Genomic DNA, 65,770 nt, shown 5'->3' with positions numbered 1-65,770 from the left:
CTGACTTTGGCACACCAGGCAACATTATTATTCACACCGGCACCAACAACCTGCGAGAGGAGCAGGAGAGAGTAGGCAGCCTGGTCAACAGAATAGCAGAGAGGGCCTCTGAGCGGTTCCCCAACTCCCACATCACCATCTCCACTCTGCTGCCCCGCAAAGACTTTCATCCCCATACCATTCAGAAAGTCAACGCTGACATCACCAGAGGGTGTGGCCTACTCCCAAACGTACACGTTGCTCACCACCCAACAATCACCCCAGAGCATCTGCACGACCACTCCCATCTGAGGAAACAGACATTAGGGATGTTTACCAAGTCTCTAAAGGACGTGGCACTTGGTAGACAAACACCCCATGCCGTATTGGACAGAGGACCACCCAGAGACCCCTACCAGACCACTGCACCAACAAGGAGCCCCAGGCCCCTTCAACGCCACACCAGACCCAGCGCACCCCACAGGCCCCACCCACCACCAGACCATCACCACTTCCATCGGCTTAGCCAGACCGGACCGGGCCCAGCCTACTACCCCGCATCAGACCACCACCCCTACCAGACCAGAGAGGAAGCCCCACGGCCCAGACCTGGTCCCCCTCCACTCCACAGGGCCCAACAGCAGGACCAGCGCAGCTACGCAGAGGTCGTCAGAGGACAGGAGAACCTTGTAGGATTAAGTGAGATTAAACAGCTCCTCCAATACATCTGCACTAAACTGCACTAAACACACACACACGGACGCATGCACACACACACGCACACACACACCTATTGTACTCAAATGTACTTGTTCAATGAATAGGAATGTTTATATATATAACAGAAAGAATGTTAGCTGTTATCCTGTTTATCTCGTTCTTAACAACTTAATAGTTAGTAGTCACAGTATTTCTGACTGCTATTCTTTCTTTTGTAACATGAAATCGCTATCAGTTAGCATGTGGAACATTCAGGGCCTAAACTCATCAACCTTTGGACTGAAGAGTTTAGCACTGGAGTTCAACAAAAACCTTAAAGATGTTGATGTCATCATTCTTCAGGAGACATGGTGTAAGGCTGACATTGTCACTCACTGTCCCACAGGTTACAGAGAGGTAATTGTACCGTCACAGAAACACAGCTCTGTCAATAGAGGCAGAGACTCTGGAGGACTGATCATTTGGTACAAATCCGAACTACAACATCTAATTGACCCCCTAAAAAATTGGCAAATATCACATTTGGTTAAAACTGAAAAAAGAACTTGTACTGACAGAAAAAGATGTGTTGCTTTGCGCAATTTATATCCCCCCCTCAGAATCCCCATATTACTCAGAGGAGATCTTCCCCACCCTTGAGGAAGAGACGTGCCATTTCCAGGCCCAGGGAAATGTGCTCATCTGTGGGGACACAAATGCGCGCACAGGAACACTACCTGATCTAACGAGCACACGAGGGGACAGCTTTATTACAGGCCATACTGTTTCTAACTGCCTTAATCTCCCCCATAGAAACAACAGTGACAGCACCGTCAACAAAAACGGAAGGGATCTGTTGCAGCTCTGTAGAAGCCTGGGTCTGTACTTTGTCAATGGTAGGTTACGGGGGGACTCTTTGGGGAGATTCACCTACTGCTCACCTCTTGGCCACAGTACAGTAGACTATATGATCACAGACATTGACCCTTTCTCTCTCAGCTCATTCACTGTCAAGCCACTAACACCTCTGTCTGATCACAGCCAAATTACATTGTTCCTCAAAAGAACAGACATGGAAACAACCACACATTCACAGCCCAGTAAGCTGTACAACATCAGAAATTCATACAGATGGGCCCAAAACAGCACAGAAGAATACCAGAAAGCAACCTGGAACCAAAATATCCAAACACTCTTAGATAACTTTCTGGATACCACATTCACTCAGTAAAGAAGGCATCAATCTAGCAGTACAAAACATCAACTATATATTCAGGCAAACGGCAAAAGAAGCACAATTGAAATTGATAAAAAACAAAACAAAAAAGATCACAGATGACAACTGGTTTGATGCAGATTGAATTGTAGTATAAAGCAAATTGAATTGAATTTAATTGAATTGAGAGAGAGAGACAGAGAGACAGAGACATACAGTGACAGAGACATAGAGAGACAGACGGTGACAGAGACATAGAGAGACAGAGAGAGACAGAGAGACAGAGACAGACAGACAGAGAGAGAGAGACAGAGACACAGAGAGAGAGAGAGAGAGAGAGAGAGAGAGAGAGAGAGAGAGAGAGAGAGAGAGAGAGAGAGAGAGAGAGAGAGACACACACACAGAGGGAGGGCGAGAGAGAGAGAAACAGAGAGAGACAGAGAGACACAGAGAGAGAGACAGAGACAGACAGACAGAGAGAGAGAGACAGAGACACAGAGAGAGAGAGAGAGAGAGAGAGAGAGAGAGAGAGAGAGAGAGAGAGAGAGAGAGAGAGAGAGAGAGAGAGAGAGAGAGAGAGAGAGAGAGAAGATAGATCTAAATATCTCCCTGACAGACTGGGTAAATTGTAGTAATTGAGTAAATTGAAGATCTACAGCTAAATGTCCTCTAACCTGGAGTCTTTGAAGGAGGTTTATTTTTCTTCTGGACACAGTAAACTGCCAACACCATCACTAAGACAAGGACCACTCCTGCCAGAGACCCTGCTGCCATTCCTATGTACTTTGAGGCTAAGAGAGGAAGCAGACACAACATATAAGAATGAAGATTGCTCCATTGTAAAAACATAATAATGGTAATAATGATAACGATACCAATAATACATCAGAATAAACATGATCACTTACTAAAAATCCAAAAGGTCTGAGTGGTGTTAGTACGAGTGTTGTTAGTCAAGCCCTGGGTGTGATTGCTGGGTCTGGAGGTCATTAGGGTGTCATGCCCCGGGCCCTTACCGGTGGAGGTTTTACTGGTGGGGGCCACAGTCACAGTCACCACTGTTGTAGACTCAACACACAGGGTATTACCAGTGGCATTCACCCACTCTGATACCTTTGTCCCGTTGGATGAGGTGCAGTTAACATATATCAGCCCTGTAGGCAATCCAAACAACAGTAATCACATGCGTATCTGAAATACATGTAAAAGGATAGTTCTGTTTCGAAACAGATCATTTTTCATTGTACATTTTTTAAGTTTAAGATTTTGTCATTTATCATTATAACCATCATTATTATTATCATTAATCATTCATATTGTTGGTCATAATGTATTTTTAACAAAGTAAATTAAACAGTAGATTACCTGGACAGTGTGAGATTCTCCTGCTGACAGTATCACTGCTGATGTTGTTTCTGACGGTACAGGTGAGATTTGCTGACAGGCCTTTCTTCAGAGTGATGGTGTTTGTCTCGTTATCAGGAGAGGTCTCAGTGTCTCTCAGCGTCTGTCCATCCAGAGTCCAACTGTACTGGGGACCATCCCCCTCAGAGGAGCAGGACACCCTCCTCTCTCCATGGGACAGACACTCAGAGGACAGCTGAGGACTGGACACTGGAGCTGTGGGGGAAGAAGGATATGTAACTGTAGTAAGAGGGCAAAACACATTAGAACACAACACCAGCCATTCTTCTCGAAAGCCACAGAAACTACTGTAGTCAACAGGAGCAGCAGATTCATGACACATAATGACTGCATTTCAAATAACCAACAGATGATTTAATGTTGATGGATGTGGTTATGACTCTATGTACCACATAGACATATGAAAATATAAATGACTCCATGGTTACAAATAAAATGCATTTCTCATAATTTGTATTATTAGGTAGTCACATATTTGTAGTTTAGCCAGAGCAATATGTAGAGCTTGTCATTTGTAGTAATTATTTGGTAAGTTAGTTATTTACCTTCGATGAACAGTTGTAATCCTCTGGTCCTTAGTGCTACCCCTGATAAATTAAATGTTTCTAGCAGGTATTCACCAGAATCATTCCTTCTTGTGTTATTTATCCTCAATGTCCCATTGTTTATAAAGAAGTGTACTCTGTCTCTAATGGGGGTGTCGCTTATTACCAGTTTATCCTTCTTCGTTTTGAGTATCTTTGTTTTAGCACCAGTTGAGCCTTTATAAAATGAGAGTTCATCATATATCGTGGTATCAGTCACCAGCTGGAGATAGACAGTTCCTCCTAGAGCTCCATAACACTGAGATCCATCTTCTCTAGCATCACAGGAAGTCTCCAAGCCTGAAGATCAAGAAGAAAAGACAATGTAGTGACTATCACTGTTCTAGCCCATGTCAAGTCATGTATCATTTTACAGACGAGGATACAAGCGGCTAACAGTATAACCAAACCAACAGCATCAACGTGATAGGGATCATTAAGTCAGTGATCATTATTATGGTACAATGAGTAAAGAGACAACTGTCTTCTACAGTGTTCTGAATATTGTCCCTCATCATCCATCATTTCTGCTTCATGATTTACAAGACTCCTGATATTATATTCTGCATAAAAGAAGAGGGAAACCAACACCTATAAAGATGTTTCTTACCATGAGACACTCCTGCTGAGATCACCAACAGTCCTAAAATTGCCTCCATGTCTCTTCACAACGCAGGGTCTCAGTTTATTAAAATTAACTTCAGTTCTTCAACAATATTTTCTAATCAGAGCTGAATTTCCAACACCTGGCAATGTTTTACAGCACAAACAAAACTAACGCAAGGAAAGTATGAGAGAGAGCTGTTCCTGCCACTCAGAAGACCTCTACCAGTTTGTGACAAGCAAAAGAAGAAGTGTCATTTTCACCCTGATCATAGGTTCCGACAGAGGACAGAGGGAGAGTCACGTCACAGTTTCACTTCTTCATTATATGAACAACCAGGCTGGCTTCATGTCTCCTGTGTGATGGATTTAGACAGGATGTCAAAAATGAGATAATTGATGCTACTTTTGAGTGTGAAGAAGAGATGTTGGCGCCTGAGAAAATAACAACTCATTGGTTGTGTCAGGGCATTGGTCAGCTCTCACACACTGCTGTCCAACACTGACATGAATACACTACCTTTTTCTTCACAATTAGTAGGCTCTTTCACTCCATACATGAAGAAGTGAGAGAGAGATGTATTAAGACAGGAAATTGAGAGGAAGAGAGGTGAGAGAAATAAGAAGGGAAACAGAGAGGACCAGCAGATCAAAGTCCAATGTTTCCCTAATAGTGGTTTGTGACCCTCTGGTGTCTTCGGCCGGCTACAACTGATTCCTTTTGGGTTGAGGCTGTTGGCTAGACACAATAACATGTTGTAGAGGGAAATGGTTAGTATGACTGTATGTTGAGACTTTAAAGGTTAAAACATGTTCATTCTATTACAGGACTCACCACGGCAAGTGTATACAGTTTAGTTGTTGGGTTGTTCATGTACATTTCATGTACTTCACCGTAGGGATGGTATTGGCCAGGTGATGAGCGGTGCCTGGTTTCCTCCAGATGTGGCGCTTGGCTTTCAGGCCAAAGAGTTCAATGTTGGTTTCACCAGACAAGAGAATCTTGTGTCTCATGGACTGAGAGTCGCAGAGATGGGATAATGTAGAAGATAGGCAACACCTGGAGGGGGTGGAGACAAGCACAAAGACAGGTGAAACAGATCAGGATGTGACACATAGACAAATATATATGCATCACAGAATGAAGAAAACTGTAGCCTCTTACTCAGGGCCGCTAGGGCCGTTATGGGCGGGCCTTAGGGGGCCTGGCCCTGACCACGGTACCTCCTTTCCCGTCCAAATAAAATATTTTAATATGATGAATTTATTGGACCGAGATGGCCGCCGACGGAAAGACGCATCAATCTCAGATAAAGACAGAGGGGCGATAGTAGTTTCAGCCACTTGCGAATTGAAGGATAGTTGGCGGGTGCAGAGTGCACTGTTCAGATGATGGAATTATTTTGGACAAACATGCAAAGGTAACCTACATTTTGAAGTGATTTATTTGGCAATCAGATGAATCCATCAAGACTGGTTGTATTCATGCCATGTAACGGCATTCCTCCTCCTCTTCATCTTCGGAAGAGGAGGAGTATTGAGGGAACCATGGTGCAGCGTAGAGAACAGACATATTTTATTAACGAAACACGAAATTGATTAAACTAACAAAAACAACAAACGGTGTAGACAGACCTAGACGACGTACTTACATAAAACAAGAAAACGCACGAATAGGAACATAGGCTACACAAACCGTAAACAGTCCCGCGTGGTGTACAGACACAGACACGGAAGACAATCACCCACAACGAACACTGTGACAACGCCTACCTAAATATGACTCTTAATTAGAGGAACGCCAAACACCTGCCTCTAATTAAGAGCCATACCAGGCAACCCAAAAACCAACACAGAAACAGAAAACATAGAATGCCCACCCAACCTCACGTCCTGACCAACTAACACACATAAACTAACAGAAATAGGTCAGGAACGTGACATAACCCCCCCCATAAGGTGCGAACACCGGGCGCACCAGCACAAAGTCTAGGGGAGGGTCTGGGTGGGCATCTGACCACGGTGGTGGCTCAGGCTCCGGGCGAGGTCCCCACCCCACCATAATCAATCCTAGCCTCCATCTACCCCTAAAAATGTCCACCCATATCTTACCCCCACAAAATCCTCTTAGTAACATCCATGACAGGGACAGCACCGGGACAGAGGGATAAATCAAGACAGAGGGATAGCACCAGACAGAAGGATAGATCAGAATATAGAGGTAGATCAAGATAGAGAGGGAGATCATGATAGAGGGGCAACTCCGGACTGAAAGGCAGCTCCGGACAGAGAGACAGCTCTGGACTGAGGGGCAGTTCTGGGTATATAGCCGTTTCTGGCTGAAGGGCAGCTCATGGCTGACTGACGAATCTGGACGCTCATGGCAGGCTGACGGCTCTCGACGCTCATGGCTGGCTGACGGCTCTCGACGCTCATGGCTGGCTGACGGCTCTCGACGCTCATGGCTGGCTGACGGCTCTCGACGCTCATGGCTGGCTGACGGCTCTCGACGCTCATGGCTGGCTGACGGCTCTTGACGCTCATGGCAGGCTGACGGCTCTCGACGCTCATGGCAGGCTGACGGCTCTGGACGCTCATGGCTCTCTGACGGCTCTGGCCGCTCATGGCTCGCTGGCGGCTCTGGCAGATCCTGTCTGGTTGGCGGCTCTGGCAGATCCTGTCTGGTTGGCGGCTCTGGCAGATCCTGTCTGGTTGGCGGCTCTGGCAGATCCTGTCTGGTTGGCGGCTCTGGCAGATCCTGTCTGACGGGCGGCTCTAGCGGCTCCTGTCTGGCGGACGGCTCTAGCGGCTCCTGTCTGGCGGACGGCTCTGTAGGCTCATGGCAGACGGGCGGCTCTGCAGGCTCATGGCAGACGGGCGGCTTTGCAGGCTCATTGCAGACGGATGGCTCAGACGGCGCTGGGGAGACGGATGGCTCAGATGGCGCTGGGGAGACGGATGGCTCAGATGGCGCTGGGGAGACGGATGGCTCAGATGGCGCTGGGGAGACGGATGGCTCAGATGGCGCTGGGGAGACGGATGGCTCTGGCCGGATAAGGCGCACTGTAGACCTGGTGCGTAGTGCCGGAACTGGAGGCACCGGGCTAAGGACACGCACCTTCATACTAGTGCGGGGAGCAGGGACAGGGCACACTGGACTCTCAAAGCCCACTCTATACCTGGTGCGTGGTACCGGCACTGGTGGCACCGGGCTGAGGACAAGCACATCAGGATTAGTAGGGGGAGAAGAAACAGTGTGTACAGGGCTCTGGAGACGCACAGGAGGCTTAGTGCGTGGTGCCGGAACTAGAGGCACCGAACTGGATACACGCACTACAGGGAGAGTGCGTGGAGGAGGAACAGGGCTCAGGAGACGCACTGGTAGCCTAGTGCGTAGTGTAGGCACTGTAGGTACTAGGCTGGGGCGGGGAGGTGGCGCAGGAAATACCGGACCGTACAGGCGTACTGGCTCTCTTGAGCATTGAGCCTGCCCAGCCTTACCTGGTTGAATGCTCCCGGTTGCCCGACCAGTGCGGGGAGGTGGAATAACCCGCACCGGGCTATGTAGGCGAACAGGGGAAACCATGCGTAAGGCAGGTGCCATGTATGCCGGCCCGAGGAGACGCACTGGAGACCAGACGCGTTGAGCCGGCCTCATGACACCTGGCTCAATACCCAATCTAGCCCTACCAGTGCGGGGAGGTGGAATAACCCGCACTGGGCTATGCACTCGTACAGGAGACACCGTGCGCTCTACTGCGTAACACGGCGCCTGCCCGTACTCCCGCTCTCCACAGTAAGCCTGGGAAGTGGGCGCAGGTCTCCTACCTGCCCTTGGCCTACTACCTCTTATCCCCCCCCCCAATAAATTTTTGGGTGTTACTCACGGGCTTTTTGGGCTTCCGTGCAAGACGTGTTCCCTCATAACTCCGGTTCCTCTCTCTCTTTTCCTCCACTCTCCGAGCTGCCTCCAGCTGTTCCCATGGACGGTGATTCACTTTAGCCCATGGTCCTTCTCCGTTAAATATTTGCTCCCAACTCCACAAGTCCTGTATACTTCCCCGTTGCTCCAAATTACGCTGCTTGGTTCTGGATTCTTGGTGGGTGATTCTGTAACGGCATTCCTCCTCCTCTTCATCTTCGGAAGAGGAGGAGTATTGAGGGAACCAAGGCGCAGCGTAGAGAACAGACATATTTTATTAACGAAACACGAACTTGATTAAACTAACAAAAACAACAAACGGTGTAGACAGACCTAGACGACGTACTTACATAAAACAAGAAAACGCACGAATAGGAACATAGGCTACACAAACCGTAAACAGTCCCGCGTGGTGTACAGACACAGACACGGAAGACAATCACCCACAACGAACACTGTGACAACGCCTACCTAAATATGACTCTTAATTAGAGGAACGCCAAACACCTGCCTCTAATTAAGAGCCATACCAGGCAACCCAAAAACCAACACAGAAACAGAAAACATAGAATGCCCACCCAACCTCACGTCCTGACCAACTAACACACATAAACTAACAGAAATAGGTCAGGAACGTGACATGCCACACTTAAAGGTAATACATGTTTACATTTAATTATACAGTGCATTCGGAAAGTATTCAGACCCCTAGACTTTTTTCATATTTTGTTACTTTACAGCCTTAATCTAATTGTATTTATAAAAAAAATACTCATCAATCTACACAATATCCCACAATGTGACGACCCTCCCACTCTGTCTGCCGTGTTCTTTCTCTTTGCTCTTGTTTTCCTTATTAGGATGTCGGCGGGCGGAGCTGGGAGGGTCGTCAGCGACATGGGATACACCTGGGCCCGGGTGTGTCCCAGGATAAATACACCACTTCCTCATTCATTGAAGAGACTCTCTCCATGCAGACACACTCTCTCCATGCAGACACACTGATAGATTTTGGTTGTGGCATTTTTGTTTGTTTGGGCACATTTCAACACCCCTCATTATCACATTTATGCACGCAAACACTCACTTACACTACTGATTACTGAGTATACACACCATTGTTAATTGTATTTAGTTTACTTCAGTTAATACATATATTTTGTTATTCCTTATCTCCACGTTGTCTCCCTATTTGTTACAAACTTCGAGCCGGTTCGTGACAACAATGACAAAGTAAAAACGTTTTTATTTTTTTTATTTGAGCAAATGTATTTAAAATAAGAAACTGACATATCACATTTACATAGGTATTCATACCCTTTACTCAGTATTTTGTTGAAAGACCTTTGGCAGCGATTACAGCTTCGAGTATTCTTGGGTATGATGCTACAAGCTTTGCACACCTGATTTGGGGAGTTTCTCCCATTCTTCTCTGCAGATCCTCTCAAGCTCTGTCAGGTTGGATAGGGAGCGTTGCTGCACAGCTATTTTCAGGTCTCTCCAGAGATGTTCGATTGGGTTGAAGTCCGGGCTCTGGCTGGGCCACACAAGGAAATTCAGAAACCTTGCTCCGTTCATCTTTCCCTCGATCCTGACTAGTCTCCCAGTCCCTACTGCTGAAGAACATCCCCACAGCATGATGCTGCCACCACCATGCTTCACCGTAGGGATGGTGCCAGGTTTCCTCCAGAAGTGACGAAGAGTTAAATCGTGTTTCTCATGGCCTGAGAGTCCTTTAGGTGCCTTTTGGCAAACTCCAAGCAGGCAAGCATGTGCCTTTTACTGAGGAGTGACTTCCTTCTGGAAACTCTACCATAAAGGCCTGATTGGTGGAGTGCTGCAGAGATGTTTGTCCTTATGGAAGGTTCTCCCATCTCTACAGAGGAACTCTGGAGCTCTGTCAGAGTGATCATCAGGTTCTTGGTCACCTCCCTGACCAAGGCCCTCCTCCCTAAATTGCTCAGTTTGGCCGGAAGGCCAGCTCTAGGAAGAGTCTTGGTAGTTCAAACTTTTTCCATTGAAGAATGATGGAGGCCACTGTGTTCTTGGGGACCTTCAATGCTGCAGACATTGTTTGGTACACTTCCCCAAATCTGTGTCTCTACATAATCCTATATCGGAGCTCTACGGACAATTATTTTGACCTCATGGCTTGGTTTTTTCTCTGACATGCACTGTCAACTATGTGGACCTTATATAGACAGGTGTGTGCCTTTCCAAATCATATTCAATCAAATGTATTTACCACAGGTGGACTATAATCAAGTTGTAGAAACATGTCAAGGATGATCAATGGAAACAGGATGGACCTGATCTCAATATCAAGTCTCAAAGCAAAGAGTCTGAATATTTATGTAAATAAGGTATTTATGTTTAAAAAAAAATAAAAAAAATAAAAACCTGTTTTCCTTTTGTCATTATGGGGTGTTGTGTGTAGATTGATGAGGATAAAAAATAATTTAATCCGTTTTAGAAGAAAATGTAGAGAAAAGAAAGGGTTCTGAATACTTCCGCATATGAAGTGTATTAATCAAAATGACTGCACATTAGCTTGAAGGGGTTCCCTCGAAGCCCAGCGTTTATTGTATTTAAAAAAAATGTGCTAGCAAGTGCACACATAGGAGATTACCAATAGACAGTTCTTCTGACATCATCAGAAGTCCAAACACCACAATCAGTGTCACACCCTGACCGTAGATATCTCTGTTTTTCTATATATTTTGGTTAGGTCAGGGTGTGACTAGGGTGGGTACGCTAGTTTTTGTATGTCTATGTTGGCCTGATATGGTTGCTAATCAGAGACAGCTGTTTATCGTTGTCTCTGATTGGAGATCATATTTAGGTAGCCATTTTCCTCGTTTGTGTTGTGGGATCTTGTTCTATGTTTAGTTGCCTGTCTGCACTATTCGTATAGCTTCACGTTTCGTTCGGTTGTTTGTTGTTTTGTTAGGTGAGTTTCAGTTGATTAAAATTATGTGGTACTCTACTCACGCTGCGCCTTGGTCTCATCTTTACAACGATCGTGACAATCAGTGGATTCACAATTGAAGTTCCAAATTCTGATTACAAACTAAATCAACCTGCCACCGTGTGACTAGAATGTTAGAGCAAAACATGCAATAGATTGTGTCACTTCAGGGAGGGAAAAGGAAGTGTTTGAACACATTTCTTGATCTCACTTCTTCATTTCACAGACCAAATCATGAAAATGTTGTATACGACAAGGCATTAAATAAGATACAACACAGGAGGAGTAAGATACACCACACACACAAGTGAACAAGAGATCTTGAGACTAGATTCACACATTCGCTGAAAGAGGAAATGCGATACAGAAGAAATTGTCACACAAAAATTTAGTCTGCGAGAACTTGATGCCTCAAAATGAGAGAGACAGAAAGAGAGAGATGCTAAGTTCCTAAAAAAGCTACTTTTAACATTTCATTGCTTTGAAGGAAAATGTTGCTGAGTAAGAGCATGACGTACCAAATCACCCCATTGCATGATCAAAAGTATGTGGACACCTGCTCGTCCAACATCTCATTCCAAATTCATGGGCATTAATATGGATTGGGTCACCCCTTTGCTGCCATAACAACCTCCACTCTTCTGGAAAGGCTTTCCACTAGATGTTGGAACATTTCTGCGGGGACTTGGTTCCATTCAGCCACAAGAGCATTAGTGAGGTCGGGCACTGATGTCGGGAGATTAGGCCTGACTCGCAGTCAGCGTTCCAATTCATCCCAAAGGTGTTCGATGGAGTTGAGGTTGAAACTTAAAGGAATTGACGGAAGGGCACCACCAGGAGTGGAGCCTGTGGCTTAATTTGACTCAACACGGGAAACCTCATCCGGCCTGGACACCGAAAAGATTGACAGATTGATAGTTCTTTCTCGATTCTGTGGGTGGTGGTGCATGGCCGTTCTTAGTTGGTGGAGTGATTTGTCTGGTTAATTCCGATAACGAACGAGACTCCGGCATGTTACCACAGTTACTACAGTTACCACCGTTACCACTGTTACCACTGTTATCACTGTTACCACTGCTACCACCGGTACCAACGTTACTACTGTTACCACTGTGACCACTGTTACCACCAATACTACTGTTACCATTTTTACCACTGTTACCACTGTTACTACTGTTACAACTATTACTACTGTTACTACTGTTACCACTGTTACCACTGTTACTACCGTTACCACCGTTACTACTGTTACCACTGTTACTACTGTTACCACTGTTACTACTGTTACCACTGGCCCGGCCCGCCACAGGAGTCGCTGGAGCGCGATGAGACAAGGATATCCCTACCGGCCAAACCCTCCCTACCCCGGACGACACTATGCCAATTGTGCGTCGCCCCACGGACCTCCCGGTCGCGGCCGGCTGCGACAGAGCCTGGGCGCGAACCCAGAGACTCTGGTGGCGCAGTTAGCGCTGCGATGCAGTGCCCTAGACCACTGCGCCACCCGGGAGGCCTAGGGGAGGCTACTTTTGAGTGTGAAGAAGATGTTGGCGTCTGAGAATATAACACCTCATTCGTCGTGTCAGGGCAGTGGTCAGCTCTCACACACGGCTGTCCAACACTGACATGAAGACATTACCTTCACAATTAGTAGGCTCTTTCACTCCATTTTAGATTGTGATAATTTGAAAAATGAACAAGAGACAGGAATTTAAGAGGAGGAGATGTGAGAGAAATAGGAAGTGAAAAAGAGAGGACCAGCAGTGCTTCCGTAAACGTGGTTTGTGACTCTCTGGTGTTTTTGACTGGCTGCAACTGATTCCTTTTGGGTTACAGCTGTTGGCTAGACACAATAACATGACTTTATAATGGACTGGATTCATATAGCACTTTGTGTGGGGCTCAAACCTTGTTGAATTGGGTTTCTAATTGGATGCAAAAATAAGATGTGCTTTAGAAACCAGTTTGAACCGTTCTGCCAATGAGGATAGAGTGAAAATTATAATGTTCTCAACTGAACCTCTTTCATAATTTCATTAACAAACTGTCACGGCCGTCAAAAGGAGGGGACCAAGGCGCAGCGTTGTATGCGTACATTCTTCTTTAATACAACAATGAACACTGAACAAAACTAACAAAATAACAAAACAAACCGTGAAGCTATACAAATGAGTGCTGAAAGGCAACTACACATAGACAAGAACCCACAAATACCCAAGGGAAAATGGCTACCCAAATATGGTCCCCAATTACATATATATAACTAGACCTACAAAACCCCTAGATATACAAAAACCCTAGACAAGACAAAACTAGCATACCCACCCTAGTCACACCCTGACCTAACCAAAATAATAAAGAAAACATAGATAACTAAGGTCAGGGCGTGACAGTACCCCCCCCCCCCCCCAAAGGTGCGGACTCCCGACCACAATCCTGAACTTATAGGGGAGGGTCCGGGTGGGCATCTACCCTCGTGGCGGCTCTGGTTCTGGACGCCGCCCCCATTCTTTACACTGAACCCTCCGCCTTTGTAGATCCGGACCGTAGATCATCACCGGAGGCTCTGGACTGCGGATCATCGCCGGAGGCCCCGAACCGGGGACCCTCGCTGGAGACCCCGGGCTGGGGACCGTCGCTGGAGACCCCGGGCTGGGGACCGTCACTGGAGACCCCGGGCTGGGGACCTTCGCTGTAGACCCCGGACTGGGGACCGTCGCTGGAGGCCCCGAAATGTGGCCCGTCGTTGGAGGTTACGGACTGTGGTCTATCGTTGGAGGTTAAAGACTATGGCCTGTCGCTGGAGGTTCCAGACTGTGGCCCGTCGTTGGAGGTTCCGGACTGTGAAACGTCGCCGGAAGCTCTGGACTGGGTATTGTCGCCGGAAGCTCTGGACTGGGTACTGTCGCCGGAAGCTCTGAACTGGGTACTGTCGCCGGAAGCTCTAGACTGGGTACTGTCGCCGGAAGCTCTGGACTGGGTACTGTCGCCGTAAGCTCTGGACTGGGTACTGTCGCCGGAAGCTCTGGACTGGGTACTGTAGCCGGAAGCTCTGGACTGTGGAAGTGCAGTGGAAGCCTGATGCGTGGTGCCGGAACTGGTGGTACCGGGCTGAGGTCACGCACCTCAGGGCGAGTGCGGGAAGAGGCACAGGCCGTACTGGACTGTGGAAACGCACTGGAGGCCTGATGCGTGGTGCCGGAATTGGTGGTACCTGGCTGAGGCCACGCACCTCAAGGCAAGTGTGAGGAGCAGGAACAGGACGTACTGGACTCTGGAGGCGCACTGGAGGCCTGGTGCATTGTTCCGGCACTGGTGGTACCGGGCTGTGCACACGCACCTCAGGGCGAGTACGGGGAGGAGGCACAGGATACACTGCGCCGTGGAGATGCATTGGAGATCTGGAACGTAGAGCTGGCTCAATGCGTCCTGGCTGGATGCCCATTCTAGCCCGGCAAATGCGAGGAGCTGGAATACAGGGCACCGGGCTATGAATGCGAACTGGAGACACCGTGCGCATTTCTGCATTACACGGTGCCTGACCAGTCACACGCTCCCCACGGTGAGCACAAGGAGTTGGCTCATGTCTCCAACCTTAGTCAGCCAATCTCCACTTGTGCCCTCCCCCCACAATATTTATTGGGGCTGCCTCTCGTGCTTGCCTTGTTTGTATTTCTCCTCGTAATATCGCCGTTCCACTTTCGCTGCCTCTATTTCTTCCTTCGGACGGCGATACTCCCCAGCCTGCGTCCAGGGTCCTGCTCCGTCCAAAATCTCCTCCCAGGTCCGTTTCTCCATAAAACGTTACTCCTCCTTTTCAAGCTGCTTGGTCCTTTTGTGGTGGGTTCTTCTGTCACGGCCGTCAAAAGGTGGAGACCAAGGCGCAGGGTGGTATGCGTACATTCTTCTTTATCTAAGAATGAACACTAAACAAAACTAACAAAACAACAAAACGAACCTTGAAGCTATACAAATGAGTGCTAACAGGCAACTACACATAGACAAGAACCCACAAATAACCAAGGGAAATGGCTACCTAAATATGATCCCCAATGACATATATATATACCTAGACCTACAAAACCCCTAGATATACAAAAACCCTAGACAAGACAAACTAGCATACCCACCCTAGTCACACCCTGACCTAACCAAAATAATAAAGTGTTTTGGAATGAATGATTGTTTATCACTGATTTTAGTCATAAGATGGAGATACAATTCTAATATCTGTAAGATACTGTATAAATGATTTTGCTTACAACAAGACAGTCCCACTACCATCATTAGAAGACCATACACATCATGTATGTTGATTAATCTGTCACAACAAAGGCCTATGTATTCATAATTCCTGCAACCATTGACTCACAATGGGGGTCCCCACTTTGAATGACAAAAATAATTGAACAGTCAACCTCACAAACGCTGCTTGAACACTAGCTATGTATTATGTTGGTAGATAGCTACACTGTATCTTCTACAGGAAAGGAGGTGTTTAAACAGACTACTGTAATTTCATAGAGTGTCAGTAATGTCTTATTTTAGAACATTTCTAAAGATACAACAGTGACAAGGTATAAGCGGCCGGGTATTAACTTGGATTGTCTACTCGTCTCAAGATCAAGTCCGCCTATCATTGTAGGAAGTAGGAGACGTAAGAACTGGTGACTTGAGATGTGGTCTATGATGATATGATATATATATATATGATGTTCCAGTCTGCTTGTGGTGTGTAGTCAACACTTCTCTGTGTTTGTCCTTTTCCATTCCAAATATCTCATTTACAGTTAAAGTTAGAGTTAGAAACAGTTATTAAAGTGTCATTCCACAGTGAACCAATAAAAAATTATCCTGGTCAAACACATTTTCTATTGGCGTCATCTATTATTCATGACATCATCTATACATTATTGGAATCAGTTATTATACCTTACATCATATGTTGCATAAACAAAAAAAGTATGCATATTTATGCATTAAAACAAAGTAGCCTTCTCTGACACCAGGTAGCCTTGAGGTCAGAGCGTTGGCCCAGTAACTGAAAGGTCGCTGGCACCACAATGACAGCAGTACAATGATAGAAGAGGTGGCTACAGAGCATAAAAAGTATGGAACCAGGCTAGCATATAGAGGCATCATCCCTTCTTTAACGATAGCATCCAGGGGAACATATCTGACCTGCCACAACATTTTCTTTGGCCCCCATCGTTAATTCATTTCACCAGCTAAAGGTCTATTAAACACATCTTGATTTTTAATGGAATAAATGTTTTTCCACATCAGGGCTGCAGGTAGCCTAGTGGTTAGAGCATTGGGTCAGTAACCGAAAGGTTGCTAGATTGATTCCCCAAATCGTTCTGCCCCTGAACAAGGCAGTTAATCCACTGTTCCTAGGCCGTCATTGTAAGTAAGAATTTGTTCTTCACTGACTTGCCTAGTTAAATTAAATTCTAATGCTCACAGTCAACACAGTGGTGTAATGTTTTGGGGTATCTGTACTTTACTTTACTATTTATATTTTTGACAACAAGAAAATAATATACTTTTTACTCCATACTTTTCCCCAAATGTACTCATTACATTTTGAATGCTTAGCTGGACAGGAAAATTGTCCAATTCACACAGTTATCAATATAACATCTCTGGTCATCCCTACTGCCTCTGATCTGGCAGACTCACTAAACAAACATGCTAAATTTGGAAATTATATCTGAGTGTTGGAGGCCATCTTTAAAAAATGAATGAAAATGGTGCTGTCTGGTTTGCTTAAAATTACATTTACTTTGACACATAAGTATATTTAAAGCCAAATCATTTGACTTTTACTCAAGTTGAATTTTACTGAATGACTTTCACTTTTACTTGAGTCATTTTCTATGAAGGTATTTTATATTTACTCAAGTGTGACAATTTGTTACTTTTTCCACCACGGAGTGAACACATGACCTGTGTTGTGTAACAGTGTTTCTCAACCTTTCTTGCACCAGGGATGGTTGTTCCTCCTTGGAGGAGTGGATTATGTTCAACTAGCACTTGAGAACTGACTGAGTTGGTGTCAGGGAAACACTGTAACATATATATATCTGAATAAATAGCCGAAAGAGTACTGTATTTCACTGTCATAAAGATCTAAGCCTCCTATCATGTTATTTCACACAGTAATAATTCATGCTGATTAATATCATGATTATGTTGATGTGTGTATTGCCATTATTAATGCTCATCTATTTACCGTCTCCACCATATCAACCTAGGACCATTGCGCTCATCTTGGGGTCAATGTCAGCTGTTGGTCTCCTCCTAGCAGTGATGCTGGTAGCCTGCTGTATTCAGAGGAGAAGGAGAAGTCCAGCACCACAGGTTAGAACACAGCAAGCACCTCAACCATAATGTTACCATAGTTACTATCAATGAGGCTACAGTACAGCACATATGTGTGTCACCACTACTTAGGATCTGACTTACTGTGTCATCACACCACTGATTTACCCCATCTCACATTTCAGATGCAGAACTCAAAGGATCTCAGTCTTCAGAATGAGGAAGGAGGCGATCAAACCTGTAATACTTGGTAACAGAGGGGAGACAGAGGTTTAGGACTCATTAGTAGGCTTCCAGAAAATAGTTATTGATAAGCAACTAGAATGTAGACAAAAATACTCATTCCTACTTCAAAACAGCCCAAACAATTTCCTTTGCTCTTTTTATTAGGCAAGTCAGTTAAGAACAAATTCTTATTTACAATGACAGCCTAGGAACAGTGGGTTAACTGCCTTGTTTAGGGGCAGAACAACAGATTTTTACCCTGTCAGCTCGGGGATTCGTTCAAGCAACCTTTCAATTACAGGCCATGCTCTAACCAGTAGGGTACCTGCTGCCCCTTTCATTGTATGCAGTATTTAAATTTGGAATCCTTAATTGAAGCAATCACAAAGCGGTCACCCTGCCTGTGGTTGTAAACTCAACAAATGTCCCATTTATGATAGAGTATCCTGATCTAAAAGATCATAAAGATTCATAAAACGTGATTCAGGCTGTCTTTCAGAATTTATTTCAGTCAAAATACTGTACTTAAATCACAAGTGGGGTCTTTTAAAATTCCTATTTTTACAGATTCCCTCTTATCTACCGTGTCTTTAGGGAAGGACAGTTCCTCACACAGATCGTAACACTGGGCTCCATCCAGTGTAGCATTACGGTACAGTAGGTCTCCATGCCTGAGGATAGAGTGAAAGATATCCATCCATCACAATTCAGACTTTTTCTGAACAAAATAGAAGCAATGCAAAGAGTATAAAGCTGAATCAGAACACAAATAAAGGATAATATAACCATGAGTATTTATTCCAAGATGGTGTAGCAGTGCAGACGTGTTTGTCGTTGTTCCATGTAAATGTTGTCTTTTTTTGTATATATTTCAACATATTTCAATCTCTTTATCCATTTTTAAATTAAAAATACCTTCCGGCAACCCACCTCACCCAATGTGATAGGGATCTGCTATTTTTAGACCTTATAGCTAGAACCAGAATTAGAAGCTAGCCATCAGATGTTAACCAGCTAATTAGCTAGTAGCTAGCTAGCTGCTATGGAGTGGCCCAGCCCCGAAGTGAGCCTTTGAGCCAGGCCCATCTCCCGGCCTGCTCAGTGGACCCTATTATCACTCAGCTACACAGCTGATGCCTCCAGGACTCTTCACTAACACGACTAGAAGCCACTACATCGCCAAATTCCTGCCGTAAGCTCTGGGCCTTTGCATCGGATCATCGCAACTAGCTAGCTGCTACCGAGTGGCTATGGCGGCTAACACCCTTGTCCCGAAGCTAGCACCAGTTAGCCTCGAGCAAGGCGCATCTCCCGGCTAACTTAATTACTCCAGCTACAATACCTCTTTTGCCAATTGGCCTGGACCCTTTGTCGACACGGAGCCCCGCCGATCCATCACGACTGGTCTGCCAACGTAATTCCGTCCGATGTGCCTTCAACCGGCCTTTGTCGGACATCAGTGAAGAGGCTTCTGTTAGCCCCGGCCTGCTAACTTTATGAACGCTGTGTCTCCCGTTTGTTAGCGTAGTAACGACTTCCCTGTTTCATCTGTTGCTGTTCACTGGACCCTATGATCACCTGGCTACATAGCTGATGCCTGCTGGACTGTTCATTAATCATGGTACTCCATTTTGTTTATCTTGTTTACCTGTCGGCCCCAGCCTCGAATTCAGGCCCTGTGTGTAGTTAACTGATCCTCTCTGCCCATTCATCGCTATTCTACCTGTTGTTGTTGTCTTAGCTGATTAGTTGTTGCTGTCTTACCCGTTGTTGTCTTAGCTAGCTCTCCCAATCAACACCTGTGATTGCTTTATGCCTCGCTTTATGTCTCTCTCTAATGTCAATATGCCTTGTATACTGTTGTTTAGGGTAGTTATCATTGTTTTATTTTACTGCGGAGCGCCTAGCCCCACTCAACATGCCTCAGATACCTCTTTTGTCCCACCTCCCACACATGAGGTGACCTCACGAGCATAACTAGTTCCTCCAGAGATGCAACCACTCTAATCGTCATTCAATGCCTAGGTTTACCTCCACTGTACCCGTACCATACAATGCCCCTGTCTGTACATTATGCCCTGAATCTATCCTACCACGCCCAGAAATCTGCTCATTTTATTCTCTGTCCCCAATGCACTAGATGACCAGTTTTGATAGCCTTTAGCTGTACCCTCATCCTACTCCTACTCTGTTCCTTGGGTGATATAGAGGTTAACACAGGCCCTGTGTGTCCCCAGGCACTCACATTTGTTGACTTCCGTAACCGTAAAAGCCTTGGTTTCATGCATGTTAACATCAGAAGCCTCCTCCCTAAGTTTGTTTTACTCACTGCTTCAGCACACTCTGCCAACCCTGATGTCCTTGCTGTGACCTGAATCCTGGCTTAGGAAGGCCACCAAAAATTCGGAGATTTCCATCCCCAAATACAACATTTTCCGTCAAGATAGAACTGCAAAGGGGTTTTAGAAACTAGACAAACGGAGATTAAGAGCACCATGGACTTTACAGTGTCCCAAGTCTTTTCTTTGTATATATCAATGATGTTGCTCTTGCTGCAGGTGATTCCTTGATCCACCTCTACGCAGACAACATCATTCTGTATACATCTGGCCCTTCTTTGGACACTGTGGTAATCAACCTCCAAATGAGCTTCAATGCCATACAACACTCCTTCCGTGGCCTCCAACTGCTCTTAAACGCTAGTAAAACTAAATGAATGCTCTTCAACTGATCGCTACCCGCACCCTCCCGCCCAACTAGCATCACTACTCTGGACAGTTCTGACTCAGAATATGTGAACAACTAAAAATACCTAGAGGTTTGGCTAGACTGTAAACTCTCCTTCCAGACTCATGTTAAGCATCTCCAATCCAAAATTAAATCTAGAATTGGCTTCCTATTTCGCAACAAAGCCCCCTTCTGTCACGACTTCCCCCGAAGTTGGTCCCTCTCCTTGTTCGGGCGGCGTTCGGCGGTCGACGTCACCGGCTTTCTTGGTCACCACCAATCCACGTTTAATTTTCGATTTGTTTTGTCTTAATTGTAAACACCTGGTTCCCATTCCATAATCAATGTTCCTTATTTAACCCTATGTCTTCCCTTTTTGTTTTGTGCGTGATTGTTGTTGTCAAGTGATTTCTTTCTTGTGCTCTGGATATTTATGTTTTTCCTTGTTGGAACATTGCTTATTTTGAGTAAACTTTTACTCATACCTGTGTCCTGCACCTGACTATGCCTTATCCATTCACCTAGAACGTTGACAGAATCACGCACCATAGAATGGAGTCAGCAGGTGCACCCAGCCCTCCTCTACCAGTGGAGGAGCGTGTCCAGCAGCACGCGACTATGTTACAGAGTCTCGGTACAGCCAATGGGCCGCGTGCTGCAAACCATGGATCAATGGGAGAGAGGGATTTTTCCGGCAAACCCATCATCACCCCAACTCCCACAACAACCTACACCGATGTCCACCCCTCCTTCACCAGGATCCAGTGGTATTCGGCTCTCGCTCCCGGGAGCGTATGACGGAACGGCTGCCGGGGGCCAGGGGGTCCTACTCCAGCTGGAGCATGCAATAATCTGAGTACGGCGCTCAGATGTTTTTGGAACTACTGAACATAACGCGCCAATGTATACAGAGATTTCTTTTATATAAATATGAACTTTATCGAACAAAACATACATGTATTGTGTAACATGAAGTTCTATGAGTGTCATCTGATGAAGATCATCAAAGGTTAGTGATTAATTCTATCTCTATTTCTGATTTTTTGACTCCTCTCTTTGGCTGGAAAAATGTCTGTGTTTTTCTGTGACTTGGCTCTGACCTAACATAATCGTTTGTGGTGCTTTCGCCGTAAAGCCTATTTGAAATTGGACACTGTGGCTGGATTAACAAGAAGTGTATCTTTAAAATAGTGTGAAATACTTGTATGTTTGAGGAATTTTAATTGCACTTTCACTGGCTGTTGTCATATCGATCCCGTTAGCGGGATCTCAGCCCAAAGAGGATATTAATGTCCTGAGGAGACTGAACGAGATTTGTTGTAGGTTACAACTCCCCCCTGATGACCGTTTTAACCCCTCGTTCCATGTGTCTCTCCTCAGGCCGGTGGTGGCTGGTCCGCTCCAGCAGTCTGAGGTGCGGGAGTTTCCTCCGCCCCCCCGGACATCGAGGGGGCCCCGGCATATACTGTGCGAGCCATACTGGACTCAAGGCGTCGGGCGAGAGACCTTCAGTACCTCGTGGAGTGGGAGGGGTACGGTCCGGAGGAGAGATGCTGGATGCCGGTGGAGGACATCCTGGATCCGTCCTTACTGCAGGAATTTCACCGTCTCCATCCGGATCGCCCTGCGTCTCATCCTCCAGGTTGTCCCCGAGGCCGGTGTTGGCGCGCTGCTGGGAGGGGGAACTGTCCCGACATCCGCCAATGTTGGTCCCTCTCCTTGTTCGGGCAGCGTTCAGCGGTCGACGTCACCAGCTTTCTAGTCACCACCGATCCATGTTTCATTTTCGTTTTGTTTTGTCTTCATTGTACACACCTGGTTTCCATTCCATAATCAATGTTCCTTATTTAACCCTCTGGCTTCCCTTTTTTGTGCGTGATTGTCGTTCTCAAGTGGTTTCTTTCCTGTGCTCTGGAAATTTGTGTTTTTCCTTGTTGGAACATTGCTTATTTTTGAGTAAAGCTGATTTTTCTGATTTTTACTCATACCTGTGTCCTGCACCTGACTCCGCATTATCCATTCACCTAGATCGTTGACACCTTCACTCACACTGCCAAACATTCCCTCGTAAAACTGCCTATCCTAACGATCCTCGACATCGGCGATGTCTTTACAAAATAGCCTCCAACACTCTACTCAGCAAACTGGATGCAGTCTATCACAGTGCCATGCGTTTTGTCACCAAAGCTCTATATACCACCCACCACTGCGACCTGTATGCTCTAGTAAGCTGGTCCTCACTATATATTTGTCGCCAGAACGACTGCCTCCAGGTCATCTATAAGTCTTTGCTAGGTAAAGCTTCGCCTTATCTCAGCTCACTGGTCACCATAACAACACCCACCCGTAGCACGCGCTCAAGCAGGTATATCTCACTGGTCATCGCCAAAATTCAACACCTTCTTTTGCCGCCTTTCCTTCCAGTTCTCTGCTGCCAATGACTGGAACGAATGGCAAAAATCACTGAAGTTGGAGACTTATATCTCTCTCACTAACTTTAAGCATCAGCTATTTGAGCAGCTTGCCAATCGCTGCAACTGTACATATCCCATCTGTAAATAGCCCATCCAACTACCTTTTTTGCTCCTTTGCTCACAAGTATTTCTACTGGCACATTATCATCTGCACATCTATCACTCCAGTGTTAATTTGCTAAATTGTAATTACTTCACTACTTAGCTGATGACAGCTTTGCACACTCTTGGCATTCTCTCAACCAGCTTCATGAGGTAGTCACTTGGAATGCATTTCAATGAACAGGTGTGCCTTGTTAAAAGGTCATTTGTGGAATTTCTTTCTTTCCTAATGCGTTTGAGCCAGTCGTCCAGAACAGCTGAAGCTCTCATGCATTCTTCAATGTTACTTTCTTCGAAGCAAGCATATAAGTATTTTAGCTCATCTGGTAGGCTCGTGTCACTGGGCAGCTCACGGCTGTGCTTCCCTTTGTAGTCTGTATTAGTTTGTAAGCTCTGCCACATCCGGCAGGCGTTGGAGCCAGTGCAGTACGATCCAATCACTATTGATGCTTTGCCTGTTTGATGGTTCATCGGAGGGCATAGCGGGATTTTTTATAAGCTTCCGGGTTAGAGTGCCGCTCCTTGAAAGTGGCAGCTCTACCCTTTAGCTCAGTGCGGATGTTGCCTGTAATCCATGGCTTATGGTTGGGGAATGTATGTACGGTCACAGTGGGACAACGTCGTCGATGCACTTATTGATGAAGCCAGAAACTTGTGGTGTACTCCTCAATGCCATCGGAAGAATCCCGGAACATATTCCAGTCTGTGCTAGCAAAACAGTCCTGTAGCTTAGAATCTGTTTCATTTGACCACTTTCTTATTGACCGAGTCACTGGTGTTTCCTGCTTTAGTTTTTGCTTGTAAGCAGGAATCAGGAGGATAGAATTAAGGTCAGATTTGCCAAATGGAGGGTGAGGGAGAGCTTTGTACGCGTCTCTGTGTGTGGAGTAAATGTGGTCCAGAGTTTTTTTCCCTCTGGTTGCACATTTAACATACTGGTAGAAATGAGGTACAACTGATATAAGTTTCCCTACATTAAAGTCCCCAGCCACTAGGAGCGTCGCCTCTGGATGAGTGTTTTCTTGTTTGCTTATGGCCGTATACAGCTCATTGAGTGAGGTTTTAGTGCCAGCATCGGTTTGTGGTGGTATATAGACAGCTACGAAAAAAACCAGATGAAAACTCTCTTGGTAAATATTGTGGTCTAAAGCTTATGATGAGATACTCTACCTCAGGCGAGCAAGACCTCCAGACTTCCTTAGATTTCGTGCACCAGCTGTTGTTTACAAATATACATACACCGCCACCCCTTTTCTTAGCAGAGACCGCTGTTCTATCCTGTCGAAAAGCTTAAAATCCGCCAGCTGTATGTTATTCGTGTCGTCGTTTAGCTACAACTTGGATAAAACATAAGATATTACAGTTCTTAATAATGTCCCTGTCACGGATTCCCCCGGTACTGCTGCTCATTCCGTTCACCAGCTCCGGAGGTCTAGGTCACTGGCCTTCTAGGTGTCACTGAACTGGATGATTACCACCAACCCCGGACTGTCTTGTCTCATTATGCACACCTGTTCCCATTCTCCCTGATTAGTATGTGTATATATGTGCCCTCTCTTCCCCATTGTCCTTGCTGATTATTGTTCCATGTCCGTTGGTCTTGCTTGTTACCGTGTTAGTGTGCACTTGCTATTACGGGTCTCGTTCAGTGTATTTATTAGAGGATTACACCTCACTCTTTGTTTGGGTTACAGCCCTGTGTTATATATGCACGTGTTTGTTTTGGGCTTCGTCCTCGTCATGTTCAACGCTATTTAACGCTATTTTGGCTAGAGAAATAAATAACACTATTTCGAATTCCTGCGCCTGTCTCCTATACAACGTGACAGTCCGGTTGGTAGGATATACGTGATCGTAGTTTGTCTATTTTTTTATCGATTGATTGTACGTTGGCTAATATGACCGATGGTAAAGGTAGACTAGTAAAGGTAGACTGACCGATGGTAAAGGTAGACCCCAATACCTCCGTCTCTTTCTTTTGTGAATCACTGGGATTAGGGTCTTGTCGTGCGTCTGAAATAAATCCATCCCGTCCGTCTCGTTGAAGAAAAAGTATTCCTCCAGCATGGGGTGAGTAATCGCTGTCCAGAAACATTATGTTCAAAATAGGTTACAAATAACACAAAAAACATACACAATAGCACAATTGGTTACAGGATTGTAAAACGGCAGTCATCTCCTTCGGCGCCATTCTCAAGGTCCAGAATGTTTCAAAAGTAGTTTGCTTTTATTTCTATGCATTCAAGATCACACAAATAATACATCAAATCAAAACATGATGAAGTTACAGTAAGAATGGAAGTGTCTGTTACAGATCCCCATTTAAGTACATATCTTCATAATTTGTTTATACAGCAGTAATAAAAGCATGAGGTCAAAACGTATAATCTGTTTTTGTTTTCTAGCACCTTTTTGTATTCTTTTGAGCATTGATTAAATTAAGTGCATTATTTTTGCATCTCCTTGGGTTATTCCTTTTAATGGTTTTGAGTGCAAGTACCTTTTGAACTCTACATATTTGCTATTGCAAAATAAAAATGTGGTTATGTTTATGGAGGTCTTAGGTCACATTTGAATATTAAAGAAAATGTATTTTCAAAAACACAATAGCATTTTCATTCGTTTATGTAACTGTTTGTACAAATAAAAAACCACTAAAACACTAAAATTCAAATGGTAAAATCCCTTAAATTAACACAATCACATAGATCATTCATTATTTCTTTGTTAAGGGCATGTCTTAAGAAACATTATGAAACTATACAAATGTATGTCAAAAGATCTAAATACATGACTGTGCTTTGAGTTTGAGCTTGATTAAGATTAAAACAGCAATAAGCAGTATAACATCATCATTAGTCATTAATCATGGTCCCCATGGCAACTTTCATGACATCAACACCCCCCTTTGAGTCCCACAGTGATCCACCTGAGAGACTGCAAACACTCTGCTTACTCACCATCATCTGGAGAGAGAGAAAAACAGAGTGAGCGAGAGCGAGTGAGTGAGTGAGTGAGCGAGAGACAGAGAGAGGGGGGGGAGAGAGCGAATTAAGAATAATAATACAATTTTACTTATCAAACAAAATACGTTGAACAAAGGTACAATGATGCATTACTGACCTTGTTCTTGAGGACAGGTTTTCTTGTAGAAACAGTATGATCCCAGACAGACTGTCAGCAGAATGAAGATGTCATGTTTTGTCTTTGATCTTCATGTCTTGTCCCTGTGCTTCCCTCTGCTGGTCTTATTAGGTTCTTTCCCTCTTTCTATTCCTCTCTCTCCTCCTCCCTCTCTCCCTCCCCCGCTCTCTCTCTCTATCGTTCCGTTCCTGCTCCCAGCTGTTTCTCTTTCTCCTAACGACCTCATTTACTCTTTCACACCTGTCCCCTATTTTGCCCTCTGATTTGAGTCCCTATTTCTCCCTCTGTTTTCTGCTTCTGTCTTTGTCGGATTCTTGTTTGATGTGTGCTGTTCTGTGTCCTTGTTCGGCCCTTTCGTGTTTTTGCCTTCATCAGATGCAGCGTGTGAGCAGGTGTCTAGGGGTCGCGTCTCCAGTCGTTCATCTCTACTGACGAGAGGATTTCAGTTTTCCTGTTTTGTTTTTACCTTAGATATATCAGGAGTATCGTTTTTGTCTAAGACTGGAATAAAGACTCTGTTTCTATTTCGTCGCTTTTGGGTCCTCCTTCATCAGCATAACAGAAGAATCCGACCAAGAATGGACCCAGCGACTACGGATTCTCTCTACACTACCGTCAAGTTCCAGGGAGCAATGCTCGGCAGACACGAGCAGGAATTGTCTGCTGCTCGTCATGCCGTTGAGACCCTGGCCGCTCAGGTTTCCGATCTCTCAGGACAGTTTCAGAGTCTTCGTCTCGTACCACAAGCTACTTCCTGGTCTTCCGAGTCTCCGGAACCCAGGGTTAATAATCCACCATGTTACTCTGGACAGCCCACTGAGTGTCGCTCCTTTCTCACCCAGTGTGATATTGTGTTCTCTCTCCAGCCCAACACATACTCTGGAGAGAGAGCTCGGATCGCTTACGTCATATCACTCCTTACTGGGCGGGCTCGGGAGTGGGGCACAGCTATCTGGGAGGCAAGGGCTGAGTGTTCTGACGTTTATCAGAACTTTAAGGAGGAGATGATACGGGTCTTTGATCGTTCAGTTTTTGGGAAGGAGGCTTCCAGGGGTCTGGCTTCCCTATGTCAAGGTGATCGATCCATAACGGATTACTCTATAGAGTTTCGTACTCTTGCTGCATCCAGTGACTGGAACGAGCCGGCGTTGCTCGCTCGTTTTCTGGAGGGACTCCACGCTGAGGTTAAGGATGAGATTCTCTCCCGGGAGGTTCCTTCCAGCGTGGACTCGTTGATTGCACTCGCCATCCGCATAGAACGACGGGTAGATCTTCGTCACCGAGCTCGGGGAAGAGAGCTCGCGTTAGCGGGGCTTCCCTTCTCCGCATCTCGACCATCTCCTTCCATCGGCTCAGAGACTGAGCCCATGCAGCTGGGAGGTGTTCACATCTCGACTAAGGAGAGGGAACGGAGAATCACCAACCGCCTTTGCTTCTATTGCGGTTCTGCTGGACATTTTGTCATGTCATGTCCAGTTAAAGGTCAGAGATCATCAGTAAGCGGAGGGCTACTGGTGAGCGCTACTACTCAGGTCTCTCCATCAAGATCCTGTACTACCTTGTCGGTCCATCTACGCTGGACCGGGTCGGCTGCTTCCTGCAGTGCCTTGATAGACTCTGGGGCTGAGGGTTGTTTTATGGACGAAGCATGGGCTCGGAAACATGACATTCCTCTCAGAGAGTTAGGGAGGATCACACCCATGTTCGCCTTAGATGGTAGTTCTCTCCCCAGTATCAGATATGAGACACTACCTTTAACCCTCACAGTATCTGGTAACCACAGTGAGACCATTTCTTTTTTGATTTTTTGTTCACCTGTTACACCTGTTGTTTTGGGTCATCCCTGGCTAGTATGTCATAATCCTTCTATTAATTGGTCTAGTAATTCTATCCTATCCTGGAACGTTTCTTGTCATGTGAAGTGTTTAATGTCTGCTATTCCTCCTGTTTCTTCTGTCCCCTCTACTCAGGAGGAGCCTGGTGATGTGACAGGAGTGCCGGAGGAACATCATGATCTACGCACGGTCTTCAGTCGGTCCAGAGCCAACTCTCTTCCTCCTCACCGGTCGTATGATTGTTGTATTGATCTCCATCCGGGGACCACTTCTCCTCGGGGTAGATTATTCTCTCTGTCGGCTCCCGAACGTAAGGCTCTCGATGATTATCTGTCTGCTGAAGGCATTCAGATGGATTCCGCTAAGGTCCAGGATGTCAGCGATTGGCCTGTTCCTAAGTCACGTGTCGAGTTACAGCGCTTTCTCGGTTTCGCTAATTTCTATCGGCGTTTCATTCGTAATTTTGGTCAAGTGGCTGCCCCTCTCACAGCTCTGACTTCTGTCAAGTCTCGCTTTAAGTGGTCTGGTTCCGCCCAGGGAGCTTTTGATCTCCTCAAGAAGCGTGTTACATCCGCCCCTATCCTTGTTACTCCTGACGTCACTAAACAATTCATTGTCGAGGTTGACGCTTCAGAGGTGGGCGTGGGAGCCATTCTGTCCCAGCGCTTCCAGTCTGACGATAAGGTCCATCCTTGCGCTTACTTTTCTCATCGATTGTCGCCATCGAAACCCGAGGGGATTCTCCCTGAAGGGCGTGTTGTCGGGTTGACTGTCTGGGGAATTGAGAGACAGGTAAAGCAAGCACTCACTCACACTGCGTTGCCGCGCGCTTGTCCTAGTAACCTTCTGTTCGTTCCTGTCTCTATTCGTCTGGCTGTTCTTCAGTGGGCTCATTCTGCCAAGTTAGCTGGTCACCCCGGCGTTCGGGGTACGCTTGCTTCTATTCGCCAGCGGTTTTGGTGGCCTACTCAGGAGCGGGACACGCGCCGTTTCGTGGCTGCTTGTCCGGACTGCGCGCAGACTAAGTCAGGTAACTCTCCTCATGCCGGTCGTCTTAGACCGCTTCCCATTCCTTCTCGACCATGGTCTCAGATCGCCTTAGACTTTAGTACCGGTCTGCCTTCGTCTGCGGGGAGGACTGTGAGAGCCGCCAATAAACGTAGGATTAACCTGTCTAGGATCAGCGTGGCGCTAGCGGCACTCCCCCCCCCCCCCCACTGAAAAACCAGTGCCGCGAAATTCAAAAAAAATATATTTTTAAAATATTTAACTTTCACACATTAAAGTCCAATACAGCTAATGAAAGACACAGATCTTATGAATCCAGTCAACATTTCCGATTTTTAAAATGTTTTACAGGGAAGACACAATATGTAAAGATGTACATCTATTACCTAAAAACACATTAGCATATTCCACCATCTTTTATTTGTCCACCAACACCAGTAGCCATCACCAATTCGGCTAAACTAAGATATTTATAGCCCCTAACCAACAAAAAAACTCATTAGATGACAGTCTGATAACATATTTATGGTATGGGATAGGTTTTGTTAGAAAAAAGTGCATATTTCAGGTATATGGCATAGTTTACAATTGCACCCACCATCACAAATGGACTAGAATAATTACAATGAGCAACGTGTTTACCTAACTACTAATCATCAAACATTTCGTAAAAATACACAGCATACACGAATCGAAAGACACAGATCCTGTGAATACAGACAATATTTCAGATTTTCTAAGTGTCTTACAGCGAAAACACAATAAATCGTTATATTAGCTTAGCACATAGCAATTAGCAGCCCAGCATTGATTCTAGCCAAAGTGAGCGATAAAAGTCAACATCGCCAAAAGATATTAATTTTTTCACTAACCTTCTCAGAATTCTTCCGATGACACTCCTGTAACATCACATTACAACATGCATATACAGTTTGATCGAAAATGTTTATATTTAGCCACCAAAATCATGGTTAGACAATGTGAAATGTAGACAAGCTGGTAAAGAAAACGTCCTTGCGCCACTTAGACAGTGATCTACTCTTATACATAAATACTCATAAACGTGACTAAAAAATATAGGGTGGACAGGGATTGATAGACAATTTAATTCTTAATACAATTGCGTTATTACATTTTTTAATTTATCCTTACTTTTCAATACAGTTTGCGCCAAGCGAAGCTACGTCAAAAAACATGGCGTCCTAAGCCACTAAAATGTTTCGACAGAAACACGATTTATCATAATAAAAATGTCCTACCTTGAGCTGTTCTTCCATCAGTATCTTGGGCAAAGGATCCTTTCTTGGGAGAAATCGTCTTTTGGTGGAAAGCTGTCCTCTTGCCATGTGGAAATGTCAACTACGTTCGGGATGAACTGAAAAGCGTGACCAACTTTTCACATCGTTGCAAAAATAAATGTCCCAAAATCGCACTAAACGGATATAAATTGCTATAAAACGCTTTAAATTAACTACTTTGTGATGTTTGTAACTCCTATAACGAGTGAAAAGATGACCGGAGAAATATAACAGGCTAAACTAACGCTTGGAACAGGAGAGGGTCGGTGTCTTCCACGCGCGTTACGCAGCAAGAAAAGACTTGCTAGCTAAAGGTTTTTTTCATTTGTAGGGCCTGTGAACGAGCAATCGAGCCCGTTGGAATCGTCATCACGTAAAGGCATCCAGGGGAAGACGTAAGAAGTGTCCGTATAGTCATAGCAACGACAGTGCCCGTTTAAATGACTTCAGAAAAGTGGCCAACGTTTCTCAAATCTGACTCCATGTCAGGGAAATTGCTGTAGAATGGGCTCTGTTCCACTTAGAGACAAAATTTCAACTCCTATAGAAACTATAGACTGTTTTCTATCCAATAATAATAATAATATGCATATTGTACGATCAAGGATTTTGTGGGAAGCCGTTTAAAAAATTAGCCACATTAGCATAAATAGTCTAAACAGCGCCCCCATCCCCAACAGGTTAAGAGTCCTAGGTATTGTCGCGGTCAGAGAGTGTGGCTTTCCACTCGTAACCTTTCCCTTACGACAGCTTCTCGCAAGTTGACTCCGCGGTTCATTGGTCCGTTTCGTGTCTCTCAGGTCGTTAATCCTGTCGCTGTGCGACTGCTTCTTCCGCGACATCTTCGTCGCGTCCACCCTGTCTTCCATGTCTCTTGTGTCAAGCCTTTTCTTCGCGCCCCCGTTCGTCTTCCCTCCCCCCCTCCCGTCCTTGTCAAGGGCGCACCTATTTACAAGGAACGGAGGATCATGGACATGCGTTCTCAGGGACGTGGTCAACAGTACTTAGTGGATGGGGAGGGTTTCGGTCCTGAGGAGAGGAGTTGGGTTCCATCTCGGGACGTGCTGGACCGTTCGTTGATTGATGATTTCCTTCGTCGCCGCCAGGGTTCCTCCTCGAGTGCGCCAGGAGGCGCTTGGTGAGTGGGGGGGTACTGTCATGTTTTGTCTTTGATCTTCATGTCTTGTCCCTGTGCTTCCCTCTGCTGGTCTTATTAGGTTCTTTCCCTCTTTCTTTTCCTCTCTCTCCTCCTCCCTCTCTCCCTCCCCCGCTCTCTCTCTCTATCGTTCCGTTCCTGCTCCCAGCTGTTTCTCTTTCTCCTAACGACCTCATTTACTCTTTCACACCTGTCCCCTATTTTGCCCTCTGATTTGAGTCCCTATTTCTCCCTCTGTTTTCTGCTTCTGTCTTTGTCGGATTCTTGTTTGATGTGTGCTGTTCTGTGTCCTTGTTCGGCCCTTTCGTGTTTTTGCCTTCATCAGATGCAGCGTGTGAGCAGGTGTCTAGGGGTCGCGTCTCCAGTCGTTCATCTCTACTGACGAGAGGATTTCAGTTTTCCTGTTTTGTTTTTACCTTAGATATATCAGGAGTATCGTTTTTGTCTAAGACTGGAATAAAGACTCTGTTTCTATTTCGTCGCTTTTGGATCCTCCTTCATCAGCATAACAGAAGACTTCAGCAAGTTGAAAATAAACAAACACATCGAACCCTGTTCCTGGGGGACAGAATGGAGAAGGTATAACACCTAAATTAACTAATCAGCTAATTTATCAAATCCATGAAAATGAACTGCAGTAAGATCTGCTTTCAACATAAAACCTACCAGCCCACGAGGAGATTTCTGCTGAATGTTCTGTTAAAGGGAGACAGCAGTAAAATTATTTATTGTGGCTGGGACGTGTTGAGCAATTACTAAGGTTTCATGCCTCAACCCAGTGGTTGACTATCACAGTTGTGGGGGCCACTGTTGAAGGGTATTATTAGCCTCAATAACCCACCCTGAAATCTTTGTCTCCTCACTTTATTGTTTTTGAAAGTTGTGTTTCCTTGCCAAGTTTTAATTACATACTTTTTTATTTTGGATCCTGCATCGCGGTTAGCCTCAGTTGCTGTGACAGCTACTATCTGTCCAGGGATCCTGCCAAACCAAAAAGCCTGAAGTTGTTTACTGTAGCTTAGCTACTAGCCTAGCTGGTAGCTATCAGTATCAAGCTAGCAAGGTTTCCCAACCCTTGTGTCTGGGACCTCAGAGGTTTCCCACACTAATTGTGACTGGATTCCCCGCTGCCTGTTACCTTTTCCCTACAAACTGACCTGGCTGGAACTGCATTGTAGTGCTACCAACATTAGCCAATGCTGTGACCAATAGTATGTGCAAAGACACTGCTTTTGTGTGGATTTAAAGAGGAAACATCTTTCTGCTTTTCAGATTTAGCCATTTTTGTGAGCTCTTTTTGTTCATTTCTTCATCCTGTAAGGAGAGAGATACAGAAGCCTAGCTGGCTGTATTTCTCAGATGGAGGTCATTATTGAACATTTTCAATGGTGCAGGGTCTGTTTTTATTTTGCTTTATTCTGGGACAATGTGGACCGCCCAGACTTTCAATGTAGCAACTGTTTGCTTGCAGAGGACTGCAGACCAAAAATACATAAGTATTCAGACCCCTATGAGACTTGAAATTGGGCTAAGGTGTATCCTTTTTCTGTAACGGTCGTCTGTTGAAGAAGGTGTGGACCAAAGCGCAGCGTGGTAAGTGTTCATGCTTTAATTTCAACTGAACACTGAGAACAAAATAACAAAATAGAACAAAACAAAACAGTTCTGTCTGGTGCAGACACAAAAACAGAAAACAACTACCCACAAAGCATGGGTGGGGAAAAGATACCTAAGTATGGTTCTCAATCAGAGACAACGATAGACAGCTGCCTCTGATTGAGAACCACACCCGGCCAAACACAAAGAAATGCAAAACATAGAAAATAAACATAGAATGCCCACCCAAATCACACCCTGACCAAACCAAAATAGAGACATAAAAAGCTCTCTATGGTCAGGGTGTGACAGTTTCCGTTGATCGTCCTTGAGATGTTTCCACAATTTGATTAGAGTCCATCTATGGTTAATTCAACTGATTGGACATGATTTGGAAATTCACACATCAGTCTATACAGTTGACAGTGCATGTCAGAGCAAAAACCAAACCATGAGGTTGAAGGAATTGTCCGTAGAGCTCTCAGACAAGATTGTGTTGAGGCACAGATCTGGGGAAGGGTACCAAAACATTTCTGCAGCATTGAAGGTCTTCCCAGAGCTGGCAACCCGGCCAAACTGATCAATCGGGGGGAGTAGAGACTTCGTCAGGGAGGTGACCAAGAACCCGATTGTCACTGAAAGAGCTCCAGAGTTCCTCTGTGGAGATGGGATAACTTTCCAGAAGGAGAACCATCACTGCGGCACTCCACCAATAAGGCCTTTATGGTAGAGTGGCCAGACGGAAGCCACTCCTCAGTAAAAGGCACATGACAGCATGCTTGGAGTTTGACAAAAGGCACCTAAAGAATTTCAGACCATGAGAAACAAGATTCTCTGGTCTGATGAAACAAAGATTCTACTCTTTGGCCTGAATGCCAAGCGTCATGTCTGGAAGAAACCTGGCACTCTCCCTATGGTGAAGCATGGTGGTGGTAGCATAATGCTGTGGGGATGTTTTTCCATCGGCAGGGACTGGGAGACTAGTTGGGATCGAAGGAAAGATGAATGTAGCAAAGTACAGAGAGATTCTTGGTGAAAATCTGCTCCAGAGCACTCACATCATCAGACTGGGACAAAGGTTCACCTTCTAACAGGACAACAACCCTAAGCACACAGCCGAAACAACGCAGGAGTGGCTTCAGGACAAGTCTCTGAATATCTTTGAGTGGTCCAGGCAGAGCCCGGACTTAATCCCGATCAAACATCTCTGGAGAAACCTCAAAATAGCTCTGCAGCGATGCTCCCCATCCAACTTGACAGAGCTTGAGAGGATCTGCAAAGATGAATGGGAGAAACTCCCGAAATACACGTGTGCCAAGCTTGTAGCGTCATACCCAAGAAGAATTGAGGCTGCAATCGCTGCCAAGTGCTTCAACAAAGTCCTGAGTAAAGCGTCTGAATGTAAACGTAATAAATACCTGTTTTTGTTTTGTCACTATGGGGTACTGTGTGTAGATTGATGAGGGAAAAAACAATCGTATTCTTTTTAGAATAAGGCTTTAACGTGAAAAAATGTGGAAAAAGTCATGGGGTTGGAATACTTTCCGAATGCACTGTATTTAGCCTAAGAAACGAAGTTCATGAAATCAAAAACGTGCTAGTAACAGATTTCATTCATATTCTGAAACTAACTTAGATAATTATTTGATAATACAGTGGAAGCAATACTGGTTTTAACATCTACAGAATAGACAGAAATACCAATGGGGTGGTGTTGCAGTCTATATTCAGAACCACATTCCTTTAAAGCTTAGAGACTCTCATATTAAATACTGTGAAAGTAATATGGCTACAGGTTCATCTGCCTTAACTAAATTCTATTCTTGTGGGAAGCTGCTACTGACCACCAAGTCCTAACAGTCACTATCTAGATAATATATGTGAAATAAAATAAAATGGAATTAAGAAATATATAAATATTAGGACGAGCAATGTCGGAGAGGCATTGACTAAAATACAGTAGAATAGAATACAGTATTTACATATATTCAGTTGAGCATCCGGGTGGTAGTCGGCTAGTGATGGCTATTTAACTTTAACCTGTTGAGGACAGAGGGCGCTGTTTTCACTTTGGGGGAAAATCGTGCCCAATTTAAACGGCCTCGTACTCAATTCTTGCTCGTACAATATGCATATTATTATTACTATTGGATAGAAAACACTCTCTAGTTTCTAAAACCGTTTGAATTATATCTGTGAGTAAAACAGAACTCATTTTGCAGCAAACTTCCTGACAGGAAGTGGAAAATCTGAAATCGATGCTCTGTTCTAGGGCCTGCCTATAAATGTCCTTGATATATATCAGTATACATGCACTTCATACGTCTTCCACTAGATGTCGACAGGCAGTGAGAGAAGAAATGGAGTGTATAACTTGATCTGGGGTCGAATAAAAGCTCTCGGCATGACGTGTCACCAGTTTCCTGTTTTCTGGAGAGCGCGTAAAGGGACCTGGTTTTGCCTTCTGAAAAGCTGTCATTATAGACGACTAATATCTCCGGCTTTGATTTTATTTGATACATGTGACAATATCATCGTAAAGTATGTTTTTTCAATATAGTTTTATTAGATTATTGAAATTTATTCGGGACGTTAGGCGTGTTGCGTTGTGTGCCTTTGTTCAGGAAGGAGAGCTTCGCGCTACTTTGCCAGCTTTCCGTGCTAATTGACTGGAGAAGAGGACATTCTAAAACCAAACAACGATTGTTTTGGACAAAGGACCCCTTGTACAACATTCTGATGGAAGATCTTCAAAAGTAGGACCCATTTTATGATGCTATTTCATATATCTGTCGAACATGTGAAATAGTCGTTTGCGCCCAGATTTTGGGTACTCTCTCGCTATAACTAAGCTGGATGTCGTAATGAAGTTATTTTTAGAATTCTAACACGGTGATTGCATTAAGAACTAGTGTATCTATCATTTCCTATACAACATGTATTTTCTAGTAACGTTTATGAATAGTTATTTGGTCAGAATAGTTCGAGTGTCATAAAAATATCTGCACATTCTGGGAAAAAGATGCTACGTTAATGTATAACCACTGATTTCAGCTCTAAATATGCAAATTTTCTAACAAAACATAAGTGTATGTATAACCTGATGTTATAGGACTGTCATCTGATGAAGGTTTATGAAGGTTAGTGAAAATTAATATCTTTTGCTGGTTTATTCACTATCGCTAACGTGCCTATTGCTATCGCTAACGTGCCTTGATGAATGAATGCGGTAGTGTGGTAGGCTATTGTAGTAAGCTAATATAATGCTATATTGTGTTTGCTGTAAAACACTTTAAAAAATCGGAAATATTGGCTGGATTCACAAGCTGTTTGTCTTTAATTTGCTGTACACCATCGATTTTTCAGAGATGTTTTATGATGAGTACTTAGGTATTTGACGTTGGTGTCTGTAATTACTCTGGCTGCTTCGGTGCTATTTCTGACGGTAGCTGTGATGGTAGCTGCAATGTAAAACGGATTTATACCTCAAATATGCACATTTTTCGAACAAAACATAGATTTATTGTATAACATGTTATAAGACTGTCATCTGATGAAGTTGTTTCTTGGTTAGTTTGGTTGGTTCTTGGTTAGTTAGGTTGGCTTTGTGCATGCTACCTGTGCTGTGAAAAATGTCTGTCCTTTTTGTATTTGGTGGTGAGCTAACATAAATATATGTGGTGTTTTCGCTGTAAAACATTTTAAAAATCGGACATGTTGACTGGATTCACAAGATGTGTATCTTTCATTTGCTGTATTGGACTTGTTAATGTGTGAAAGTTAAATATTTCAAAAAAATATCTTTTGAATTTCGCGCTCTGCCTTTTCAGTGGAATGTGGGAGGAGTTCCGCTAGCGGAACCCCGGTGCCAGACAGGTTAATAATATGCATGTCAATCTCTCATGGCTCGAAGTGGAGGAGAGATTGACTTCATCACTACCTGTTTTTGTAAGAAGTGTTGCCAAGCTGTTTAAACTAATAGCACACAGCTCGGACACCCATGCATACCCACAAGACATGCCACCAGAGGTCTCTTCACAATCCCCAAGTCCAGAACAGACTGTAACTAGAACACAGTACTACGTAGAGCCATGACTACATGGAACTCTATTCCACATCATCAGGTAACTGATGCAAGCAGTAGAATCAGATTTAAAAAATGAAAATACACCTTATGGAACAGCGGCTACTGTAAGAGACACACACACAGGTACAGACAAACACATACGCACACAAACGCTAGCACATGCACTCTACACACACGCTTACATTGTAATATTGTTGTATGGTTGTATTCTACATTTTGTATTGCAGATATGTAGTGGTGTAATAATGTTATATGATGTACTGTTTATCTTTTGTTCCTTAATGTGTTTGGACTCCAGGAAAACTAGCTGCTGCCTTGGCAACTGCTAATGGGGATCCTTAATAAATAACAATACATACAGTTAACATATAAACCCTGGTGGCAATAAAACATTTAAAGGAATCACATATGAGTTGAGATTTGACAAATGCTATGATAATGCTATTTCAAGAGGGTCGTTCCGTGAAATTAGTCCCTTTTGGGTAGTGTAACCTGAAAATGAATCACTAATCTCTCGAGTGGCTAGATGTCCTTTACCGTTCAGCCATCAGATTTACCACCAATGCTCCTTATAGGACACATCACTGCACTCTCTACTCCTCTGTAAACTGGTCGTCTCTCAAGACCCACTGGTTCATGGTTATTTCTAAAACCCTTTTAGGCCTCACTCCCCCTTATCTGAGATATCTACTGCAGCCCACATCCTCCACATACAACACCGTTCTGCCAGTCACATTCTGTTAAAGTTCCCCAAAGCACACACATCCCTGGGTCGCTCTTCTTTTCAGTTCGCTGCAGCTAGATACACATGGCTTCTGGGCTAGGGTTGGATGTGTGTTGTGTCAAGAAGCAGTGTGGCTAGGTTGGGTTGTGTTTCGGAGCATGGCTCTCGACCTTTGCCTCTCCCGAGTCCGTATGAGAGTTGCAGTGTCACAAGACTGTAACTGGATACCACAAAATTGGGGAGCTGCAAAAAACACTCAAACTGGACAGTTGTATCTCAATCTCTTCATTCAAAGACTTAATCATGGACACTCTTACGGACAGTTGTGGCTGCTATGTGTGATGTATTGTTGTCTCTACCTTTTTGCCTTTTGTGCTGTTGTCTGTGTCCAATAATGTTTGTACCATGTTTTGTGGTGCTACAATGTTATGTTGCTAACATGTTGTTGTTATGTTGTGTTGCTACCATAATGTTTTGTCATGTGTTGCTGCCTTGCTATGTTGTTGTCTTCATGTAGTGTTGTGTTGTCTTTCTTGTTGTGATGTGTGCTTTGTCCAACTTTTTTTTAACACATTTTTTGTCCCCAATTTCGTGGTATCCAGTTACAGTCTTGTGACACTGCAACTCTCATACGGACTCGGGGGAGGCAAAGGTCGAGAGCCATGCTCCGAAACACAACCCAACCTAGCCACACTGCTTCTTGACACAACACACATCCAACCCTAGCCCAAAAGCCATGTGTCAGAGGAAACACCTGGTCAGCGTGCACCTGCGCCCGGCCCGCCACAGGAGACGCTAGTGCGCAATGAGACAAGGATATCCCAGACAGCCAAACCCTCCCTAACCCAGGCGACGTTGGGCCAATTGTGCATCGCTCCATGGACCTCCCGGTCACGACCGGCTGCGACAAAGCCTGGGCTCGAACCCAGAATCTCTGGTGGCTGTCACGTTCCTGACCTTATTTCCTTTGTTTGGTATGTGTTTAAGTGGTCAGGACGTGAGCTGGGTGGGCATTCTATGTTATGTGTTTCTAAGGTGGCTTAGCAGTTCAGACGTATTTTTCCGTGTTGTCGTGTCGTGTCCTGTATATATATATATTTACACCTTTTCTTCACATTCTTCACATATCTTTTATTTATTTTATTATCCAAGAACTCAACTACAAAAGCTTTCCTGCAAAAGCTTTCCTGCAACCCGCTTCACCAATTACAATAAGTATTATTTACCTCAATCTGAAAATCCATCGTGGAAGATAGCCAGGGGCTAATTCAGAAGCTAGCCTGAAAGCTAACCAGAAGCTACTCCGATAGCTAGCCAGAAGCTAATCTGTAGCTGCCCCGAAATTAGCCGGTTTGCTGGCTAGCGTTGGTGTTTCAGCTGCCCACGTTTTGCGGTCATCAGCTATTCCTTTAGCTCGATAATCTACCGGCACTTTTGTGCAACGCGACTCGGACCGGAGCATTCCGGGACTTTTTTTCTCTCAGTTTCCCCGGATTCCAACCGCAGCCTCTGGACACTTGCACCTTGATTTCGCAGCTAGCTAGCTGCATACCGTGTGACTATTGGCTTACGTCGACCCCGGAGCTAACTCAAATCATGCTGGAGCTAGCCAGCTGAGGAGTTCCATCACCATCCGGACCCGTTTCTTTGTTGCTGCTGCAGATACGGAACCCCACCGGGCCTTCACGACTGACTGCCGACGTTATCTGCCCGAGGGATTTATCCAACTGGCACCTCCGTCCCGGCGTTACCTGAACGCTCATCTGAGGCCCGCTAATCGTTAGCTGTCTTATCGGCTGCTATCTGAACAAAACCCCACTACACGGAACCTACCGACGGAAACGCACGAGGTATCTACAAACAGACCTCCATCCTATGCTGCTACCGATAGCCATATACCCGGCCAGCTGTCTGGATCGCCACGACCCCAACCAACCTCTACTCACTGGACCCTTATTTATCACTCGATTAAGCTTGCCTCTCCTTAATGTAAATATGCCTTGTCCATTGCTGTTCTGGTTAGTGTTTATTGGCTTATTTCACTGTAGAGATTCTAGCCCTGCTCTCTATACCATATCCAACCCTGCAGTTCCACCACCCACATATGCGATGACATCACCTGGTTTCAATGATGTTTCTAGAGACAAGATCTCTCTCATCATCACTCAATACCCAGGTTTACCTCCACTGTATTCACATCCTACCATACCTTTGTCTGTACATTATTCCTTTAACCTGTTATGGCTGCACGCTGAATATTGAAAAAACTGGAAAATGTGTGCACATTTTCAAACGGCCTCCTAAGAAACTTTTTATTTTCCAATATGCATATATTTACTACTGTTGGATAGATAACAGTCTGTAGTTTCTAAAAAGGTTTGAATTGTTTCTCTAAGTCGAACAGAAATATTTTTACAGCCATTTTCCCAGCCGAATTGAGTTTCCCAAAATGCGATGTGTCTCTTTAAGACCTTCTCTATAAAAGGCCATTTGACTTGGGACCATAGGGACACGTCAGAGGCGTACCTCAGACTGTAATGCGGAAGTGAGAATTGAAAGGGGTCGAATATCTCGTCCCTGGACTGAATAACAGAACTTCTTGTGAGACATGCGCAGTTAAAATAAAAATCCGGGCGCGAAGGATAATTTGATCTCGGCTTCTGGAACAAGGTAGATAACTTTGAATATGATGCCTGACTACGATATTATTTGCTACATGTCACAAAATCATCCTAAAGGTTGTTTTTTCAATATACTTTAATTATATTATTGCAATTTATTCTGGACTTTAGATGTGAAACGACGGAAGAATTTTTTGAAGAAACGCTTTCTGGCGCAGCAATGCTACCGTGCTAGCTAACCAAAGAGGGGAATCCTTCGTTCTGGAACCCAACTAAAGACTCTACTGGACATTGGACCCCGTTACAACATTCTGATGGAGTACCAAGAAAGATAAGACCCAATTTGGGATGCTTTTTCATATATATGTCGAACTGTTGAATGCTAACGCTGCTAACTATGCTAGGCTAGCGCTTGACTAGAATCAATGCTGCCTTATGCTAGCTTATGATGTTAGCTAATATAACGATATATTGTGTTTTCGCTGTAAAACACTTCAAAAATCGGAAATGTTGTCTGTATTCACAAGATATCTGTCTTTCATTAGTTATCCACCATATGTTTTTCTGAAATGTTTTATGAGGTGTAATTAGTAGCCGACGTTGGTGTATGTATTTTCTCTGGCTACTCCCGGCTGGATTCAGACTCTAGCTATGTGTTAGCATTTTTGGGTAGCATCAATGTAAAACAGATTTATAGCTAAAATATGCACTTTTTATGAACAAAACATAGATTTATTGTGTAACATGTTATATGACTGTCATCTGAGGTCGTTTTTTCTGGGCTCTTTAGGTTGGTTTTAGTTTATTTCGGTTGGTTGTGCATGCTACTTCAATCATAATTCATACTTCATAATCATAATTCATACGTGTCTGTCCACTTTTGTATTTGGTGGTGAGCTAACATAAATATATGTGGTGTTTTCTCTGTAAAACATTTAAAAAATCGGACATGTTGGCTGGATTGACAAGATGTTTATCTTTCAAATGCTGTATTGGACTTGTTAATGTGTAAAAGTTAAATATTTTTAAAAAATAGATTTTGAATTTCGCGCTCTGCAGCTGTTGTCATTTTCGGTCCGAGGTCGGGCTTGCACCCCAAACAGGTTAAACTATTTTATCGCCCCCAGAAACTTCCTTTTACTCTCTGCTCTGGTAGCTCTAGGCGACCAATTCTCATAGCTTTTAGCCGTACCATTATCCTACTTCTCCTCTGTTCCTCTGGTGATGTAGAGGTGAATCCAGGCCCTGCAGTACCTGGCTCCACTCCTATTCCCCAGGCGCTCTCTTTTGATGACTTCTGTAACCGTAATAGCCTTGGCTTCATGCATGTTAACATTAGGAGCCTCCTCCCTAAGTTTGTTCTGTTCACTGCTTTAGCACACTCTACCAACCCGGATGTTTTAGCCGTGTCTGAATCCTGGCTTAGAAAGACCACCAAAAATTCAGACATTTTTATCCCCAATTACAATATTTTCAGACAAGATAGAACGGCCAAAGGGGGCGGTGTTGCAATCTACTGCAAAGACTGCCTGCAGAGTTCTGTTATACTATCCAGGTCTGTTCCCAAACAATTTGAACTTCTACTTTTAAAAATCCACCTCTCTAAAAACAAGTCTCTCACCGTTGCCGCCTGCTATAGACCACCCTCTGCCCCCAGCTGTGCTCTGGACACTATATGTGAACTGATTGCCCCCCATCTATCTTCAGAGCTCGTGCTGCTAGGCGACCTAAATTTGAACATGCTCAACACCCCAGCCACCCTACAATCTAAGCTTGATGCCCTCAATCTCACACAAATTATTAATGAACCTACCAGGTACCACCCCAATTCCGTAAACACGGGTACCCTCATAGATATCATCCTAACAAACTTGCCCTCCAAATACACCTCTGCTGTTTTTAACCAAGATCTCAGCGATCACTGCCTCATTGCCTGCATCCGTAATGGGTCAGCGGTCAAACGACCTCCACTCATCACTGTCAAACGCTCCCTGAAACACTTTAGCGAGCAGGCCTTCCTAATTGACCTGGCCGGGGTATCCTGGAAGGATATTGATCTCATACCGTCAGTAGAGGATGCCTGGTCATTTTTTAAAAATGCCTTCCTCACCATCTTGAATAAGCATGCCCCATTCAAGAAATTTAGAACCAGGAACAGATATAGCCCTTGGTTCTCTCCTGACCTGACTGCCCTTAACCAACAGAAAAACATCCTATGGCGTTCTGCATTAGCATCAAACAGCCCCCGTGATATGCAACTTTTCAGGGAAGCCAGAAACCAATATACACAGGCAGTTAGAACAGCCAAGGCTAGCTTTTTCAAGCAGAAATTTGCTTCCTGCAACACAAATTCAAAAAAGTTCTGGGACACCGTAAAGTCCATGGAGAATAAGAACACCTCCTCCCAGCTTCCAACCGCCCTGAAGATAGGAAACACTGTCACCACCGACAAATCCACTATAATTGAGAATTTCAATAAGCATTTTTCTACGGCTGGCCATGCTTTCCACCTGGCTACCCCTACCCGGGACAACAGCACTGCCCTCCCCTCTGCTACTCGCCCAAGCCTTCCCCATTTCTCTTTCTCCCAAATACAGTCAGCTGATGTTCTTAATGAGCTGCAAAATCTGGACCCTTACAAATCAGCCGGGCTAGATAATCTGGACCCTTTCTTTCTAAAACTATCTGCTGAAATTGTTGCCACCCCTATTACTAGCCTCTTCAACCTCTCTTTCGTGTCGTCTGAGATCCCCAAAGATTGGAAAGCAGCTGCGGTTATCCCCCTCTTCAAAGGGGGGGACACCCTTGACCCTAACTGCTACAGACCTATATCTATCCTACCCTGCCTTTCTAAGGTCTTCGAAAGCCAAGTCAACAAACAGATTACCGACCATTTCGAATCACACCACACCTTCTCCGCTATGCAATCTGGTTTCAGAGCTGGTCATGGGTGCACCTCAGCCACGCTCAAGGTCATAAACGATATCGTAACCGCCATCGATAGGAAACAATACTGTGCAGCCGTATTCATTGACCTGGCCAAGGCTTTTGACTCTGTCAATCACCACATCCTCATTGGCAGACTCGACAGCCTTGGTTTCTCTAATGATTGCCTCGCCTGGTTCACCAACTACTTCTCTGATAGAGTTCAGTGTGTCAAATCGGAGGGTCTGTTGTCCGGGCCTCTGGCAGTCTCTATGGGGGTGCCACAGGGTTCAATTCTTGGACCGACTCTCTTCTCTGTTTACATCAATGATGTCGCTCTTGCTGCTGGTGATTCTCTGATCCACCTCTACGCAGACGACACTATTCTGTATACTTCTGGCCCTTCTTTTGACACTGTGTTAACAACCCTCCAGGCGAGCTTCAATGCCATACAACTCTCCTTCCGTGGCCTCCAACTGCTCTTAATAACCTGTTATGGCTGCACGCTGAATATTGAAAAAACTGGAAAATGTGTGCACATTTTCAAACGGCCTCCTAAGAAACTTTTTATTTTCCAATATGCATATATTTACTACTGTTGGATAGATAACAGTCTGTAGTTTCTAAAAAGGTTTGAATTGTTTCTCTAAGTCGAACAGAAATATTTTTACAGCCATTTTCCCAGCCGAATTGAGTTTTCCAAAATGCGATGTGTCTCTTTAAGACCTTCTCTATAAAAGGCCATTTGACTTGGGACGATAGGGACACGTCACAGGCGTTCGTCAGACTGTAATGCGGAAGTGAGAATTGAAAGGAGTCGAATATCTCGTCCTTGGACTGAATAACACAACTTCTTGTGAGACCTGCGCAGTTAAAAAAAAAATCCGGGCGCGAAGGATAATTTTGTCTCGGCTTCTGGAACAAGGTAGATAACGTTGAATATGATGCCTGACTACGATATTATTTGATACATGTCACAAAATCATCCTAAAGTATGTTTTTTCAATATACTTTAATTATATTATTGCAATTTATTCTGGACTGTAGATGTGAAACGACGGAAGAATTTTTTGAAGAAACGCTTTCTAGCGCAGCAATGCTATCGTGCTAGCTAACCAAAGAGGGAAATAATTCGTTCTGGAACCCAACTAAAGACTCTACTGGACATTGGACCCCGTTACAACATTCTGATGGAGTACCAAGAAAGATAAGACCCAATTTGGGATGCTTTTTCATATATATGTCGAACTGTTGAATGCTATCTCTGCTAACTGTGCTAGGCTAGCGCTTGACTAGAATCAATGCTGCCTTATGCTAGCTTATGATGTTAGCTAATATAACGATATATTGTGTTTTCGCTGTAAAACACTTCAAAAATCGGAAATGTTGGCTTTATTCACACGATATCTGTCTTTCATTAGTTATCCACCATATGTTTTTCTGAAATGTTTTATGAGGTGTAATTAGTAGCCGACGTTGGTGTATGTATTTTCTCTGGCTACTCCCGGCTGGATTCAGACTCAAGCTATGTATTAGCATTTTTGGGTAGCATCAATGTAAAACTGATTTATAGCTAAAATATGCACTTTTTATGAACAAAACATAGATTTATTGTGTAACATGTTATATGACTGTCATCTGAGGTCGTTTTTTCTGGGCTCTTTAGGTTGGTTTTAGTTTATTTCGGTTGGTTGTGCATGCTACTTCAATCATAATTCATACTTCATAATCATAATTCATACGTGTCTGTCCACTTTTGTATTTGGTGGTGAGCTAACATAAATATATGTGGTGTTTTCTCTGTAAAACATTTAAAAAATCGGACATGTTGGCTGGATTGACAAGATGTTTATCTTTCAAATGCTGTATTGGACTTGTTAATGTGTAAAAGTTAAATATTTTTAAAAAATAGATTTTGAATTTCGCGCCCTGCAGGGGTGTCATTTTCGGTCCGAGGTCGGGCTTGCACGCCAAACAGGTTAAATACAAGTAAAACCAAATGCATGCTCTTCAACCGATCGCTGCCTGCTCCTGCCCGCCTGTCCAACATCACTACTTTGGACGGCTCTGACTTAGAATATGTGGACAACTACAAATACCTAGGTGTCTGGTTAGACTGTAAACTCTCCTTCCAGACCCACATCAAACATCTCCAATCCAAAGTCAAATCTAGAATTGGCTTCCTATTCCGCAACAAAGCATCCTTTACTCATGCTGCCAAACATACCCTTGTAAAACTGACCATCCTACCAATCCTCGACTTCGGTGATGTCATTTACAAAATAGCCTCCAAAACCCTACTCAATAAATTGGATGCAGTCTATCACAGTGCCATCCGTTTTGTCACCAAAGCCCCATATACTACCCACCACTGCAACCTGTACACTCTCGTTGGCTGGCCCTCGCTTCATACTCGTCGCCAAACCCACTGGTTCCAGGTCATCTACAAGACCCTGCTAGGTAAAGTCCCCCCTTATCTCAGCTCGCTGGTCACCATAGCAGCACCTACCCGTAGGACGCGCTCCAGCAGGTATATCTCTCTAGTCACCCCCAAAACCAATTCTTCCTTTGGACGCCTCTCCTTCCAGTTCTCTGCTGCCAATGACTGGAACGAACTACAAAAATCTCTGAAACTGGAAACACCTATCTCCCTCACTAGCTTTAAGCACCAGCTGTCAGAGCAGCTCATAGATTACTGCACCTGTACATAACCCATCTACAATTTAGCCCAAACAACTACCTCTTTACCTACTGTATTTATTTATTAATTTATTTTGCTCCTTTGCACCCCATTATTTCTGTCTCTACTTTGCACTTTCTTCCAATGCAAACCAACCATTCCAGTGTTTTTTTTAGTTTTTATTTTACTTGCTGTGTTGTACTCACTTCGCCTCCATGGCCTTTTTATATTTTTATTTATTTATACATATATCTGTTTGCCTTCACCTCCCTTATCTCACCTCACTTGCTCACATTGTATATAGACTTATTTTTTTTATTTTTTTCACTGTATTATTGACTATATGTTTGTTTTTACTCCATGTGTAACTATGTGTTGTTGTATGTGTCGAACTGCTTTGCTTTATCTTGGCCAGGTCGCAATTGTAAATGAGAACGTGTTCTCAATTTGCCTACCTGGTTAAATAAAGGTTAAATAAAATAAAATAAAATAAAATAAAATGTTGGGTTAATTGTATTTGCCTGATATGGTTCTCAATCAGGGGCAGGTGTTTTACGTTTCCTCTGATTGAGAACCATATTAAGGTAGGCTGTTCTCACTGTTTGTTTGTGGGTGATTGTCTTCCGTGTTAGTTTATGTACCACACGGGACTGTTTCGTTTTGTCTAGTCTATTCCTGTTCGTGCGTTCTTCGTTTTATGTAAGTTCTCATGTTCAGGTCGGTCTACGTCGTTTTTTGTTATCTTGTAATTTATTCAAGTGTTCTTCGTGTTCGTCTTGTCTAAATAAATTCATTATGTCTTCACAACACGCTGCGTTTTGGTCCGATCCATGCTCCTCCTCAGACGAGGAGAACAGACGTTATAGGTGGCACAGCTAGCACTGGGATGCAGTGCCTTAGACCACTGCGCCACATGAAATAAAGACAAATCTTTGGCAAAGCAAAAAAATAAGGCTTCACAATAATGGTGAACACTTGGAGACATTTTGGGATTATGTGGGTTAAAATATTCCTAGAAGTCACAGATGGACGTGTCAAAATGCTGCACTTTGGCACGTTAGCAACTCTTTATTCATATTAAAAAACGGAGATATTGAATTCTCCATGTGGTCTATATTAAAGAAAATATCAAATAGCTAGTAATTTTGTGGAACGACCCTAGAGGTCATGATTATGATGACGATGACGTCAATCATAAATAATAATAATCATTATCATCATTATCAATATAATCTTGTATTATTGTGCATGATGTGTCTGTTAAATTAAACATAATGAAAAAGAGAGTATAGGATTGAAAATGTCATGCCCCGGGCCCTTACCAGTGGAGGTTTTACTGGTGGGGGCCACAGTCACAGTCGCCACTGTTGTAGACTCAACACACAGGGTATTACCAGTGGCATTCACCCACTCTGATACTCTTGTCCCGTTGGATGAGGTGCAGTTAACATATATCAGCCCTGTAGGCAATCCAAACAACAGTAATCACATGCGTATCTAAATTACATGTAAATACTGGCAAATGGATAGTGCTGTTTCGATACAGGTCAATTCTTATTGATAAGAATTGATCATTGATCATTAATCATTAATCATTGATTTTGTTGATCATAATGTTTTTTTAACAAAGTAAATTGAACAGTAGATTACCTGGACAAGGTAAGATTCTCTTGCTGACAGTATCACTATTGATGTTGTTTCTAACGGTACAGGTAAGATCTCCTGACAGGCATTTCTTCAGAGTGATGGTGTTTGTCTCATCACCAGGAGAGATCTCAGTGTCTTTCAGTGTCTGTCCATCCAGAGTCCAGCTGTACTGGGGACCATCCCCCTCAGAGGAGCAGTACACTCTCATCTCTCCATGGGACAGACACTCAGAGGACAGCTGAGGAGAGGACACTGGAGCTGTGGGGGAAGAAGGATATGTAACTGTAGTAAGAGGGCAAAACACATTAGAACACAACACCAGCCATTCTTCTTGAAAGCCACAGAAACTACTGTAGTCAACAGGAGCAGCAGATTCATGACACACAATGTGTAACATTCGTCTTGTGGTGATTGAACGGACCAAGGCGCAGCAGGTGAGGAATACATACTAATTTATTGAATGAAAGACGAAAACACTGACAAAACACTAGAACAAACTACAAAACAATAAACGAAGGCAACAGACCTGAAACAAACAAACTTACATATAGACGAAGAACAGGAACAGACTACCTAAAATGAACGCACAAACGAAACAGTCCCATGTGGTATACACTGACACAGGAACAATCACCCACAAACAAACAGTGAGAACAACCTACCTTAATATGGCTCTCAATCAGAGGAAACGACACACACCTGCCTCTAATTGAGAGCCATACCAGGCAACCCATTAACCCAACATAGAAAACACATAACATAGACTACCCACCCCAACTCACGCCCTGACCAATTAAACACATACAAAACAACAGAAAACAGGTCAGGAACGTGACACAATGACAGCATTTCAAATAACCAACAGATGATTTAATGTTGATGGATGTGGTTATGACTCTATGTACCAACTACAGTAACATATGAAAATAAAAATGACTCCATGGTTACACATAAAATGCATTTCTCATCATTTGTATTATTAAGTAGTCACATATGTGTACTTTAGCCAGAGCAATATGTAGAGCTTGTCAAAGTTACCACATGTAATAATTATTTGGCAAGTTATTAATTTACCTTCAATGAAAAGTTGTAGTCCTCTGATCTCTACTGCTATCCCTACTGAATGAAATGTTTCTAGCAGGTATTCACCAGAATCTGTACTTCTTGTGTTATTTATCCTCAATGTCCCATTGTTTATAAAGAAGTGTACTCTGTCTCTAATGGGGGTGTCGCTTATTACCAGTTTATCCTTCTTCGTTTTGAGTATCTTTGTTTTAGCACCAGTTGAGCCTTTATAAAATGAGAGTTCATCATATATCGTGGTATCAGTCACCAGCTGGAGATAGACAGTTCCTCCTAGAGCTCCATAACACTGAGATCCATCTTCTCTAGCATCACAGGAAGTCTCCAAGCCTGAAGATCAAGAAGAAAAGACAATGTAGTGACTATCACTGTTCTAGCCCATGTCAAGTCATGTATCATTTTACAGACGAGGATACAAGCGGCTAACAGTATAACCAAACCAACAGCATCAACGTGATAGGGATCATTAAGTCAGTGATCATTATTATGGTACAATGAGTAAAGAGACAACTGTCTTCTACAGTGTTCTGAATATTGTCCCTCATCATCCATCATTTCTGCTTCATGATTTACAAGACTCCTGATATTATATTCTGCATAAAAGAAGAGGGAAACCAACACATATAAAGATGTTTCTTACCATGAGACACTCCTGCTGAGATCACCAACAGTCCTAAAATTGCCTCCATGTCTCTTCACAACGCAGGGTCTCAGTTTATTAAAATTAACTTCAGTTCTTCAACAATATTTTCTAATCAGAGCTGAATTTCCAACACCTGGCAATGTTTTACAGCACAAACAAAACTAACGCAAGGAAAGTATGAGAGAGAGCTGTTCCTGCCACTCAGAAGACCTCTACCAGTTTGTGACAAGCAAAAGAAGAAGTGTCATTTTCACCCTGATCATAGGTTCCGACAGAGGACAGAGGAAGAGTCACGTCACAGTTTCACTTCTTCATTATACAAACAGCCAGGCTGGCTTCATGTCTCCTGTGTGATGGATTTAGACAGGATGTCAAAAATGAGATAATTGATGCTACTTTTGAGTGTGAAGAAGAGATGTTGGCGCCTGAGAAAATAACAACTCATTGGTTGTGTCAGGGCATTGGTCAGCTCTCACACACTGCTGTCCAACACTGACATGAATACACTACCTTTTTCTTCACAATTAGTAGGCTCTTTCACTCCATACATGAAGAAGTGAGAGAGAAATGTATTAAGACAGGAAATTGAGAAGAGGAGAGGTGAGAGAAATACGAAGTGAAACAGAGAGGACCAGCAGATCAAAGTCCAATGTTTCCCTAATAGTGGTTTGTGACCCTCTGGTGTCTTCGGCCGGCTACAACTGATTCCTTTTGGGTTGTAGCTGTTGGCTAGACACAATAACATGTTGTAGATGGAAATGGTTAGTATGGCTGTATGTTGAGACTTTAAAGGTTAAAACACGTTCAATCAATAACAGAAGGACTCACTACGGCCGGTGTATACTGTTTAGTTGTTCATGTACATTTCATGTACTTCACCGTAGGGATGGTATTGGCCAGGTAATGAGCTGTGCCTGGTTTCATCCAGGCCAAAGAGTTCAATGTTGGTTTCACCAGACAAGATAATATTGTGTCTCATGGTCTGAGAGTACTTCCACTGCACAAGTGGAATTGCTTTTTTTTTTACCTTAATGACAGTAACATATAGTATTGTATGCTGCTGTAATTATCCAGATACACACAATGTATGTTGTTCTAATGTACATGACCTACATAGAATAACGACACAGGGCGAGACCCAGATGCAGACACAGGGGTCAGATGGTTAGAGTCTTTAATATGCATTAAAGTACAAGGGGCAGGCAATAGGCAGGTCGAGGACATGCAGAAGTTAATTAACCAGGTCAGAGTCTGAAAGGTACAGGTCAGGGCAGACTGAATGGTCAGGCAGGTGGGCTCAGTGTCAGGGCAGGCAGAACATGTCAGAACCAGTTGGGCTAGAAACAGAGACTAGGAAAAACACACTGGTAGGCTTGACAAGACAAGACGAACTGGCAACTGACACAGGTATAAATGCACTGGGGATAATGGAGAAGATGGGCAACACCTGGATGGGGGTGGAGACAAGCACAAAGACAGGTGAAACAGATCAGGGTGTAACACAGACAAACATACACTGCTCAAAAAATAAAGGGAACACTTAAACAACACAATGTAACTCCAAGTCAATCACACTTATGTGAAATCAAACTGTACACTTAGGAAGCAACACTGATTGACAATACATTTCACATGCTGTTGTGCAAATGGAATAGACAAAAGGTGGAAATTATAGGCAATTAGTAAGACACCCCCAAAAAAGGAATGGTTCTGCAGGTGGTGACCACACACCACTTCTCAGTTCCTATGCTTCCTGACTGATGTTTTGGTCACTTTTGAATGCTGGCGGTGCTTTCACTCTAGTGGTAGCATGAGACGGAGTCTACAACCCACACAAGTGGCTTAGGTAGTGCAGTTCCTCCAGGATGGCACATCAATGCGAGCTGTGGCAAAAAGGTTTGTTGTGTCTGTAAGCATAGTGTCCAGAGCATGGAGGCGCTACCAGGAGACAGGCCAGTACATCAGGAGACGTGGAGGAAGCCGTAGGAGGGCAACAACCCAGCAGCAGGACCGCTACCTCCGCCTTTGTGCAAGGAGGTGCACTGCCAGAGCCCTGCAAAATGACCTCCAGCAGGCCACAAATGCACAGCTATTTTTAGGCCTTTCCAGAGATGTTCGATTGGGTTGAAGTCCGGGCTCTGGCTGGGCCACACGGAAAATCAAACTTTGCTCCGTTCATCCTTCCCTCGATCCTGACTAGTCTCCCCAGTCCCTGCTGCTGAAAAACATCCCCACAGCATGATACTGCCACCACCATGCTTCACCGTAGGGATGGTGCCAGCTTTCCTCCAGACGTTCAATCTTGTTCCTCAAGAGTTCAATCTTGTTTCTCATGGTCTGAGAGTCCTTTACGTGCCGTTTGGCAAACTCCATGTGGGCAATCATGTGCCTTTTACTGAGGAGTGACTTCTTTCTGGAAACTCTACCATAAAGGCCTGATTGGTGGAGTGCTGCAGAGATGGTTGTCCTTCTGGAAGGTTCTCCCATCTCTACAGAGGATGCACCTGAGCTCAATTTCAAGTCTCATAGCAGAGTTTGAATATTTGTGTAAATAAGGTATTTGTTTTTTTTAAATAAAATTTGCTAAAAACCTGTTTTCTCTGTCATTATGGGTTATTGTGTGTAGATTGAGGATAAATAATTTTATCCATTTTAGAATAAGGCTATAACATAACATAATGTAGAGAAAAGAAAGGGTTCTGAATTATTCCGAATGAACTGCATATGAAGTGTATTAATTACTCTACTAGAATATTGCAGTCAAAATTACTGCACATTAGCTTGAAGTGTGTCCCTCGAGGCCCAGCATTTATAGTATTTAAAAAAATATATTTAAAAAAAAATGTGCAAGGAAGTGCACATAAGAGATTACCATTAGACAGTTCTTCTGACATCAGAAGTCCAAACATCACAATCAGTGGATTCACTATTGAAGTTCCAAATAATGATTTAAAACTAAATCAACCTGCCACATCGTGTGTCTAGAAGGTTTTAGCAAAACACGCAATAGTATGTGTCACTTCAGGGAGGGGAAAGGAAGTGTTTGAACACATTTCTTAATCTCACTTCTTCATTTCACAGACCAATGCATGAAAATGTTGTATACGACAAGGCATTAAATAAGATACAACACACAGACACACGTGAACAAGACATCTTGAGACTAGATTCACACATTCGCTGAAAGAGAAAATGTGATACAGAAGAAATTGTCACACTAAATTTAGTCTGCGAGAACTTGATGCCTCAAAATGAGAGAGACAGAAAGAGAGATGCTAAGTTCCCAAAAAGCTACTTTTGACATTTCATTGCTTTGAAGGTAAAAAAATTGCTGAGTAAGAGCAGGATGTACCAAATCACCCCATTGCATGATCAAAAGTATGTGGACACCTCCTCGTCCAACATCTCATTCCAAAATCATGGGCTTTGCTGCTTTAACAACCTACACTCTTCTGGAAAGGCTTTCCACTAGATGTTGGAACATTGCTGCGGGGACTTGCTTCCCTTCAGCCACAAGAGCATTGGTGAGGTCGGGCACTGATGTTAGGTGATTAGGCCTGGCTCGCAGTCAGTGTTCCAATTAATCCCAAAGGTGTTTGATGGAGTTGAGGTCAGGGCTCTGTGCAGGCCAGTCTTCCACACCAATCTCGACAAATAATTTCTGTATGGACCTCGCTTTGTGGACGGGGCCATTGTCATGCTGAAACAGACACAGTTTTTTACCGTATACAGTAGGTCACCGTAGTTAGGTGACCAATATGAACCTACAAGTATATTTATCTTGTAGTGACATGGCCGGATGTCAACACTACATTTTAATAACTGTTCTTATGAACTATTGTGAGCTATCTAAAACTTACAGATACATATGGAAACTGCTGTGCTGTTGGCATGGTTGCCTTGCTGTTTTGGTCTTCCATGGTGATCACCCAGTCTGATGTTGATGTAACATTGGGTAAGGTGCATGGCAGACATTTGAAGACTGTAAATCAAAAACAAACAGAAATCAAATAGTAACTGAGATGTGAAAAGTTTATAGATGTTGTTTGATTTGAAAAGTTAATAGACAGTGGGTAGAGACGTCATTTGATGTGGACTAAATACGGAGATTATTTATTTTAGTTTTTTTTTTTAAGTTTCACTAAGAGTATATAGTAAACAAAAGGTTTACAGACAGACAGACGACAATTATAAACTTATCAAACAAAATACCTTCAGATGACAGGTTTTCTTCATGTATGATCCCAGACGACTGTCAGCAGAATTAGGACTTTAGCAAGTTGGGAAAAAAACAACACATTTTACCCTGATACTGGGGGAAAGAAGAGAGATAGTATAACACTTAAATAAAGTAACCAGCAAAACATAATTACACATCCTAATAAATTATTTGACATCTGTCTCCCTTTCTTTCTCAGAGTCAGCATAGAGACTACATAAAGGGCCGTAAAATCATTCATTACTATTAATAATAATGATCATTATCTGATTGGCGTTAGTAGTAGTGCTGTTAGTCAAGCCCTTGGTATGATTGCTGGATCTGGAGGTCATTAGGGTGTTCATGGATGCCAAGAGAATATTTGACCATTAATACAATAATTTCTCTTTGGTCTCTCTCTGTGATTTCATAATTTTTAGTCAACTCGCAAGTGGCTGAACCTCACCGGAGAAATCATCAGACCGAGGGAAATAGCACCCCTCTGTCTCATTATGTCTAGACTATGTATCTGATGCTGACTGGAACAAAAGAGTATGAGATGTTGCCTCCATAGCATTTGATTGATTCCAGCAAGCATTTGGCCTCCCTTGATAAAAACAATATTAAAATAATTAGCCAATCAGCGTTGAGCTAAGCTGAGCTGTGGGTTGTCTTAGTGCAGCAAAACGCCCCCCCCCCCCCCCCCCCCCCCTTGGATATGGCTTCAGACCAATCAAATCACTTCCAAAGCAAAACTTAATTTTCAGAAAAAGGTGTCTGTTTCTGGTCTGCTTTGTCCTGCAGTAGCTAGCTTGCTAAATCAGCCCTTTCCTAAGCCATGGATGGAGAGGGCAATTTGGACTTATAGTTTTGAATTAATTCTCTGTACAGGCAAATGATTTTGAAGGTGATTCTGATCTAAACATGAATTAATATGTTAAGCAACTGGCCTGTGATGATTAAAGATTAATATGTAGCCTAGATGTAGCTTAGTAGGCTGACATTAACTAGCTAGCTAACTTAGCTGGTTCATTGTTTCCCATGCGAGGAAGTTAGGTTAGCAAGCATTTTAGCTAGGTAGCCTATGACATCTAAAAATAAAGGTGTACTGTATGACAGAGCCATACACTGTTTTGCCAACATGAACAAGAGGAGGATGGTATTGGAATTCAACTAGTCTAAATGTAGTGTGTAGAAAAAAAACTTTTCGTGCCTGGCTGCGACAGAGCCTGGACACAAACCCAGAATCTCTAGTGGCACAGCTAGCACTGCGATGCAGTGCCTTAGACCACTGTGCCACTCGGAAGGCCGCACACCCCCATTCTCATCGAAGAGGCTGTAGTGGAACAGGTTGAGAGCTTCAAGTTCCTTGGGGTCCACATTACCAAAAAACTATCATGGTCCAAACACACCAAGACAGTTGTGAAGAGGGCACGACAAAACCTATATTCCATCAGGAAACTGAAAATATTTGGCATGGGTCCTCAGATCCTCAAAAGATTCTACAGCTGCACCATCGAGAGCATCCTGACTTTGCATCACTGCCTGGTATGGCAACTGCTCGGCCTCCAGAGAGTAGTGCGTACGGCCCAGTACATCACCGGGGCCAAGCTTCCTGCCATCCAGGACCTCTATATCAGGCGGTGTCAAAGGAAGGCCCTAAAAACTGTCAAAGACACCAGCCATCCTAGTCATAGACTGTTCTCTCTGCTACCGCATGACAAGCGGTACCAGAGCGCAAAGTCGAGGTCCAAAAGGCTTCTTAACAGCTTCTACCCCCATGTCACAACAATCCTGAACAGCTAATGAAAGGGACACCCAGACCCCTCATTTACACTGCTGCTACTCTCTGTTTATAATCTGTGCATAGTCACTGTAATTCTACCTACATGTACATATTACCTCAATTACCTCGACTAACCGGTGCCCCCGCACATTGACTCTGTACCGATACCCCCTGTATATAGCCTCGCTTTATATTTTACTGCTGCTGTTTAATTATTTGTTACTTCTATTTTCTATTTATTATTGATCTACTTTTTATTTAACATATATATTTTTCTCTTAACTTCTTAAACGATTGTTGGTTAAGGGCTTGTAAGTAAGCATTTCACTGTAAGGTCTACTACACCTGTTGTATTTGGCTCATGAAACAAATACAATTTGACTTGATTTGATATTTTGCAACATTGATTGGACTAAATTGTTTGTGGTATCTTTAACTTCTTGCAACTATAGGGGGTGCTGTTTCGCATTAGCATAATTTGCTCTACACATTAAACGGATTCCTACTCAATTCTTGCTCGTACAATATGCATATTATTATAATTATTGGATAGAAAACACTCTCTAGTTTCTATAGCCGTTGGAATTTTGTCTCTGAGTGAAACAGAACTCAATCTACAGCACTTTTCATGATAGGGAGTCAAATTTCAAACATCTTGGCCACTGATCTGGAGTCAGTTTAAAGGTCCGTGTAAATGCTATGGAGAAACAGACGCTTCTTACGTCTTCCCCTGGATGTCAGTACGTGATGACGCTTTGAATGGAGTCGATTGCGCAATCAGGGGCTGTATAAAACAGCAAATACCGGAAGTAGCTTCCCTTTGCTGCCTGCGCCTGGCGCGCGAAGGACATCGGACTCGCCTCCTTCCAAGCTTTAGTTTAGCCAGTAATATTTCTCCGGTCATGTTTTTACCCATTATAGGTGTTAACAGCATCATAAGGTAGTTAATTTGAACCGTTTTATAGCAATTTATATCCGTTTAGTGCGATTTTGAGGCATTGCTTTGTTGTGCACTTTGAAGCGCCGGGCACGTTTCGGGGTCCCGGTCGAACGTTAGTGGGCATTTCGACAGACAAGAGGACATCTTTCGACCAAAAGAAGATTAGACCCAAGAAAGGATACATTGCCCAAGATTCTGATGGAAGATCACCTCATAGTAAGAAATATTTAAGATGATAAATCGCTGTTCGGTAGAAAAATGTTAAACGCACGTTCCGCCATTTTGTTAGGTGTAGCTTTGCTTGGCGCAACCTGTATTGAAAAGTAAGGATAATTAAAAAAATGTAATTCCGCGATTGTATTAAGAATTAAATTGTCTATCAATCGCTGTCCACCCTATATTTTTTTGTCAAGTTTATGAGTATTTATGTATAAGACTAGATCACTGTCTAATATGGTGCACGACATTTTCTGACCAGCTGGGCTACTTTTGTCATTGTCTAACCATGATTTTGGTGGCTAAATATGCACATTTTCGAACAAACTCTATATGTATGTTGTAATATGATGTTACAGGAGTGTCATCGGAAGAATTCTGAGAAGATTAGTGAAAAGATTTATATATTTTGGCGATATTTACGTTATCGCTCTCTTTGGCTTGAATCAGTGCTCGGGTAACGTTTGCATATGTGGTATGCTAATATAACGATTTATTGTGTTTTCGCTGTAAAACACTTAGAAAATCTGAAATGTTGTCTGAATTCACAAGATCTGTGTCTTTCCATTGCTATGTGCTGTGTATTTTTAAGAAATGTTTTATGATGAGTAAATTGGTAATACAAGTTGCTCTCTGTAGTAATTCTAGTCGCTTTGGTGAGATTTGTGATGGTGGCTGCAATGGCAAACTATGATTTATACCTGAAATATGCACATTTTTCTAACAAAACCTATCCTATACCATAAATATGTTATCAGACTGTCATCTGATGAGTTTTTTTCTTGGTTAGTGGCTATCAATATCTTAGTTTAGCTGAATTGGTGATAGCTACTGGTGGAGAGAAAAAATGGTGGACAAAGAAAAATGGTGTCTTTTGCTAACGTGTTTAGCTAATAGATTTACATATTGTGTCTTCCCTGTAAAACATTTAAAAAATCTGAAATGGTGGCTTTATTCACAATATCTGTATCTTTCATTAGGTGTCTTGGACTTGTGATTTAATGATATTTAGATGCTACTATTTAATTGTGACGCTATGCTAGCGATGCTAATCAGTGTGGGGGGGGGGGGGGGTGGGTGCTCCCGGACCCGGGGTAGAGGCTCGTGAAAGGTTAAATTTGTTTTCGGTGTATTAAACTTAACATATATAGCCTTGTTGATTTGATGTAGTGTTGACTATCATTAAATGTGAAGTCTGTAAACCTATCAAATCAATTCTCTATGTGTAAAAATTCTTTACGCGATTAAACTAATCATGTAACTTTAATTAACTATGAAGTCGGGGCACCACGGGAAAATGTTTATAGAGTCTCTATTCCCCTAATTAACTCTTCAGATATTTTCATATCTTATCGATTATAGTCTTCTACTAATGTATTATTACCTCATCAATCTCATTCCTGAATGTTGCAAACCCTTGGATATCTGCACGAACCCTTGCATCATAAATCATGAATCAGCAATTCACAAATTGGCTTAATTATTTATTTACTAACTAACTAATCAATCACAGAATTTCATAAACACACACACAATAGTTATACATTGGTTACTGACATAATACACTGAAATGTCCCTAGTGGGCTAAGCCGATATGACAGCTTGGTAGACAAAGGAAAGCGGTGGAGCCAGCTCAAGAGTGGGAAACTCAGAGTGGACCACCTTACGCACACTACACTCATGGAAATGCTTATACTTTGAACATGAACAACCGCTCATTCGAAAAGAAATTGCAATTTACATATTTACGAGTGTATGCTTTTGTTGTCCCTCTCTGTGATCGCCCTTCCGTCTGCTGGATAGATTGTTGACAGAAAGTCTCTGGTTGCGTCCACCAGAGATCAAAGTCTTCCGTACTTTTATAATGGATACGTCAGAGTACTATTCATACATGTTCTTAGATCGGTTGTGTTTACCAGACTAAAGTACTTAAACAGCTGCAACCTGATTAATTCTTCTTTCTTTTGTAGATTTCTTAGCATTTTCAACTTGGGAATGATCTCGTTCTCTGGTCTTGTGCTTTGGTAGAGTTACCAACCATTTCAACATGTAGTGACAGCTTCCAGGTTTTCTGGTCTAGTCCTGTGGTTTTAATTGTAGTTTGAACCACTTCACACACCAGCATGTTTTGGTCTAATGTACATTTTGGGGGAAGTGGGTTTTATGCTGAAGTAGAAAAGGGGGGCGTTCCATGATGCCGTGTAATGTCTGTGCCCACGGGGGCGTGTGCACTGACTTGGTTCAGACTTCATATGAAAATAGAAGGCTAACATCACATTACATCTTCTCACAATTGAGAAGTGTACACAACCAAATACACAGTAATGTGTATTTCCTGTCCTTCATGAGATCAACAAATGAAACAAACTTGACTTGACTGTTCCTTAAGTGTCCACGGACCACTCCAACTGGTTGGAATAGAGAAATATTGTTACATTATTCAACCTTTTGATGTTACGGTACTGCAAACTATTTCTCTGTGGTAACAAAGGGATTCTCAACCTTCATTTTGTCAGTGTTTGTCACGACTTCTGCCGAAGTCGTTGCCTCTCCTTGTCCGGGCGGTGTTCGGCGGTCGACTTCACCGGCCTTCTAGCCATCATCGATCCATTTTTCATTTTCCATTGGTTTTGTCTTGTCTTCCCACACACCTGTTGTCAATCCCATTCATTACCTGTTGTGTATTTAACCCTCTGTTTCCCTTCATGTGTTTGTCAGAGATTGTTTTATGTCAAGTGTTGTTTTATTGGTGTATAGGTGCGCGACGGGTCCTCGTACCCATTTTTATTTGATGTATGTATATTTCTCATGTTTGGAGAATATCATGGACATTTATTAAAAGTCTCCATCTACACTTCGTTTACTCTCCTGCGCCTGACTTCAGCTGCCACCTATACACACGACAGTGACAGAATCTCTGACCCTAAAAAATGAAGTCAGCAGGAGGAGGCACTTCGCTAATGGAGGTTGAGGAGCGCGTCATGGAACAAGCGGAGGAGATTGACAGTCTGTGCGCTGCCATGGATCGCATTGTCCAGAATATGGACCGCTGGGAGATACAGGGAGCTTTTCCAGCACCTCCACCACCACCTGGAATTCCTTTGAATGTTTTTTCTCCTCCGGAACAGAACAGGATCCAGTTATCCCTACCCACGGAATACAATGGAGATACTGCCAGCTGCCAGGGTTTTCTCCTAAAACTGAACTTGTATCTGGTCACGGTCTCTCCAGTACCATCAGACCGTGAGAAAAGCTCCGCCCTCATCTCATGCCTTACCGGGAAAGCCCTGGAGTGGGCCAACGCTGTGTGTGGAGAGGATAAGGCGTTGGACCATTTTGAGGAGCTCATCTGCCATTTCCGGAAGGTATTCGACCACCAATCCGAAGGCAGAGCAGCAGGTGAGCTCCTCTACCATCTGAGGCAGGGGACGAGGAGTGCTCAGGAGTTCCTTTTGGATTTTAGGACTTTGGCTGCCGGCGCTGGATGGAGCGACAGGGCCCTGATCGACCACTACCGTTGTAGTCTACGCGAGGACGTCCGTCGGGAGCTGGCCTGTAGAGACACCACCCTCAACTTCGACCAGCTGGTGGATATGTCCATCAGGCTGGACAACATGCTGGCTACTCGGGGACGTCTAGATCGGGGTCTGGTTGTTCCATCCTCCCGCACTCTCTCTCCCGAACCTATGGAATTGGGAGGGATGGTGCGCAGGGAGACCGGAGGGGGTACCCGCTCGAGCACCATCTATGATCGCAGAGATCACACTGCTGATCGGTGCCGGGTTGGTTCCTCTGGGAATAGAGAAGGCAGGCAGGGCACTCTGGCATCACCCCAGGTGAGTAGGCACCATACTCATCCAGAGCCCTCTGCTGCACTTATGTTTATCTCTGTCACTTTTCCGGATTTTTCCCCTGCATTCCCAGTATAAGGCGCTAGTAGATTCAGGCGCGGCTGGGAATTTCATTAATAAAAATTTAGCTCATAGTTTAGGGATTCCTATTGTTTCTGTGGATATGCCTTTCCCTATTCATGCCTTAGATAGTCGACCAATAGGGTCAGGGTTTATCAGGGAGGTCACCGCACCTTTGTCTATGATAACGCAGGAGGGTCACAAGGAGAAGATTAGTCTTTTCCTTATTGATTCCCCTGCGTATTCTGTGGTGCTAGGCCTACCCTGGTTAACTACTCATAACCCCACTGTTTCTTGGCCACAGAGGGCTCTCACGGGGTGGTCGCGAGAGTGCTCAGGTAGGTGTGTAGGGGTTTCCGTTGGTGCTACTACGGTGGAAAGTCCAGACCAGGTTTCCACCGTGCGCATTCCCCCAGAATATGCCAATTTGGCACTCGCCTTCTGTAAAAAGAAGGCGACTCAATTACCACCCCATCGACAGGGGGATTGTGCGATAGATCTCCTGGTAGACGCTGCATATCCCAGGAGTCACGTGTATCCTCTGTCGCAAGCGGAGACAGTGGCTATGGATAATTATCTCTGAATCCCTGCGTCAGGGGTTCATTCAGCCATCCATTTCACCCGCCTCTTCGAGTTTCTTTTTTGTGAAGAAGAAGGATGGCGGTTTACGCCCGTGCATTGATTATCGAGACCTTAATAAAATCACAGTAAAATATAGTTACCCGCTACCTTTGATCAATACAGTAATGGAGTCAATGCGCGGGGCCCGCTTCTTCACAAAATTGGATCTCAGGAGTGCGTACAATCTGGTGCGTATTAGGAGGGGTGATGAGTGGAAGACGGCATTTAGCACCACCTCAGGTCATTATGAGTACCTGGTCATGCCATATGGGTTGATGAATGCTCCATCAGTCTTCCAATCATTTGTAGATGAGATATTCAGGGACCTGCACGGGCAGGGTGTAGTGGTGTATATCGATGATATTTTGATATACTCTGCTACACGCGCCGAGCATGTGTCCTTGGTGCGCAGGGTGCTTGGTCGCCTGTTGGAGCATGATCTATATGTCAAGGCTGAGAAATGCTTGCTCTTCCAACAATCCATCTCCTTCCTAGGGCATCAGATTTCCACTTCAGGAGTGGAAATGGAGAGCGACCGCATTACAGCCGTGCGTAATTGGCCGACTCCAACCACGGTAAAGGAGGTGCAGCGTTTTTTAGGGTTTGCCAATTACTACTGGAGATTTATCCGGGGTTTTGGTCAGGTTGCAGCTCCCATTACCTCACTGCTAAAGGGGGGACCGGTGCGCTTGCAGTGGTCGGCCGAGGCGAATAGGGCTTTTGGACAACTGAAGGCTCTGTTTACCTCGGCGCCTGTGTTGGCTCATCCGGATCCCTCTTTGCCATTCATAGTAGAGGTGGACGCATCCGAAGCTGGGATAGGAGCAGTGCTCTCTCAGCGTTCGGGTGTGCCACCGAAGCTTCGCCCCTGTGCTTTCTTTTCGAAGAGGCTCAGCCCGGCGGAGCGTAACTATGATGTGGGGGACCGAGAGCTGTTAGCTGTCGTAAAAGCCTTGAAGGTGTGGAGGCATTGGCTTGAGGGGGCTAATCACCCTTTTCTCATCTGGACTGACCACCGCAATCTGGAGTACATCCGGCAGGCGAAGAGACTAAATCCTCGCCAGGCAAGGTGGGCCATGTTTTTCACTCGTTTTGTGTTTACGCTTACTTACAGACCAGGCTCCCAGAACGTCAAGGCAGACGCATTGTCTCGGCTGTATGACACAGAGGAGCGGCCCATGGATCCCACTCCCATACTCCCAGAGTCGTGTTTGGTGGCGCCAGTAGTGTGGGAGCTGGACGCGGACATTGAGCGGGCATCACGTGCAGAGCCCTCTCCTCCTGAGTGTCCAGCTGGTCGTCTGTACATTCCGTCTGCTGTCCGCGACCGATTGATTTATTGGGCTCACACATCACCCTCCTCTGGTCATCCTGGGATAGGTCGGACGATGCGCTGTCTTGATGGGAGGTACTGGTGGCCCACTTTAGCTAAGGACGTGAGGATTTATGTTTCCTCCTGCTCGGTGTGCGCCCAGTGCAAGGCTCCTAGACACCTGCCCAGAGGTAAGCTTCAACCTTTACCTGTTCCTCAACGGCCGTGGTCGCACCTGTCAGTGGATTTTTTGACTGATCTTCCACCTTCACAGGGTTACACCACGATCCTGGTCGTTGTGGATCGGTTTTCTAAGTCCTGTCGTCTTCTCCCTTTGCCCGGTCTCCCTACGGCCTTACAAACTGCGGAGGCCCTGTTTACACATGTTTTCCGGCACTATGGGGTGCCTGAGGATATAGTGTCTGATCGGGGTCCCCAGTTCACGTCAAGGGTCTAGAAGGCGTTTATGGAACGTCTGGGGATCTCGGTTAGTCTTACCTCAGGTTTTCACCCCGAGAGTAATGGGCAGGTGGAGAGAGTTAACCAGGATGTGGGCAGGTTTCTGCGGTCCTATTGCCAGGACCGGCCGGGGGAGTGGGCGAAGTTCGTGCCCTGGGCAGAGATGGCCCAGAACTCGCTACGTCACTCCTCCACTAACCTTACCACTTTTCAATGTGTATTAGGGTATCAGCTGGTTCTGGCTCCTTGGCATCAGAGTCAGACCGAAGCTCCTGCGGTGGACAATTGGTTTCGGCACGCTGAGGAAACTTGGGAGGCAGCCCACGTCCACCTTCAGCGTGCCATAAGGCGCCAGAAAATTGGCGCAGACCGTCGCCGCAGTGAGGCCCCGGTGTTCGTACCAGGGGACAGGGTCTGGCTCTCGACCTGAAACCTGCCCCTCCGCCTGCTCTGCCGGAAGCTGTGTCCGCGGTTTGTGGGGCAGTTTCAAGTCCTGAGGAGAGTGAACGAGGTATGTTATAGGTTACAACTGCCCACTAATTACCGTATTAACCCCTCGTTCCATGTGTCTCTCCTCAGGCCGGTGGTGGCTGGCCCGCTCCAGGAGGCTGAAGTGCGTGAAGTTCCTCCGCCTCCTCTAGACATCGAGGGGGTCCCGGCGTACTCTGTTCGATCCATTTTGGATTCGAGACGTCGGGCGAGGGGCCTTCAGTACCTCGTGGACTGGGAGGGGTACGGGCCGGAGGAGAGATGCTGGGTTCCGGTGGAGGACGTTTTAGATCCTTCCATGTTAAAAGAATTCCACCGCCTCCATCCGGATCGCCCTGCACCTTGCCCTCCGGGTCGTCCCCGAGGCCGGTGTCGACGCGCTGCTAGAGCCGCGCGTCAGGGGGGGGGGTAATGTCACGACTTCTGCCGAAGTCGTTGCCTCTCCTTGTCCGGGCGGTGTTCGGCGGTCGACTTCACCGGCCTTCTAGCCATCATCGATCCATTTTTCATTTTCCATTGGTTTTGTCTTGTCTTCCCACACACCTGTTGTCAATCCCATTCATTACCTGTTGTGTATTTAACCCTCTGTTTCCCTTCATGTGTTTGTCAGAGATTGTTTTATGTCAAGTGTTGTTTTATTGGTGTATAGGTGCGCGACGGGTCCTCGTACCCATTTTTATTTGATGTATGTATATTTCTCATGTTTGGAGAATATCATGGACATTTATTAAAAGTCTCCATCTACACTTCGTTTACTCTCCTGCGCCTGACTTCCCTGCCACCTATACACACGACAGTGACAGTGTTGGGTAAAGAGTTTTAGATATTTATGACTGTCATAAACCTGGGGTGGGAGAGAGAGGGCTATGATCCTCACCCCAAAAGGGCACATCGTGACAATGTTTAAATGGTGCTTGAATAGCGGAGGCAGTGCTCCTGTTATCTTTGTGTTGACTTGCGGTAACTCTGTGGTTCTAAATATGTAGTTTAGTAAACTGATGAAAAAATGTATTTGCTTGACCATGTTGCAGGTCATATAACTGTTTGTTACATGTATTATTTGCTTTGTAGACTTGACTGGACAGATATTGCTCTCCGGTTTTGTGATGAAACAAATATGTGTAGTTTAATCAAGAAACCGATGGTCATTCTGACAGCTCTAGAGTTCCTCTGTGGAGACCTTTATGGTACAGTTGCCAGACGGAAGCCACTCTTCAGTAAAAGGCACATGACAGCCCGCTTGGAGTTTGCCAAAAGGCACCTAAAGACTCGCAGACCATTCTCTGGTCTGATGAAACCAATAATAAACTCTTTGGCCAGAAGGCCAAGCGTCACGTCTGGAGGAAACATGTCACCATCCCTATAATGAAGAATGGGGGTGGCAGCATCATGCTGTGGGTATGTTTTTCAGAGGCAGGGACTGGAAGACTGGTCCGGATCGAGAGAAAGATTAACGGAGCAAAGTACGGAGAGATCCTTGATGAAAACCTGCCCCGGAGCGCTCAGGACCTCAGGATGGGGCAAAAGTTAACCTTCCAACAAGACAACAACCCTAAGCACACAGCCAAGGACTTGAACCCGATCCAACATCTCTGGAGAGACCTGAAAATAGCTGTGCAGCAACACTCGCCATCCAACCAGGCAGAGCTTGAGAGCATCTGCAGAGAAGAATGGGAGAAACTCCCCAAATATAGGTGTGCCAAGCTTGTAGTATCATACCCAAGAGGACTCGAGGCTGCAATCGCTGCCAAAGGTGCTTCAAGTACTGGGTAAGGAGTCTGAATACATATGGAAATGTGATATTAATAAATTAGCAAACATTTCTAAAAACCTTTTTTTGCTTAGAGAATTTGTGGGTATTGTGTGTAGATTGATGACGAAAAACTATTTAGTCCATTTTAGAAGAAGGCTGTGACGTAACAAAATGTGGAAAAGTCAAGGGGTCTGAATGCTTTCCGAAGGCACTGTATGTAAGGTAATTTAGATTTTTTAGACAGGCATACCTAGTTAAACTAGTTATAACCATAGGCGAGTACATAAAGTGCTCTATCTCTGCAGGTGATATTTATATCAGGTCAAGATCACTCCAACAGGTTTCTCTCCATCCTCTCAGGATATGTAATATTATGTCTCCAGATAAATA

The 65,770-nt window shown here is 44.2% G+C and overlaps 2 protein-coding genes across 3 annotated transcripts in view; both read right to left on the bottom strand.

Moving 5' to 3' along the window:
• Positions 1 to 5,173, bottom strand: part of LOC129827800 (uncharacterized) — a 12,758-nt gene extending 7,585 nt beyond the window's left edge. The window contains exons 1-5 of one of the 2 annotated variants that reach the window (XM_055888994.1): positions 4,514 to 5,173; positions 3,865 to 4,203; positions 3,260 to 3,514; positions 2,803 to 3,048; positions 2,569 to 2,685 (exon numbers count right to left, since the gene is read on the bottom strand). In XM_055888994.1, the coding sequence (XP_055744969.1) occupies positions 2,569 to 2,685; positions 2,803 to 3,048; positions 3,260 to 3,514; positions 3,865 to 4,203; positions 4,514 to 4,562 (1,006 nt within the window). In that variant the 5' untranslated portion in view covers positions 4,563 to 5,173. The remainder of the gene's footprint in view (positions 1 to 2,568; positions 2,686 to 2,802; positions 3,049 to 3,259; positions 3,515 to 3,864; positions 4,204 to 4,513) is intronic. The other variant, XM_055888995.1, reaches the window with a different exon arrangement.
• Positions 5,174 to 30,786: 25,613 nt separating this feature from the next.
• LOC129827799 (uncharacterized) lies at positions 30,787 to 49,942 on the bottom strand. Its single transcript, XM_055888993.1, has 6 exons — positions 49,693 to 49,942; positions 49,044 to 49,382; positions 47,973 to 48,227; positions 47,645 to 47,782; positions 32,356 to 32,385; positions 30,787 to 32,247 (listed from the first exon to the last, which is right to left on the bottom strand). The coding sequence occupies exons 1-6, from the start codon at positions 49,739 to 49,741 to the stop codon at positions 32,135 to 32,137; spliced, it is 924 nt and encodes a 307-aa protein (XP_055744968.1). The 5' UTR covers positions 49,742 to 49,942; the 3' UTR covers positions 30,787 to 32,134.
• Positions 49,943 to 65,770: the final 15,828 nt, after the last annotated feature.

The sequence above is a fragment of the Salvelinus fontinalis genome, chromosome 29 (assembly GCF_029448725.1).
Source record: "Salvelinus fontinalis isolate EN_2023a chromosome 29, ASM2944872v1, whole genome shotgun sequence".
NCBI lineage: Eukaryota > Metazoa > Chordata > Actinopteri > Salmoniformes > Salmonidae > Salvelinus > Salvelinus fontinalis.
Note: the sequence above shows the minus strand (reverse complement) of the source record. Positions and strands in the feature narration are given on the sequence as shown.

What these genes read in the sequence shown, in the direction of transcription:
- LOC129827799 (XM_055888993.1), bottom strand. Translation starts at nt 49,741, where the DNA reads ATGGAGGCAATTTTAGGACTGTTGGTGATCTCAGCAGGAGTGTCTCAT. An exon ending in GAGAATCTTACCTTGTCCAG is followed by an intron (nt 47,783 to 47,972) that starts GTAATCTACTGT and finishes GATTGCCTACAG; the next exon opens with GGCTGATATATGTTAACTGC. An exon ending in CACCAGTAAAACCTCCACTG is followed by an intron (nt 32,386 to 47,644) that starts GTAAGGGCCCGG and finishes TCCCTTTAACAG; the next exon opens with AACATTCAGCAGAAATCTCC.